This window comes from Mobula birostris, chromosome 1, assembly GCF_030028105.1.
Source record: "Mobula birostris isolate sMobBir1 chromosome 1, sMobBir1.hap1, whole genome shotgun sequence".
Taxonomy (NCBI): domain Eukaryota; kingdom Metazoa; phylum Chordata; class Chondrichthyes; order Myliobatiformes; family Myliobatidae; genus Mobula; species Mobula birostris.
The window spans coordinates 204,273,833-204,345,921 of NC_092370.1; positions in this window are offsets into that span (position 1 = coordinate 204,273,833).

Genomic DNA, 72,089 nt, shown 5'->3' on the forward strand with positions numbered 1-72,089 from the left:
GAGGGAGGAGGGGAGGGGGAGAGGGAGGGGAGGGAGGAGGGGAGGGGGAGAGGGGAGGGAGGAGGGGAGAGGGGAAGGAGAGGGAGAGGAGGAAGGGGAGGGGGGTGGAGGGGAGGGGAGAGGGGAGGAAGGGGAGGGGGTTAACTGTTTAACTTAATGCTTTAGCAAGAACACCACTTACTCTGTTAGAACAGATTGCTTATAGATAGCAAAGTGATTTACAAGTAGTATTGAAAAGGCATCAGTCTGAAATATTAACATTACTTCCCAGTAAACAAGCATGCTATTTGAATAACTGAATTTTTCCAGCATTTCCTCTTCTAATTACACGGATTTACTACCTCATTACCATCAGATTTGTGGCACGTTCTGAGGCTTTGCGAGTGGTTCATGATGTGTATTTACATTCAACAAACATGTAGCAAAGCAACACCACACTCCCATGCACTAGCTAGATATAAGTTTATCAGCAGGTGCAAAAAGAAAAGATAAACGATTAAGTTCTGAATTTTCCAATCAGTCCCTGGCATTATAAACGTGACAGTGATGCACCAAGTCAATACCTGACTGCAATCTGAAGCATCTATGCACTACATTGCATGAAAGCTGCAAAGAGCATCACATTTTAAACTCCATCTGGGAACTAAAAGCCTTGAAAACATACCTAACAAAGTGGCTACTGAGTGTTTGGTCATGATCTTCTGCTGCTGTTGCTGATCCACATCAAGGTTTGATATGTTGTGCATTCGGAGATGCTCGTCTGCACACCACTGTTGTAACGTGCGGTTATTTGAGTCATTGTCGCCTTCCTGCCAGTTTCAACCAGTCTGGCCATTCTCCTCTGACCTCACTCATTAACAAGGCATTTCACTTCCAGAACTGATGCTCACAGAATCTTTTTTTGTTTTGATTTTTGCACCACTTTCTGTAAACTCTAGTGGCTGTTGTGCATGATAATCCCAGGAGATCAGCAGTTCCTGAGATACTCAAACCACCCTGTCTGACACCAACAATCATTCCATGGTCAAGGTCGCTTAGATCATATTTCTTTCCCATTCTGATATCTGGTCTGAACAACAACTGAACTTTTTCACCAGGTCTGTATGCTTTTATGCATTGAGTTGCTGCCACACGATGGGCTGATTAGATATTTTCATTATCGAGCAGGCATATCGGTTTACCTAATGAAATGGCCACTGAGTGTACGTGGGTAGGAAATCACAAGCTGAAAACGATCTATTGTCATTACTGCTGCTGCTCTAATCCCATGTCCACCACTTGATGATCTTGCTGAAAGTCTGTTTCCACAAGCCCAAGGCTCCAAATAATTATCATCCAGATAATAACTATGCAGACCAATAAATGTTCAGCTCCTTCGGAGCCTCTCCAACACATGTTAAAGCTTAGAAATGTTTATATGTTAAAATATTATTCTCACATCACAATTTAGTATGATCTTTGGTACACAGATGAACAAAGTCCGAATTTTGCAATGTCTGCAATATGCCTGTCCAAAAGATTGCAGAGAACCATTGACCATTGACCCTGCATGTCTCTTCATCACACGTCTAATTCCAAGTTATCATCAGGATATCAATTACCCAGCAAGTTTTGCAATTAATTAGGGTAACGGGCTTAATTAATCTGAGCCAAGTGTGTTGAATAACCAGCGAAAGCGATCCCACCATTAACAACAATAACAATATCCCCCATAAAAAATGGGAGTCTGATATGTTTGATCTCTGCCTTGTTCAAGAAATTAACTTAGTCAACATAAAATGGTTAATTTCTCAACTTCTTAAATAGAGTAAAAGCTAAGCAGCAAAATCTACACGCCAAGCCATTTCTTCATTAACAATACCCTGGATTTCGTCAGATCGCTGGCAAAGATTGGGCTCCCTCACCTCTGCCCCTCTGACCCTCAACACAGGTTCCCCTCAAGGCTGTGTCCTAAGCCCCCTCCTTTACTCTCTGTATACCCATGACTGTGTCGCCATCCACAGCTCCAATCTGCCAATTAAATTTACTGGTGATCCTACATTGATTGGCCTTATCTCAAATAATAACGAGGCAGCCTACAGAGAAAAAGTCACCACCCTGACACAGTTGTGTCAAGAAAACAACCTCCCCCTCAATGTCACAAAAACAAAGGAGCTGGTTGTGGACTACAGGAGGAATGGAGACAGGCTAACCCCTATTGACAACAATGAATATGAATCTGGGGTTGAGAGGGTGAACAGTTTTAAATTCCTCGGCATATACATCACCGAGGATCTCACGTGGTCTGTACATACTGGCTGTGTGGTGAAAAAGGCAGAACAGGGCCTCTTTCACTTCAGATGGTTGAGGAAGTTTGGTATGGGCCCTCAAATCCTAAGAACTTTCCACAGGGGTACAATGGAGAGCATCCTGACTGGCTGCATCACTGCCTGGTATGGGAACTGTACTTACCTGAGCCGCAGGATTCTGCAGAGAGTGGTGCGGACAGCCCAGCACATCTGTAGGTGTGAACTTCCCATGATTCAGGACATTTACAGAGACAGGTGCGTAAAAAGGGCCCAAAGGATCAATGGGGACCTGAGTCACTCCAACCACAAACTGTTCCAACTGCTACCATCTGGGAAACGGTACCATAGCTTAAAAGCCAGGACCAACAGGCTCCGGGACAGCTTCTTCCATCAGGCCATTAAATTGATTACTTCATGTTTATACAATTGTATTTCTATGTTATATTGACTGTCCTGTTGCATGTGCTATTTGTTATAAATTAAAATAAATTGCACTTTGCACACTTAGACTGAGATGTAATGTAAGGATTTTTACTCCTCATGTATGTGAAGGATGTAAGTAATGAAGTCAATTCAATTCAATTCAATCACATTTGCTTTTATTTTTTTAGAAACTATTCCCCCCCAAATCTCTGTTCCTCTGAATAATACAAGAATCTTGATATTAAATGACCTACCATTCAAATTACAACAGGGAAAAGGGCAATTAAGCCATTAGGTTCTTATCCTTCAAAGGAAATATCCCATGCAACCCCTGCAGGTTTGTAAGACCATAAGATATAGGAGCAGAATTAGACCATTTGGCCCATCAAGTCTGCTCCGCCATTTCATCATGTCTGATCCATTTCCCTCTCAGTCCCAGTCTCCTGCCTTCTTCGCATATCCCTTCATGCCCTGACTAAGCAGGAATCTATCAGCCTCTGTCTTAAATATACCCAATTACTTGACCTGACAGCCGCCTCTGGCAATGAATTCCACAGATTCACTATCCTCTGTCTAAAGAAATTCCTCCTCATCTCCGTTCTAAATAGACATCCTTCTATTCTGAGGCTGTGTCCTCTGGTCTTAGACTTCCCCACCATAGGAAACTTCCTCTCCACATCCACTCTGTCGAGGCCTTTCAAAATTTGAAGTTTCAATGAGGCCCGCCCATCATTCTTCTGAATTCCAGTAAGTTCAGACCCAGAGCCACCAAATGCTCCCCTTATGACAAACCTTTCAAACCTGGAATCATCTTCGTGAACCTCCTTTGAACCCTCTCCAATGTCAGCACATCCTTTCTTAGATAAGGGCTTCAAAACCAATCACAATCCTCCAAGTGAGGATTCACCAGTGCTTTATAAAGCAGCATTACATTCTCAAAATGCTGGAGGAACTCAGAAAGGCCAGGCAGCATCTATGGAAAAGAGTATTGTTGACATTTCGGGTCCAGACCCTTCATCAGGACTGGAGAAAATCAGAGTTAGAAGGTGGGGTGAGCAGAGGGGGAACCACAAGGTGATGTGAGAGAGGGAAAAGGGAATGGGGAATGGTGAAGGAGGTGGGGGGAAGGACATGACTGGAAATATAAAGTGTTGCTCCTCCAAGCTGCTCTTCATGACACTACAGGAGGCCTGGACTGACATGTCGGAATGGGAATGGAAGTGGAATTAAAATGGAATTAGATTGGGAGACTGCTTTGCTGAGTACCTATGCTCCATCAGTAGATTGGGAGAGCGCTTCTCTGAGCACCTATGCCCTGTCTGCCAGGAAAAGCAGGATCTCTCAGTGGCCACCCATTTTAATTCCACTTCCCATTCATATTCTAACATGTCAGTCCATGGCCTCCTCTACTGTCTTGGTAAGGCCACGCTCAGGTAGGAGAAGCAACTCCTTATATTTCATCTAGGTAGCCTCCAACCTGGTGGCATTAACATCGATTTCTTGAATTTCCGGTAATGCCCTCTCTCCCGACTATTCCCCATTCCCATTCCCCTCTCTAACCTTAACTGCCCATCACCTCCCTGTGGTTTTTCCATTTAGGAGCGACTGGTGTGCAGCTCGGTTAGCAGACACATTGGGATGTTGGGCAGCTTTCTTGGGGTCGCCTCCAAGTTTGCGTATGAGACATCATGCCTCTTACTGTTTTTTTAAGATCTGTTGTCTCTATCAAGGTGTTCCAGGTGTTTTGATGCTCTTGAGAGATACTTAACATCACCCTCTCACTGGTAGATAGTGTTTCCTCTGAGAAGGGGTCAGATTCAAACATTGAGACATACTCCCTGTAGCGTTCAGCATTGTCTTTGGTGTAGTATGCTCTACATCCTCAGATGATCTACCTTTTGGCTGTTTTCTGAACAGCTTTTGCAAACAGGTTGTAGTGCTCAGGTAGTGGTTTAATACATTTAACCTTATGGTCAAGTGCTCTTGTGAACCCGTTCCAATCGGCCTTCTTGTAGTTGAAGCGCCTTTTGAATGGTACAACGGTTGGTAGCACTGCTGCATGGGGAGCAAGCTCGAAAACATTGCAAACCAGTGCATTTGCTCTTTGCTATTCCACTGCCAAATACACCTGCCCTGTAAGGGAAAGACCCGCTCATGCTAAGAAGATGGGTGCCGTTCTGAATGCAAGCTGCCAACTTATCACAGGTTGCTTAAAACCAACAAACACCAACAGCCTATATATCCTGGCAGGTATCGCTCCCCCTGATATAAGAAGAACGGTAGCCAGCAAGAAAGAGCGACTTCGTCAAACATCAGATGAGAGGCACCCTCTACATGGTCATACACCTACACCCAGCTGCCTACAGTCAAGGAAGAGCTTCATGAACAGTGTTGTTCCATTACAATCAACCCCATCTGAAGCCCGCATCACCTTGTGGAAAGACCGGTTCGCCAGTCTCAAACAACACCCAATGATGGAAATTCCACCGGATGAAAGCCTGCCCCCAGGAGCTAATCGCAACTGGGCAAACTGGAAGTGCCTTAACAGACTTAGGACTGGTGTCGGTCGTTCAAAGGTGTCACTAAGCAAATGGGGATATACAACCAGCCCGACAACTTGTGAATGTGGAACTGAGCCACAAACTATGCAACATCTCCTGCAATGCCCATCGCTAGAGGAACCATGTACTGTTGCAGATCTTGCCGAATTCAACAACAAGGCGCAAAAACGTGTCCATTTCTGGCTGGGCCAAGTATAGACTGTCCGTGGACACGATAAGAAGAAGACCTCCCTCTGGTGCCTCTCCCCTGTTTCTTCCTTCCACGGCCTTCTGTCCAATAAGACTCCCCCTTCTCCAGCCCTGTATCTCTTTCACCAATCAACTTCCCAGCTCATTTCTTCACCCCTCCCTCCTCCCAGTTTCACCAATCACCCTTGTGTTTCTTCCTCCCCTCCCCCACCTTCTAACTCTGCCTCCTCATCTTATTTTCTCCAGTCCTGTTGAAGGATCTTGGTCTGAAATGTCGACTGTACTCTTTTCCATCGATGCTGCCTGGCCTGCTGAGTTCCTCCAGCATATTGTGTGTGTTGCTTGGATTTCCAGCATCTGCAGATTTTCTCTTGTTTGTGATTGAACGTTACATGCTTGCTTTTATATTCTAGTCCTCTTGAAATAAATGCTAACTTTGCATTTGCCTTCCTCACTACAGACTCAACCTGTAAATGAACCTTTATGAAATCCTGCACGAGGACTCCTAAGTCCCTTTGCACCTCAGAGTTTTGAATTTTCTCTCCATTTATAAAATAGTCTACCCTTTTATTTCTTCTAACAAAGTACATGACCATACACTTCCCAACACTCTATGCCAACTGCCATTCTCCTAATCTCCCATTCTTCTGTAGCTTTTCTGCTTCCTCAAAACTACCTGCCCTTCCACCTCTCTTCATATCATCCACAAACATGGCCACAAAGCCATCAATTCTGTCATCCAAATCATTGACATGTCACATTAAAACAAACAATCCCAACAGTGGTCCCTGTGGGAACCACTAGTCACCGGTAGTTGGCCAGAAAAGGCTCCCTTTATTCCCACTCTTTGCCTCCTGCCAATCAGCCACTGCTTTATCCATGGTAGAATCTTTCCTTTAGTACCATGGGCTCTTAATTTGTTAAGCAGCCTCGTGTAGCACCTTGTCAAAGGCCTTCTGAAAATCCAAGCACACAACATCCATCGATTCTCCTTTCTCTATTCTGCTTGTTATTTCTTCAAAGAATTCCAATACAGATTTGTCAGTTAATATTTTCCCTTGAGGAAACCACGCTGACTACGGCCTATTTTATCATGTGCCTCCAAGTACGCCAAAACCACTCCCTCAACAATCGACTCCAACATCTTCCCAGCCACTGAGGTCAGACTACCCGGCCTATAATTTATTTTCGTTTGTCTCTCTTCCAGCTATCCTGGTTTAAGGCAATTTTAAAAATCAATTGAACCAGTTGTGATAGGAAAACATCTAACATGAAACCATTAAATGTAACATTTACCCAGAAAGATATAAACCATGTGGGATACACATTTCCTCGAGAGGACGTTCAGGAACCTGAGTTGTAGAAACTAAAGTCAAATGAAAGTACAAGTCCAAGAGTCTTGATTTTACTTCTGGAAACTCCCTAAATTAATAAGTGATATCTGTGATGAGCCAATTATTAAAAAGGTTTCTACAATTATAATCATAACATTCAATTGTCTGTTCTAGAGTTCTAGCAAACAGAAAAATTTCTTCACCTCACAATCAAAGGATTACAGAGGGATGTAGGTATCCAAGTCAGAGCTCCCTGAAGTGGCTGCCTGTGTCGATAGGGGGTAAAGAAGGTGCAAGCATGTTTGTATTTATTAGTTGAGGCTCTGAGTTCAAAAGTAGTAAATTATGTTACAGCTTTATAAAACTCTGGATTTTTGTATGTCTGGTCACCCCATTATAGGAAGGATGTGGATGCTATGTTGAAGTGGTTTACGGGGATGCTGTCTGGATTAGAGTACCTGTGCTATAAGGAGAGATGGCACAAACTAGGGTCAAGGGGAGACTTGATAAAAGTTTATAAAATTATGAGAGGCATAGATAGAGCAGACAACCAGTATCTTTTCCCCTGGATCAATATATCTAATACTAGAAGCATACACTTAGGTGAGAGAGGGAAATTTTAATGGAGATGTGTGGGCAAGCTTTTTTTAACACAGAGTGCTGGCTGCTGGAATGGTACTGCAGGCAAATATATAGAGGCATTGAAGGGCTCTTAGATAGGCACATGAATATGCAGAGAATGGAGGAACATGGACCAAGTGCAGGCAGGTGTCATTTAGTTTAATTAGTTTGGCATACATTATCGGCTGAAGCTCTTGTGCTGTACTACTCTATGTTCACATGGCCTTAGAGCGTACTCCAGGAATGAAAAGCAAGTAGGCTGTGAGGCTGGAGGTCAATGTCAAAACAGGCTCTCTACCTCTGTGGTTGCCAGCTGCTATTTTGAGTAAATCTTCTTTTTCCAATACCCAGCTGGAACATTGACGATAGACAGGGTGCGACGCTGCTTCAATGGGAGGAGAGTAAGTCCGATCTTTTAAATACTTCTGCTTTTGTGCTTCCTGTTTTTGTTTAATAGAAAATATTCAACTACGCATCCACCTTAATAATTCTTTATAGATTTTTCAGTGAAATATTTAGGAATATATAAGGTCTTTGTCCCAGTTTTCAACTCAAATTGCATCATGGCTACTTTAGAACTAACTGAAGCTGGTAATTTTTTGGCCTACACCAGATAAAATAGTCATTGAAACAGCTGGGTTGTCAAAAAAACAAACTAACTCACTGATATCCTTCAGGGAAGGGCATCTCTCGTCACTATTTAGTGTGAAATACAGAGAGAAATACAGGAGAGAGAGGGCTTCATAATGTTGAAATGGAGAGTACTTGGGAACCAAACCATTTAATTAAAACTTGAATGACTTGGAGGGTAACCCTGTTCAGAGAATTCTGTTTCAAATTCCAATACATCAGAACTACATTAACAATAGTGTTGCAAATTATCAAGGTCTTTGGATTTCTCAGTTTTTCCGGAGCTTGCTAAGAAAAGCAAAGTGAGGACACTGTAGCAACTTAAGATATGATAGGGAAATATACCAACAAGTAGTCAAACACGTAAAGTTATTTTCTTGATTTGCACACAATACTTTTGCTGAGAACCTCCTTTGAAAATCTGCAGATGCTGGAAATCTAAGCAACACACAATAAATGCTGGAAGAACTCAGCAGGCCAGGCAGCAACTATGGAAAAAAGCACAGCTGACGTTTCAGGCCGAGACTCTTCGGCAGGACTGGAGAGAAAAAGATGAGGAGTAGACTTAAAAGGTGGGGGAAGGGGTAGGAAAGATAGAAACACCAGGTGATAGGTGAAACCAGGAGGGAAGGGATGAAGTAAAGAGCTGGGAAGTTGATTGGTGAAAGAGATACACAGTTGGAGAAAGGGGAGTCTGACAGGGGAGGACACAAGGCCATGGAAGAAAGAAGAGAGTGCCAGAGAGAGGTGATGGGCAGGCAATGAGATAAGGTTAGAGAGGGAAAAGAGGATGGGGAATGGTGAAAGAGGGAAAGCTAATTTGGCAACCTTGGAGGTTACTTTGACAGCTTCACAAGGTTGTAGATCTGTCTCCTGTTTAGTCTTCTGATCTAACAAAGCGCACCTTGTTGCATATGCTGCTTTACTGTGGGCCTCAGATGAGAACCAAGATGAAAAAGAATGGAAGTAGCAGCGGTAGAAAGAGAAGCCCCAACAATAATGTCAGACTACTAATTTCACACATCCTCAGCTCCACAGAAGGAGTGAACCAGTGGAGGATGAAGAGGCAAATAGTATTTTATGAACACAACATTCCTCAATCTTTACTTTTATTTATATTTATCTATTTCCACCTTAATCATATTTATACATTTATTTATATTTATCTAACCTCCACCATCCTCTGAGATAGAGATTTCCAGAGTTTCACTACCCTTGAGAGTAAAAAAAAATCTATGCTTCCTCAATGTGATCAAATGGGATTCAGATTCTTCCAAATAAGGATTTTGGTCAAGTGGTGCTGACATTCACAGAAAACTGGAACAAGACCCAATTGTCATGTTTTTAGTAATAGTTATGGAAGTCACCATTTCAGCCTCTTTGTCTTTGAAAGCAGATACTTGCACAGTATTGACAATCATATATTATAGTCAACTGCGGTGTACAAATGTTAAGTTGCTAGACGAGTATCTATGAGGTAACAATCCAGCGCTCGGAGTATAAGCCTTACCAAGACAGCTATGGAATTTAAATTCCTATTGTATTGAATCCTAACTTCACCTGTGCAAGGAGAGAGCTGGCCATGAGATATGGAGTGCTAAGTAAGGGCTGCGATTTGGAAAAATGGTGAGAAATGGACTGTAGCTCCCTCTTCCATCTCCCCCTTAGCCATCATCTGTTGACACTCCCATATTGGGCAGCACGGTATTGTACGGCACAACGCTTTACATTACCAGTGACCCGGGTTCAATTCCTGCCACTGCCTGTAAGGAATTTGTACATTCTCCCCATGGCCATGTGGGTGTCCTCCAGGTGCTCTGGTTTCCTCCCAAAGACCTGGTCATTGTAAATTGTCTGGGATTAGGCTAGGATTAAATTGGGGGACTGGTTGGGCTCTGCAGTGCAAAGGGCTGGAAGGGCCTACTCCATACTGAAGATCAATAAATAAATAAAATTAATATTTCTCTGCTAGCAATAACGTAATGAACACCTTTCTTCAGATCCCTAGCTTTCTTTGGCAAGCAATTATTTTTAACAAGTAGAGTGACATAAGCTTTCTTCCCATCTAAATGAGTCCTTCCCAGTTTGAAGGAATTATGGAAGATAAGGGCTATGGCATTTTAAATGGTGTCATCTCAAATGGTATGCCTTCTGGCTTAAACATTCCAGAGTCTGAAATGACTTGAACAGGTTGCCACCACTCCCATTCTTGGCAATCACTGGGAAATCTGATAAAGACGCAGTAATAAGCAGCTGAACTGAAAAGCACTTAGAAACCTACGTCATTTTAAGGTTTCAAGCATGTCACATGCCACTTCCTTCTTCTACCTCACCTGAGAATTCACATTCCTCAGGGGAGTTTGGGACAGAGGAGAAATACCAACTCAAAAACACGTTTAGAAAATAACATTGCAGTTATGATTCTCTTTAAGGTCACCAGGGGGAATAAAACAAATGCAAATTGATATCTCGCACTGAAGCTTTTTCCAACATCTTTTATATATAGATCTATAAAATGGTAAATTATTCCAATGTAATTCACAGGAGCATTAACAGGAGAATTTTAGCACCAAGTTATGAAATAAATTATTCAGTCGAAGGAGCAATAGCTTGGAGCTTAGGCCTTGGCAACTTAGGTATGGAAACTAAAAAGAGAAAAGGAGAGGAGATTCTGTCCTTGGTTTTAAAGCAAGGACAGAAATCTGAAAATGGAGCATTGATTAAGTGAGATTCTGTATTACTTAGACATGCAAGGTTGATGGATCTTGAAGCAAATTAACACTAAGGACATTGAGTTTGGCATTATCTTAAATTTATAGAAGCTAAACAGTGTGAAGCCAGATTGGAATAATTAATTTGAGAGATAATGGAAGATTAGTGCGGGAGGAGAGATAGCAGCGCGCCGTGCATGCGCAGCCCTCCGGTGAAAATGATATTGTATCCGTTAAGTAGAGGCCGTGGACAATTCTGATTTGATGGAGACAGACGTGAAAGCACAGAGGAACATCTGGAGAAATTTCTGAAATGCTGGTTCACTGCTGTTGTTACTGCGCGATATCGAGAATCTTCCTGAGGGAAGGCCTCAAAACCCCCAGCTTTGCCTGCTGTTGGCAACCGAGATTGAGGTCGAATCGTTCGGATAGAGATGGTGCTTGGTACTCGGTGTCAGAGAGCTGATCGGAGGCTTGAAGTTTTCGGACTGTGGTCAGGCATGGCAGGGAGAGTTTTTCTTCCTTCTCCTGTCTGCGTGAGATGTGGGACATTTGAGAGACTTTGAACTTTTTACTGTGCTCATGGACTGTTCTTCATCAAGTTATGGTATTGTTGCACTGTTGTAACTATATGTTATAATTATGTGTTTTTTTTAGTTTTTTCAGTCTTGGTCTGTCTTGTGTTTTGTGATATCGCACCGGAGGAAATATTGTATCATTTCTTAATGCATGCATTACTAAATGACAATAAAAGAGGACTGCGTGTCTTCATAATCTAACAAAAAGATTATGAATATTTTTTAAAGTAGATAAACTGGAGAATGCATGGAACTGCCCAATGTAAATGATAAGGAAGTAGGCATTATAGCGTTTTTTCAACTATTTCTAATTGTTCCTGATCAGAGCTATTTGGAAAGAGTAATGATGCCTTCAGGCAGTATGGTTTTGTGGGCAAAGCCCGTGATGTGACCAAAGTATCGGCTCCGGTTTGCCCTGCTGGATGTTGGACAAACTGAATGCAAATTGGAAACTATGGAAAGTTTGGAGTGGTTGGGGTGATTATACAACTGTGGGCAATCAGCATACAGATGGAAATCAATTCTTTTTATATAACAGTATGGAGAATAGGGAGCATGTGGGAATGAGGAAGGGTCAATGATAGATTTTTGGATAACAACCAGTGGTAACTACAGTATGTGGGAATAGGAAGAGAATTCACTACACACTTTTCTCTGGATGTTACCAGATCTATTAGAATGGAACCAGCCGTGTGGGATTCCACTCAGCCAGGCAGTGCTGGAGAGACATTGAAGAAAGACGTCTGCGGAAACATATAAAAGAATGATTCTGGATAAATTTACCTTAGTCACATACAGTATACGTATGTGTTTGATGTCATAAGTGACTTCAATAACAGGCTTTTTGAACAAAGAAATTAAGTGTGCTTTGAGCAAACTAATTAAAATTTGGACGTTGGAAGTTGACACTGTACTTACTATGTAACTGAGTGTGCTTTGTTAGAAGAACATTTTGTTCAGTTTTGTGAGAAAAAGTTGTGAAAATTGTTTGAGTCATGTTTATTACTCCTTATTTTTGAATTCTTTAAAAATTTCCAACCACATTTGAAACTGGCAGCAGCAAATATCAAAGCATGACGTTTTGCTTTATATGGTAATAGATTTATTAATCATAAATGTTGACTAAATTAATATTTTGCAGTGTTCAGCCAGTTACATTGAGCCTAACTGCAACTCACAAGACTTTCATGAATTGTAAAACATGTCTGCAGACTGGATTGCAATGTTTTTCCATAACTTAACACCATTGATAAACACTACAAGGTGTTTGCATTTAATTTACATCTAGGAGTAGAATTGCTAATCCAATGTAATTTTGAAAATCATGCAGCATTTGTAGAATCAATGTTAAAAAATCCCTGCAGTGAACCTCACATTTACTGTTGTAAACATTTATTCTTTGTTTTTACAGAGGGTTCAGCATGACTGTTCATTGATGATCTGTCAGTAATGCAGAGTCAAATCACGGTACCCTTGAATGATCTAAATGAGAGTAGTTTGTTTTCTTTTCCCATTGAAAACACATTTGATTCAAAGTTTATAAAAATTATCACTGAACTTCCAACTCATTTATGGATATGATTGATTATAAGTGAGAAAAGCCAGACAGTAGTTCTGCATATCGAACTGCACAAAGATGAACCTTAAAGATACAATTAAACTGTAACATCAGCAGATTTATAAAATATACTCAACACTAAAGAAGTTGCCAAGACCCATTAAGGGTGAAAAATCATCTCTCACAAAAAGATCTAGGTTTCAGGGTAGCATTTATTAATAGTAAATATAAATTTGTTTTTACAACTGATGAACTGCAGAGGGCAATCTCCACATACAAAATAAACAATAAATTATTGCTGAATCAATTTTATTAAAAAAACTATCTACTGCTTGCTAACATAAAGCAATAAAGCGGTTATCTAAAACTTCTCCCCTGAGCCATTTCATAGGACCATAGGACCAAAAGACATATGAACGGAATTGGCCATTCGGCCCATCAAGTCTGCTCTGTCATTCGATCATGGCTGATTTATTATCCCTCTCAACCCCATTCTCCTGCCTTCTCCCATAACTTTTGACGCCCTGACTAATCAAGAACCAATCAACCTCAACTTTAAATATATCCAATGACTTTGCCTCCTTAGCCATCTGTGGCAATGAATTCCACAAACTCACTACCCTCTGACGGAGAAATTCCTCCTCATTTCTGTTCATCATGTGCCTGTGTTCTGAGGCTGTTCCCTCTGGTCCTAGACTCACCCACTATAGCAAACATTCTCTCTACGATCACTCTATCTAGGCCTTTCAATATTTGGTAGGTTTCAATGAGATTCTCCTCATTTTTCTGAAACATCAGTGAGTACAAGCCCAGAGCCATCAAATGCTCCTCATATGTTAACCCTTTCATCTCTGGAATAGTTCTTGTAAGCCTCCTCTGGACCCAAAGTTGCTCACAATACTAATATTGTTTGACCAGTGCAATATAAAGCCTCAGCGTTTCATATTTGCTTTTATATTCTAGTCCTTTCAAAATAAATGCTATCATTGCATTTACCTTCTTTACTGCCAGCTCAAACTTCAAGTTAACCTTCAAGGTATTCTGCATGAGGACCTCCAAGTCTCTTTGCTCCTGTAATTTTGAATTCGCACCCATTCTGAAAAAAATATTCTGTTCCTTTATTCATTCCACCAATTGCATGACCACACATTTCCCTACACTGCATTCCATCTGCCACCTATTTGCCAATCCTCCCAACATTTCTAAGACCTTCTGCAGATTCCCTGCTTCATCAACACTACCTGCCCCTCTACCTATCTTCGTAGTGTTTGCAAACTTTGCCAGAAAGCCATCAATTTCAGCACATAATGTGACAAGAAGCTGTCCCAACTCTGTTCCCTGTGGAACACCGCTAGTCACTGGCAGCCAACCAGAAAAGGCCCCCTTTATTTCCACTCTTTGTCTCCTGCCAGTCAGCCAATTTTCTATCCATACTGGTATCTATCTTGTTATACCATGGGCTCTTATCTTAATAAGCAACTTCATGTGTGGCACCTTGTCGAAGGCCTTCTGAAAATCCAAGTAAACAATATCAATTGACTCTCCTTTGGCTGTGATTTCTTCAAAGAATTCCAACAGATTTGTCATGCAAGATTTCCCCTTAAGGAAACCATGCTGACTTTGGCCTGTTTTATGATGTGCCTCCAAGTATCCCCAAAATCTCATCCTTAATAATGGACTTCTACATCTACCCAAACTCTGAAGTTAAGCAAACTGGCTTATAATTTCCTATCTCAAATACCATCTATAAATTTGCTGAAGATACAACCATTGTTGATGGAATCTCAGATGGAGACAAGAGGGCATACAGGATCGAGGTATGCCAACTAGTCACAGCAACAATCTGGCACTCAACGTCAGTAAGACGGAAGAGCTGATTGTGGACTTCAGGAAGGGTAAGATGAAGGAACACATACCAATCCTCATAGAGGGATCAGAACTGGAGAGAGTGAGCCGTTTCGAGTTCCTGGGTGTCAAGATCTCTGAGGATCTAACCTGGTCCCAACATATTGATGCGGTTATAAAGAAGGCAAGGCAGCAGCTATACTTCATTAGGAGTTTGAAGAGATTTGGTATGACAACAAATACATACAAAAACTTCTATAGATGTACCGTGGAGAGCATTCTGACAGGCTGCATCATTGACTGGTATGGGGGAGGGGAGCTACTGCAAAGGACTGAAAAAAGCTGCAGAAGGTTGTAAATCTAGTCAGCTCCATCTTGGGTACTAGCCTACAAAGTACACAGGACATCTTCAAGGAGCAGTGTCTCAGAAAGGCAGCGTCCATTATTAATGACCTCCAGCACCCAGGGCATGCCCTTTTCTCACTGTTACCATCAGGTAGGAGGTACAGAAGCCTGAAGGCACACACTCAGCCATTCAGAAACAGCTTCTTCCCCTCTGCCACCTGATTCCTAAATGGACATTGAACCTTTGGACACTACCTCACTTTTAAAATTTATATTATTTCTGTTTTTTGCATGATTTTTAATCTATTCAATAAGTATACTGTAATTGATTTATTTATTATTAGTATTTTATTTTGCTTTTTTCTTCTGTATTATGTATTGCATTGAACTGCTGATGCTAAGATAACAAATTTCACATCACATACTTGTGATAATAAACCTGATTTCTTAACCATTCCAAAATCTACTAATTCTTGAAGGATCACTACTAATGCCTCCAGAATCTGTACAGCTACCTCTTCCAGTACCTTGGGGTGTAGTCCATCTGGTCCAGGTGACTTAGCTACAGTACATTTCAGCTTCCCAATCAGCTCTTCCTTAGTATTAGCAACTACATTCACTTCTGCCCTGACATTCTTTGAATTTCTTGTATACTGCTGGTGTCTTCCACAGTAAAGACTAATACAAGACACTTATCGAGTTACTACCTCGGCAGCATCATTTAGAGCACTCCGAATTAACTCTTGCCTGTCTTTTACTCTTTATATATCCGAGAAAACTTTTGGTATCCTTTTTTGTATTACTGGCTAGATTACTTTTATACTTCACTTTATCTCTCCTTATTTCTTTTTAGTTGCATTCTGTTGGTTTTTAAAAGCCTCTCATTCCTCTAACTTACCATCAATTTTTCTATATTATATCCTCTCTGTTTTGCTCTTATGTTGTCTTTGACTTTCCTTTGACATTTGCCTCATCCTTCCTTTAGAATGCCTCTTCTTTGGCAGGTATCTATCCTGCACTTTCTAAACTGCTCCCAGAAACTCCCTGCTACTGCTGTTCTGCCATCATCCCTGCTAGTGTCCTCTTCCAGTTAATTTTGGCCAAGTCCTTCCTCAAACTTCTGTAGTTCACTTTGCTCCAGTCAATATCAAATGCTGACCCATTTTGTTCACAGTTTTGGAGATACTGATCCAATGATGAACTTTAATCCCGTTTCCACACCATGTTGTTAACACGTGTCGCTATAAGACTGCTGATTTCCATTTTACCTCATTTTATTAGCCTTTATTAAAGCCCTTTTTATCTCTAGCTTTGACCATTGCTATATCTTTGACTGTCTCCTATCTTTTACTGCTGTCTCATGAGTTCATCCTGATCTACATCACATATTACTCATCAAACTTTGCACTTACTGAGCTAGTTTGGGTGTGTTCAGTAATTATTAAATACCTATCCTTGTTTTCAAATCTCTCTAAAGGTTTGCCCCTGCCTTACTTCTACAACCTCTACAACACTTGCACACCAATCAAGTTCTACCAACTTGATTTTAATTGCTTCGTTGTGCTGTATTTCAAGATGCCTTAACTCCAAGCTTGGGCAATCCCTCTCTGAATTATAGAATTCTGTAAGAGCAACTTACATTTCATTCCCTTTCTTGAAGATGCTCTTTTAGACCAATCTCCTTCTCTGATCCTACTGTTATTTTATATTGCTATTTTATAATTTGCATAATTTTTCAGAACTGACGCACAAACAAATAACATTTTTCATTCAATGCCAGGAGAACTAAATGGGGAACAAATTATGGGAACATTATTCCCTTCTGTCATAAGAATTCTCTGTCATTTATGTTGCTATCTCCGGTTTTAAAAAAAAAATCAACATTTTCTGTAGTTAATTTGAAATTTAAAAAATCGAGTTTCTAATGAATTTCTGTATATTTAACAAGTAGCAAATAAATCTTGGCATACTTATTCAACAATACATTTGAAAAATAGCTGTATGCTTTTACTTTAACACTCTCCCAAATGATTTACAGATCACCATTTAGACTAATACGTTTAAAGTAATTTAAGTTTAAAATACAGTTGGTAGTAAATAGAGAGTGGTTGGAATGTCTGTGATGTTGCTAGCTGTATGACATCATGACTTCAAGATTCAAGATTCAAGTACATTTATTATCAAAGAATGTAAAAGTTGTACAAACTTGAGATTTGCTTGCTCACAGGTAGCCACAAAGCAAGAAACCCAAAAGAACCCAATTAAAGAAAAAAAAGAATAAGAATAAAAATAAAATACCAACACTTGATGTGCAAGAGAAATAAAAAAAATACAGATCATGCAAACAGTTGAAGCAAACAACAACATTCTGAACCAAAATGGAGTCCTCAGATCCAAATCCCGGAGCAGTCTGGAGTAGGCCCAAAGCCTCACTTATCAGTTCATCATATTAGCGGGCACAGAGCACAGCAGCCAGGACAGTCTTCGTAGCCTCAGTGCCTTGGAGAGAGGAGTGACCATCATAGAGAATGAACAAAATCGACTCTAGTCCCGGATCCCAACACACATCTTTTCACTCTATGTGGGCTGCTGTTTAAACTGACCAAGTAATGGAACAGCAAAAGACTCCAGCACCCTGGAGAGAGGAGTGAACATCACAGAGAGTGAGCGATATCGGCTCTCGCCACCAATCTGGGCCAGCGTTTAAACTGTCCAAACAGTGAATCGTATCTTGCACTAGGACCCGGCTGCAACGAAAGGCTCCAGGCCTGGACCACACCACCCAGCGACTCGCTCCGGCCCAAGATTTCGCTGCCCGGCCTGAAGCTGCTCTCAAACTCTTCAAATCAGCTCGGCACCCAGAGTGATCCAACCTCACACTTGTGTGTCAGCTGTCAAAATTTAAATTTATTTCTCAATTTCCTGCTACACTGCTTGGTAAGGCTGATTACTACATTCCTTATCTATAATCTCACACTAGAATTGAGAATAAACAGGAAACCTTCTATTGTTATAGATTTCCCTAATAACTGTGAACAAACTGACCGTCCTCCATGTAACATTTGAATGTTTTTACCTAATGTTTGTGCTTGTTTTCAGAAATAGGAAGAGAACACATTACGTAATTGCTCATGTGCGTAACAATATGTATAATATTGGATAGAAGCTTGTCAAGTAGCTCATCTCCTTAAGAGATCCATTCAACATAATCATGTTTTCAGAGAATAATAGGCAGGTATTTTTTATTTAATGATTATCATAAAATAAGACATAGGAGCAGAATTAGGCCATTTGGCCCATTGGGTCTGCTCTACCATTTGATCATGACCGATTTATTTTCCTTCTCAACCCCGTTCTCCTGCCTTCTCCCTATAACCTTTGACGCTTTAACTAATCAAGAATTAACAACCACTGCTTTAAATGTACCCATAACTTGCCCTCCACTGCCACCTAAGGCAATGAATGTCACAGATTCACCACCTTCTGGCTACAGAAATTCCTCCTCATCTCTGGTCCAAAGGGACGTCTTTATACTCTGAGCCTGTGTCCTCTGGTCCTAGGCTCCCCTATTATTGGAAGCATCCTCTCCATGTCCACTCTATCCAGTCCCTTCAATATTTGGTAGGTTTTTATAAGACCCCCTGCTCCCCTGTTTCTTCTAAACTCCAGCAAGTTTGGGCCCAGAGCTGTCAAACACTCCTCATACATTACACCTTTTTGTAGACAATATGCAATGTCTGGTCAGACTCAATTCTCTGTTCTTTCACAGTACCTTTGCACTTTCTTTTTCTTTAACTATTTATCCAAGTCCTCATTTGAAGCCCCTATTGAATCTGTATTTGTCAGGTATTCCTAGTTATTCATTGTACAAGTTATTGTGACCATAATTAGAAGACCATTAGTCCATGAGATATAGGAACAGAATTAGCCATTTGACCCATTGAGTCTTCTCAACTATTTTACCATAGCTGATCCATTTTCTCCTCTCAGCCCCAGTCTCCTGCCTTCTCTCCATATCCCCTCATGCTCTGACTAATCAAGAACCTATCAACATCTGACTTGGACTACACAGCCGCCTGTGGCAATGAATTCCATGGATTCACCACTCTCTGGCTAAAGAAATCCTCTCTCATCTTCGTACTAAAAGGACTTACAACCATTCTGAAGCTGTGTCCTCTGGTCTTAGACTCTCCTACCATAGGAAACATCCTCTCCACACCCACTCTATGAGGCCTTTCAACATTTTATACGTTTCAATGAGGCCATCTCTCATTCTTCTGAATACTAGTGAGTAGAGGGCCAAAGCCATCAGCAGTTCCTCAAATGACAAGCCTTTCAATCCTGGAATCATTTTTGTGAACCTTCTCTAAACCCTCTCCAATGTCAACACATTCTTTCTTAGATAAAGGGCTCAAAACTGCTCACAATTCTCCAAGTGAGGCCTCAGCAGTGCCTTAAAGCCTCAGCATTACCATCCTTGCTTTTACTTTCTCATCCTCTTGAAATAAATGCTAATATCACATTTGCCTTCTTCACTAGTGACTCAAACTGCAAATTAACATTCAGGAAATCTTTGCACCTCAGGCTTCTTGAATTTTATTTCCATTTAGAAAATAATCTATGCTTTTATTTCTTCTACCAAGGTGCATGGCCATATAATTCCCAACACTGTATCCCATCTCCCACTTCTTTGCCCATTCTCCTAATCTATCTAAGTCCTTCTGTAGTCTCTCTGCTTCCTTAAAATTACATAATCTGCTCCTCCACCTCTCTTTGTATAGTCCACAAACTTGGCCACAAAGTCATCGAATTGGTTATCCATATCACTGACATACAACATAAAAAAAGTTGTCCCAACAGAGACCTCTGTGGAACACCACTAGTCACTGGCAGCCAACCAGGAAAGGCTCCCTTTATTCCCACTCTTTGCTTCCTGCCAATAAGCCACTGCTTTATCCATGCTAGTATCTTTCCTGTAATACCACGGGTTCCTAACTTGTTAAAGAACCTCATGTGTGGCACTTTGTCAAAGGCCTTCTGAAAATCCAAGTATACAACATACACCAATTCTCCTTTGTCTATCCTGCTTGTTATTTCTTCAAAGAATTCCAAGAAATTCGTCAGGCAAGATTTTCCCTTAGGAAACCATGCTGACTTGGGCCTACTTTATCATTTGTCTCTACATACCCTGAGAATTCATCCTTAACAATCGACTACAATATCTTCCCAACCATTGAAGTCAGACTAACTGGCGTATAATTTCCTTTCTTCTGTCTCTCTACCTTCTTAAAGAATGGAGCGACATTTGTAACTTTTGAGTCCTCTAGAACCATGCCAGAATCAATTGATTCTTGAAGTTTGTTACTAATGCCTCCACAATCTCTTCAGCCATCTCTTTCAGAACCCTGGGGAAACTGAAAGGTCTTTTAGATCCTTCAGCTTCTCAATAACCTTTTCCCTAGTGATGGCAAATTCACACACTTCTGCCCCCTGACTCTCTCGAACTCCTCCCACTGTGAAAATGGATGCTAAATACTTATTCAGTTTATCCACCATTTCCTTGTTTCTCATTACTTAAGGAGGCATCGAGTGGGAATTAAAGGGGCCTTTTCTGGTTGGCTGCCGGTAACTCAGTGGTCAGTTTTGGGACTGCTGCTTTTCACATTGTTTGTCAATGACTTAGATAATGGAATTGATGGCTTTATGGCAAAGTTTGTGGATGATATGAAGATAGGTGGAGGGATGGGTAGTGCTGAAGAAGCAATACGATTGCAGCAAAACTTAGACAAATTGGAAGAATGGGAAAACAGTGGCAGGTTGAATACAGTGTTGGGAAATGTATGATAATGTATTTTGGTAAAAGGAATGATAGTGTGGATTATTATCTAAAAGGGGAGAAGGTTCAAACATCAGAGGTGCAGAGGAACTTAGGAGTCCTTGTGCAAGACTCCCAGAAGGTTAATTTACAGGTTGAGCCTGTGGTAAAGAAGGCAAATGCAATGTTGGCATTTATTTCAAGGGGAATAGAATATAAAAGCAAGGAGATAATGCTGAGCCTTTATAAGACACTGGTCAGGCCACACTTAGAGTATTGTCAAAAGTTTAGGGCACCATATCTCAGAAAAGATGTGTTCTCATTGGAGAAAATCCAGAGGAGGTTCACGAGGATGATTTCAGGAATGAAGGAGTTAACATATGAGGAGCGTTTGGCAGCTTTGGACCTGTACTCACTGGAACTTAGAAGAATGCCAGGGGATCTCATTGAAACCTACTGAATGTTGAAAGGACTAGATGGGTTGGATATGGAGAAGATGTTTCTTTTGATGGGTGTATCCAGAACTAGAGGGCACAGCCTCAACATTGAGGGGTGACCCTTTAGAACAGAGACAAGGAGGAATCTTTTGAGCCAGAGAGTAGTAAATCTGTGGAATGCTCTACCACAGACTGCACTGGAGGCCAAGTCCAAAGTCCATGTGTATAGGTAATGCGGAAGTTGATTGTTTTCTGATTGGTCAGGGCATCAGAGGATATGGTGAGAACGTATGGGGTTGAGTGGGATCTGGGATCAGCCATAATGAAATGGCGGAGCAGACTCAATGGGCTGGATAGCCTAATTCTGCTCCCATGTGTTATAGTCTTGCTACCTCTCCAGCATTATTTTCCCAGCAGTCCGATATTTACTCTCACCTCTCTTTTGCTCTTCATACATCTGAAGAAACCTTATGTATCCTTTTAAAAAATATTGGCAAGTTTACCTTCGTATTCCATCTTTTCCTTCTTTATGACCTTTTTTAGTTGCCTTCTGTTGGTTTTTAAAAGCTTCCCAATCCTCTAACTTCCCATTAAGTTTTGCTCTTTCATATGCCCTATCTTTGGTTTTGACTTCTCTTGTCAGCCATTGTTATATCACCCTGCCTTTAGAATACTACTTCTTCTTTGGGATGTATAAATCCTGTGCCTTTCGAATTGCTCCCAAGAATTCCAGCCATTGCTGCTCTGCTGTCATCCCTGCTAATGTTTCCTTCCAATCAACATCGGCCAGCTGCTTTCTCACGCCTCTATAATTCCCTTTATTCCACTATAATACTGATAAATCTGACCTTTTCTTCTCCTTCTCTAATTTCAGGGTGAATTTGATTATATTTTGATCACTTGCCACTAGGGGTTTATTTACCGTAAGCTCCCAGTTATAATTTTCTTTCAGCCATGATTGAGTGATGCCCACAGCATCATACATGCCAGTCTGTAACTGTGCTACAAGTGTCATCTACCTTATTCTGCACACTCTGGCATTCAAATATAACACCTTCATTCCTAGTATTCACCCTTTTCAATTTTTTTCTGCCTTCTACATTGCAACTCATCATCTTGATTGCAACTTTGCCCTATCATCATCTTGCAGTCTCACTATACACTGTCTGTGTTTGTAAACCAATTACCCCATCCTTAGCATTCTCACTCCTGTTCCGGTATTCTTCATGCCTATTTGCAACCTTTACGGATGAACGACATCATAGTCCTCTACCACCTCTTTTGTGTCAATCTGGTAACGGACCATTAAAACATCCAGATGATTTGTTCAATTTTTGACATTAGAATTACAATGAAGATCAATAGCTCATATTCTGTTTGGGAAGCCTCTAATCTGATGGAATGAACATAGGTTTTTCTAGCTTCAGTCTTTGTTATTTCAAGGGTGTATTTTATCACAAGAACACAATTATTGTATTACAAAATTTCTGCTTGGTTATCTAAAGGTAAGACGTCTATTTACAGAAGTTGATAAAAGATCTAAGGCACTGATAGCTCTGGTTAAAATGGACTTATTTTGTTCCAATTCAGTTCTTTCTTGTTGAATTGTTAAATTTACATTTTTCTTGCAAATACTGCTTATATAATTTTATGTGCCTGTAACGCTGCTACAAGTATTTTTTCTATTGCATTTCTCCAGACATGTAATTGAGCAAACGACAATAAATTCGACTTTGACTTAAATTTAGGTCACAACTGTTAACTGATAATTCAGAGAGAAAAGGCCTCCTGCTGAAGAGTGTTGGCCTAAAACACCGACTGTACATTTTTCCAGAGATGCTGCCTGGTCTGCTGAGTTCATCCAGCATTTTGCGTGTGTTGCTTTGGTTTCCAGCCTCTGCAGAGTCGCTCCTTTGTGATAATTCAGAGACTGTCTTTTACCGCCACCTAGTGACCATCTTATAAATTTTCCACTTGGAATTTTCTGAAGTGTTATTGTAAAATGTAAGTTTCTGCAGATGCACCAACTTCCCATTTCCATTTTGACATGTCTTTCCCTTCTGCTATAATGAGGCTATACTCAGGTTGGAGGAGTAACATCTCATATTTTTCTAGGTTGCCTCCAAACTGACAGCATTACCATCAATTTCTCTTTCACTATTTCTCCCCTCTCCCCCTTCTTTCGTTTTCCATTCCCCTTTCTGGTTCCAATCTTATCTCTACTCTTCTCACCTGCCCATCACCTCTCTCTGGTGTCTCTTCTGCTGCCCTTTCTTCCATGGTCCACTGACCTCTCCTATTACATTATTTCTTCTTCAGCCCTTTAATTTTTCCACCTATCACCTCTCAGCTTCTTACTTCATGACCCTCTCCATCCACCCCCCTCCCACCCAGTTTCACCTTTCACCTGTCAGCTGGTTCTCCTCCCCCTCCCCCTCCCCTCTTATTCTGTCCCCTTCCATTTCAGTCATGATAAAGGGTCTCGGCCCAACTTTGATTGTTTATTCCCCTCCATCGATACGTGCCTGGCTTGCTGAGTTCCTCCAGAATTTTGTGCGATTGTAATCTCAGATCTGTGTCATCTGATCCATTTTATACACCAAAGTCAATTATGTCAAGGATAACGTTCTTTTTCTTTAGCAACACACACAAAATGCTGAAAGAATTCAGCAGGTCTGGCAGCGTCTATGGAAAAGATGAAACTGTCGATGTTTTGGGCCAAGACCCTTCTTCAGGACTGGAAAGGAAGGGAGAAGAAGTCAGAATAAAAAAGTGGGGTTAATAATATCCTTAACCACTGCAGTCATTCTGGTAAAAGTACCCCAAAAATGCATTTCAGGCAGGAGTTCTATGATGCAGACCCAGCAGCAATGAAAGACTGGTGATATGATATTTCCAGTTACTGAGAATAAACTCTCAGCTTTTCTTTTAAATATTACAATGCATCCACCTTCAAGAGGAGAATTGAAATCTTTAAAGGCAGCATCAGTCTCATGTGTCAGCCTATTTTTTTTGGTATTCAAGTCTCTGAAGAGAGATTTGAATCCATTAGCTCTAGCACAGAAGCAGAGATGAACCAGAGCTAACAATAAAATGTTGCTATTCATTTTTTTTGCATTAATTATTGTTGTAGTGAGGTGCCAATGACTAAAGTTCGAGATGTTTTGAGTAAAGTACTATTCAGCAACAATTCCTCCTTTGCATTAAACCCATCATGGTACATTATTTTGGAGAAAGGAAGAAAAACTTCAGGCCTGCGTTAAACTAATTTATAATATACATAAATTCATTATTATTCTTCCTTTGTGCTCAACAAATTGGTTGTGTTACGGTGCAGATAGCAAAGGTGCATATCAAATGTGGGTCAGTAACTCTATTTTACATTAGATTTCTATATTCTCTTGTTCATATGAAATGGATTAAGGTGTATATAAACAATATCCATACTTTTTTAACCTAGGAGATTCCCTTTCTCACCAAGAACACTATGAATTCATAATGTATGGGCAGAAATAGAATACTATTCAATTATAAGTTCCCTGGAGTCTGAAAAGTATTTCAGGGTTGGCAACAATAAGAATCCCCAAAATAAATGAACATTACTGTAAAATATATATATAATTGGTAAGGCGTCTAACTACTGAACATCTTATCAACAACATAGATCGTAATCTGCTTGTTTCTTCTACTCCGCTGTATTTTTAATCCTCATTTGTTCAGGTTGTTAATGGTTCAGAAGGGGATTCCTACTTTCGCACTTGTGTGGAATAGTTCTCCTTGAGGAATGTGTAGGTTTCTCCAAGTGCTCCGGTTTCGTCCCACGGACCAAAAGTGTACCAGTTAGCAGGTTAATTGGTCATTGTAAGTTGTTCCATTATTGGACTAGGGTTAAATTGAGGGTTGCTGGGTGGTGCAGCTCAAAGGGCCAGAAAGGCCTATAATAAATTAGCTTTAGGCTGATTCATTATAGAGCCTAATGGCCGGCGGTAAGAATGACCTCATATAGTGCTCTTTGGAGCAGTGCAGTTGTCTTAGTCTGTTACTAAGAGTGCTCCTCTGTTTAGCCAAGGTGGTATGCAGAGGGTGAGAAACATTGTCCAGAATTTTAGGATTTTCCGTAGGGTGTTTTGTTCTATACCACAGCCTCCAGTGTGTCCAGTTTGACCCCTATAACAGAGCCAACCTTTCTACTCAATAGAGACATTGTGCAGGGTTGCCAGGATACAAGTAAGTAACTAAAGACGAAGTGTAATCTTTAGAAGGATTTTTAAGATTAGGTAATTTTAGTACTGAATTTTACTTTTGAACAATATCCTAAAATAAACATGAAGAATCTTGAATATAAAATTTAGCTGAAGGTCCTGATGAAGTGTCTCAGCCTGAAATGTTGTCTGTTTACCTTTTTCCATTGATCCTGCCTGGTCTGCGGAGTTCCTCCAGCATTTTGTGTGTGCTCCCAATAAAATTTAGATTATATTATTCAGAGAGCAGTAAGTTGCTCAGAGCAGTTTGCATGCACCCTGGATGCAATTAGAGCTTCTAAAAGGCTTCCAATATGTGTAGCATAAAGGCTTCTTTAATATCCGATTAACTCAGGAGTTGCTATCTACATTAAACGCAGAGGAGTGATGGTTTGGGATTTAGAAGTTATGGCCAGGAATTAGCAATTGCAGTGAAAGTGTCAGCACTCACTGTCATCATTGTGTAAAATTGACAGCACCATTGGGCAACAGAAATCAGGACAATGCACACTTCCCAAACTTACAGTGCTCCATTTTGAGTGCTGTTGGGGGGGGGGGAATGGCCTACCTGGGGGAAGAACACTGAGCCTGACCCTGTGGCTCAGAAGGGTAGGGAACAGAGGAGGAGGGCAGCGGTAATAGGAAACTCTATAGTTAGGGGGACAGATAGGCGATTCTGTGGATACGAAAAAGAAATACAGATGTAGTTTGCTTCCCAGGTGCCAGGGTTTGTGGTGCTTCTGAGCATGTCCACAATATCTTGGAATGGGAGAGTGAGCAGCCAGAGGTCATGTACATATTGGTATCAACAACATAGATAGAAAAAGGGTGGAGAAAGCAGAATACAGGGAGTTAGGAAGGAAGCCGAGAAACAGGACCTCAAAGGTAGCAATCTTGGGATTGCTGCCTGTGCCACACGACAGTGACTATAGGAATAGAATGAGGTGGAGGATAAATGCGTGGCTGAGGGATTGGAGCGGGGGGCAGGGATTCACATTTTTGGATCACTGGGACCTCTTCTGGGGCAGGTGTGACCTGTACAAAAAGGACGGGTTGCACTTGAATCCAAGGGGGACCAATATCCTGGCGGGGACATTTGCTAGTGCTATTGGGGAGGGTTTAAACCAGATTTGCAGGCAGGTGGGAACCGAAGTGAAGAGGCAGAGGATGGGGAGACTGGAGCACAGTAGAGACAGCTTGTAGGGAGTTTGTGAGGAAGGATAAGCAGATGTTAGAGCAAAGATACACTCAGCCTGATGGTTTGAGATGTGTCTATTTTGATGCAAGGGGGATCATAAACAAGGCAGATGAACTTAGAGCGTGGATCAATAGTCATAGTCATACTTTATTGATCCTGGGGGAAATTGGTTTTTGTTACAGTTGCACCATAAATAATAAATAGTAATAGAACCATAAATAGTTAAATAGTAATATGTAAATTATGCCAGTAAATTATGAAATAAGTCCAGGACCAGCCTATTGGCTCAGGGTATCTGACCCTCCAAGGGAGGAGCTGTAAAGTTTGATGGCCACAGGCAGGAATGACTTCCTATGACGCTCTGGGTTGCATCTCGGTGGAATGAGTCTCTGGCTGAATGTACTCCTGTGCCCACCCAGGACATTATGTAGTGGATGGGAGACATTGACCAAGATGGCATGCAACTTAGAAGACAGCATCCTCTTTTCAGACACCACCGTGACAGAGTCCAGTTCCATCCCGACAACATCTCTGGCTTTACGAATGAGGTTGCTGATTCTGTTGGTGTCTGCTACCCTCAGCCTGCTGCCCCAGCACATAGCACACAATACATGGAACTGTGACATTGTGGCCATTACAGAGACTTAGATGTCTCAGGAGCAGGAATGACTGCTGAGTGTGCCAGGCTTTAGATGTTTCAAGAAGAACAGAGAGGGAGACAAAAGAGGTGGGGGCGTGGCATTGCTAATTAGGGATCGTGTCACGGCTGCAGAAAAGGAGGAAATCATGGAGAGATGGTCTATTGAGGGTCTATTGAGTCAATGTGTGTGGAAGTCAGAAACAGGAAAGGGAAAATAACTCTACTGAGTGTTTTTTATAGACCCTCAGTAATAATAGAGACATCGAGGAGCTGATAGGGAGGCAGATTCTGGAACGGTGCAATAATGATAAGGTTGTTGTGATGGGAGATTTTAACTTTCCTAATTTTGATTGGCATCTCCTTAGCACAAGGGGTTTAGATGGAGTGGAGTCTGTTAGGTGTGTTCAGGAAGGTTTCCTGACGCAATATGTAGATAAGCCAACTAGAGGGGAGGCTGTACTTGATCTGGTATTGGGAAATGAACCTGGTCAGGTGTCAGACTTCTTGGAGGGAGAGCATTTTGGAGTTAGTGACCACAACTCTATCTCCTTCACCATAGCACTGGAGAGGGATAGGAGCAGACAGTTTGGGAAAACATTTAATTGGGGTAGGGGAAAATATGATAATATTAGGCAGGAACTTGAGAGCATAAATTAGGAGCAGGTGTTCTCAGGGAAATGCACGGCAGAAATGTGGCAAATGTTCCGGGAACATATGCATGAAGTTCTGCATAGGTATGTTCCATTGAGGCAGGGAAATAACTATGGTGTACAAAGTATGTAGAAAATCTGGTTAAGAAGAAAAGAAAAGCTTACAAAAGGTTCAAGAAACTAGATACTGTTAAAGTTCTAGAAAATTACAAGGTTGATTGGAAGGAACTCAAGAGTGGAATTAGGTGAGCCAGAAGGTGCCATGAGAAGACCTTGGTGAGCAGGATTAAGGGAAACCCCAAGGCATTCTACAAGTATGTGAAGAACAAGAGGATGAGCCATGTGAGAATAGGACCAATCAGGTGCGATAGTGGAAACGTGTACATGGAGTCAGAGGAGGTAGCGGAGGTACTTAATGAATACTTTGCTTCAGTATTCACCAGGGAAAAAGACTTTGGCAATTGTGGGAATGACTTACAGTGGACTGAAATGCTTGAGCATATTGACATTAAGAAAGAGGATGTGCTGGAGCTTTTGAAAAGCATTAAGTTAGATAAGTCACCAGGACTGGATGAGATATACCCCAGGCTACTGTGGGAAGTGAGGGAGGAGTTTGCTGAGGCTCTTGCGATGATCTTTTCATCATCAATAGGGAAGGGAAAAGTACCGGAGGATTGGAGAGTTGCAAATGTTGTTCCCTTGTTCAAGAAAGGGAGTAGAGATAACCCAGAAATTATAGACCAGTGAGTCTGACTTCAGTGGTGGGCAAGTTGTTGGAGAAAATCCTGAGAGGCAGGGTTTATAGGCATTTGGAGAGACCTAATCTGATTAGGGATAGTCAGCATGGCTTTGTCAAGGGCAGGTTGTGATTTAAGAACCCGATTGAATTCTTTGAAGATGTAACAAAACACATTGATGAAGGTAGAGCAGTGGATGTAGTGTATATAGATTTCAGTAAGGCATTTGATAAAGTTCCCCATGCCAGGCTCCTACAGAAAGTAAAGAGGCTTGGGATCCAAGGAGACCTTGCTTTGTGGATCCAGAATTGGCTTGCCCACAGAAGGCAAAGGGTGGTGGTTGATGGTTCGTATTCTGCATGGAGGTCGGTAACCAGTAGTGTTCCACGAGGATCTGTTCTGGGACCCCTCCTCTTTGTGATTTTTATAAATGACCTGGATGAGGAAGTAGAAGGGTGAGTTAGTAAGTTTGCTGATGACGCAAAGTTTGGGGGTGTTGTGGATAGTCTGCAGGGTTGTCAGAGGTTACAACGGGACATCAATAGGATGCAAAACTGGGCTGAGTTCAGTTGGAGTCCGACCCAGATAAGTGTGAGGTGGTTCATTTTGGTAGGTCCAATTTAAAGACAGAATATAATATCAATGGTAAGACTCTTGGCAGTGTGGAGGATCTGAGAGATCTTGGGGTCCGTGTTGATAGGACACTCAAACCTGCTGCGCAGGTTGACAGTGTTGTTAAGAATGCATCTGGTGCACTGGCCTTCATCAACCATGGGATTGAGTTTAAGAGCCGAAAGGTAATGTTACAGCTATATAGGACCCTGGTCAGACCCCACTTGCAGTACTGTGCTCAGTTCTGATCACATCATTACAGGAAGGATGTGGATGTTATAGAGAGAGTGCAGAGGAGATTTACAAGGATGTTGCCTGGATTAGAGGGTGTACCTTATGAGAATAGATTGAGTGTACTTGGCCTTTTCTCCTTGGAGCAAAGGAGGATGAGAGGTGACCTGATAGAGGTGTATAAGATGATGAGAGGCATTGATTATGTGGATAGCCGGAGGCTTTTTCCCAGGGCTGAAATGGCTAACATGAGGGGGCATAATTTTAAGGTGTTTGGAAATAGGTACCGAGGGGATGTCAGGGGTAAGTTTTTCACACAGAGAGTGGTGGGTGTGTGGAATGCATTGCTGGTGATGATGGTGGAATTGGACACAATAGGGTATTTTAAGAGACTGTTAGATAGGTGCATGGAGCTTAGAAAAATAGAGGGATAAGCGCTAGGGAAATTTTAGGCAGTTTCTAGAGTAGGTTACATGGTCGGCACAACATTGTGGGCTGAAGGGCCTGTAAATGTGCTGTAAATTTCTATGTTCTATGTTCTTATAGTACTGCAGTCTTTTGTGATTCCAGAATTAGTGATTTACCATTAACTTTAACTTACTATTCTTATTGGCTGTCACAACTGCTCAAAACCAGTAACCTAGAACTAAATTAGCACTGTTCCTCTAACAGCATCTATCTAAATCACTGATCTTTTTAGACAGGTTATGAGAACGGGCAAAAAAGTGGCAGATGGAATATAGTGTCGGGAAGTGTATGGTCATGCACTTGGTAGATGAAATGAAAATGTAGACTGTTTTCTAAATGGAGAGAAAATACAAAAATCTGAGGTGCAAAGGGACTTGGGAGTCCTTGTGCAGGGTTCTCTAAGAGTTAATTTGCATGCTGAGTCTGGGGTGAGAAAGGTAAATGCAATGTTAGCATTCATTTCAAGAGGACTAGAATATCAAAGCAAGGATGTAATGCTGAGGCTTTATAAAGCACTGGCGAGGCCTCACTTGGAGAACTGTGAGCTGTTTTGGGTTCCTTATCTTAGAAAGGACATTCTGAAACTGGACAGCGTTCAAAAGAGGTTCACAAAAATGATTCCAGGGTTGAAAGGCTTGTCATATGAAGAGCATTTGATGGCTCTGAGTCTGTATTCACTAGAATTCAGAAGAATGAGGAATGACCTCATTGAAACCTATCGAATGGTGAAAGATGTAGATAGAACAGATGTGGCGCAGATGTTTCCTATGGTGGGAGCGTCTAGAGGGCACAGCCTCAGAAAAGAGGGGCATTTTTTTTGAACAGAGATTAGGAGGAATTTCTTTAGCCAGAGAGGGTTGTATCTCTGGAATTCATTGCCACAGGCAGCTGTGGAGGTCAAGTCGTTATGTGTGTTTAAGGTACAGGTTGATAGAGTCTTGATTAGTCAGGGCATAAAGGGATACGGGGAGAAGGCAGGAGATTAGGGATGAGGGAAAATGGATCAGCCATGACAAAATGGCAGAGCAGACTCGATGGGCCAAATGGCCTAATTCTGCTCCTATATCTTATGGTCTTTTCTGTAACATGGACTAAAATAAGCAGGGAGCTTTGATCACTGTGCTTCGATCAAGACTTGACAAGACTGAACAAAAGGAAGGGAGTTAAATATGATTACAAAGAAACCCCAATTGGTTGGAATGTGTGCATTTTCACGTATGTGATTGCCCTCATCTTTCAGCTGCCTGCCTGTAAGAGCGCTGTAACTCTGCAGCAGTGTCTGATGTTGTGACACTACGTTTGGATTAACCTATCATATGCATTTATATTTATTGTGTTTTTTATTATTGTATTCTTTATCTTATTGTTTTTCTTCTGTGCTGCATCAGACCCTGAGTAACAATTGTTTCATTCTCCTTTATATTTGTGTCCTGGAAATGACATTAAACAATCTTGAATCGAACAACCCATAGTGTTCAACATTTGAGAAGGGAAGTCAAAAGGAAAAGAGGTGGTGTAGTACAATTAATAAGGGAGTGGATCTTTACAGAGGCAATGAATGATCTTAGCTTGACAGATCATGACACAGAATTAGAATCAAGTTGGGCTGAACTAAGAAATAACAAAGGGCAGAAAAAACATTGATAGATGCTTTTTAAATATCACTAAAAGGTAGTTGTATTATTGGACATGACAAATCAAAACATTAGAGATGGGTGTGACATGTGTCATACAATAATCAGCAGAGGTATTAACATAAATTCATAGGTTGATAGTCATACAGCACAGAAACAGGTCCTTCTGCCAAAATGCTTCAGGCTGACCAACAATCTCATCTAAGCTTGTCCCATTTGATCATATTTGGTCCATATCCCTCTGAACCTCTCCTGTCCATGTACCTGCCCAAGTGTTGTGTGAGTGTTGTAAATGTACCTGCCTTAACCACTCCCTCTGGCAGCACATGCACTGTGGATCACATATTTAATAGCTCCTATTAAACCTCTCCCTTCTCACCATAAACCTATGCCCTCCAGCTCAACCTTCGGATAAAGACAGTGTGCATGCACCATGTCTATGATTTTACACACCTCTATACGATTACATTCTACGTTCCAGTAAATGAAGACCTAGCCTGCTGAACCACTCTCTAAAACTCATTCTTTGAGTCCTGACATGTAAACCTTTCCAATTCACTGGCATATTTCCTATAGCAGGATGATCAAAACTGAACACAATATTCCAAATGCTGCCTCACTAATGTCTTGTACAACTGCAACAAATCCTAACTTCTACACTCAATGCCTTGACTGATGAAGGCCAGCTTGTCCTGGCTACCTGTGGAGCCATATTTGGGAACTTCTAGGTCCTTCTATTGATCAACACTTCCCAGTATCTCACCATTCATCATGAAAGTCCCACTCTGATCCAACACATCGCACTTACCCAAATTAAACAGTTTGCCATTCCTCGGCTGCTTACTCAGATGATCAATATTCTGCTGTAATTCTTGATAATATCTTCACTCTTTCATCAGCTATTTGAGTATCATCTGCAAAATTACACACTACGCCTTGTATACTCTCATTCAAATCATTGAAATAGATGTCAAGTAATGGGCTTAGCACTGACCCTTGGGGAACACCATTGCTCACAGGCCTTCAGTCTGAGAAACAACCTTCCACCATCACCCTCTGTTTCTTACTATCAAGCCAATTGTATATCCAATTAACCAATTCTCCTTGGATCATAAGGAATTTAACTTCCCATCACAGGCTACTGTATGGAAATTTATCCAAGGCCTTATTGAAGTTCATATAGACTATATCTAGCACCCTGCCCCCATCGACCTTCATGATTTCTTCAAATTTATGATACATGAACTTTTACATATAAAGCTATTTTGACTATGCTTCAAATACATGTACTGTATACCTTATATGTCAGAATCTCTTCCAGTAACTTTATCTGCTATAGATGTTGGGCTTACTTGGTTATAGTCCTGGTTCTTCTTTGCAGCCATTCTTAAATAAAGGTACTGTAGAAATAAACTCCCCCTCTTGTCCTCTGGTACCTCACCTGTGGCTGATGATGTATATTTCCTCCAGGGTTTCTCAAGTTCTTGGATATACCTAACCATGGAGATATAGTTACCTTCATACACTTTAATTTGTCCAGCACCTCCCCTTACACTGTTCTGTAAGGGAGCCCACTGAACCTGTTTTTTGAAAAAGAGACAAATACAGTTCCGATAGGTGGTGAGTACAAACGACTTTGCTGGGATTTCAGTCATTATCCCAAAAACATTTTTTATGGTGGAAACAGAGGAGAAATATTAGACCACAAGATATAGGAGGAGAACTAGGCCATTTGGCCTGTCAAGTCTGCTCCACCATTTCATCATGGCTGATCCAATTTTCCTCTCAGCCTCAATCTCCTGGCTTCTCTCTGTATCCTTTCAAGCCCTAACCAATCAAGAATATATCAACTTCTGCCTTAAATATATCCAGCGACTTGGCCTCTATAGTCACTTGTGGCAACAAATTCCACAGATGCTCCACTCTCTGACGAAAGAAATTCCTCCTTATCTCTGTTCAAAAAGGATTCCCCTCCATTCTGAAGCTGTGTCCTCTAGTCTTAGACTCCCTCACTATAGGAAACACCCTCTCCGTATCCACTCTATCAAAGCCTTTCAACATTCAATAGGTTTCAATAAGGTCAGCCTTCATTCTTGTGAATTCCAGTGAGTACTGGCCCAGAGCTGTTAAAAGCTTTTCAAGCCCAGATTCGTTCTTGTGAACCTCCTTTGAATCCTCTCTAATGTCAGTAAATCCTTTCTTAGGTAAGGGGCCCAGAACTGCTCACAATACTCCAAGTGAGGCCTCACCAGTGCTTTATAAAGCATCAATATTACAGCCTCTTGAAATTAATGCTAACATCGCATTGGCTTTCCTCACCACCAACTCAACCTGCAGATTAACTTTTACGGAATTCTGCATAAGGACTCCCAAGTCCCTTCGCACCTTAGTTTTTTTTGTATTTTCTCTCCATTTAGAAAATAGTCAACCCTTTCATTTCATCTACCAAAGTACATGACCATACATTTCCTGCCACTGTATTCCATCTGCCACTTCTTTACCAATTCTCCTAATCTGCCTAAGTCCTTCTGTAGCCTCTCTACTTCTTCAAACTTAACTGCCCCTCCACTTATCCTCATATTGTCTGCAGACTTTGCCACAAAGCCGTTAATTCTATCATCCAAATCATTGACATATAACGTAAAATGATGCAGTCCCAACATAGATCCCTGTGGAACATCACTGGTCACTGGCAATCAACCAGAAAAGACTGCCTTTATTCCAACTCTTTCCAACCACTGAGGTCAGACTAACTGGCCTATGATTTCCTTTCTTCTGCCTCTTTCCTCTCTTGAAGAGTGGAGTGACATTTGCAATGTTTCATTTTTTCAGAACCATGCCAGAATCAATTGATTCTTGAAAGATCATTACTAATGCCTTCACAATCTCTTCAGCCACCTCTTTCAGAAATTGCAGTGTATACCATCTGGTCCAGGTGACCTATCTGCTTTCAGATTTTTCAGTTTATCAAGAACCTTCTCTCTAGTTGTGGTAACTTCACACATTTCTGTCCCCTGACTTTCTTGAAATTCTGGCATACTGCTAGTATCTTCCACAGTGAAGACAGCTGCAAAATACTTATATAGTTCATTCATCATTTCCTTACCACCCATTACGACCTCTCCAGCATCATTTTCTTGTAGTCTGATATCCACCCTTGCCTGTCTTTTACACTTTATGTATCTGAAGAAACATTTGGTTTCCTTTTTAATATTATTGGTTAGCTTACTTAGTATTCCATTTTTACCTTCTTTTTAGTTGCCTTTTGTTGGTTTTTAAAAACCTCCTAGTCCCCTAACTTCCCACTAATTTTTGCTCTATTATATGACATCTCTTTGGTTTTCATGTTGGCTTTGACTTCTTTTGTTAGCCACAGTTGTGCCATCTTGCCTTTAGAATACATCTTTCTCTTTGGGATGTATATTTCCTGCACCTTCCGAATTACTCCCAGAATTCCAGCCATTGCTGCTTTGCTATCATCCCTGCTAGTGGTCTTTTCTAATCAATTTTGGTCAGCTTCTCTCTGTAATTTCCTTTACTCCTCTATAATACTGATACATCTGACTTTAGCTTCTCCTTCTCAGATTGCAGGGTGAATTCTATCATATTATGATGACTTTCCCTAAGGGTTCCTTTACCTAATCAATCTAATCAATTCCAGTTCACTGCACAACACCCAATCCAGAATGGCTGACTCCCTCGTGGGCTCAAACATAATAAAGTGCTCTAAAAATCATCTCATAGGTATTCTACAAATTCTCCCTCTTGGAATTCAGCACCAACCTGATTTTCCCAATTTAGTTGCAAATTGAAGTCCCACAATACTATTATTACATTGCCCTTTTGGCTTGCATTTTCTTTCTCCTGCTGTAATTTGTAGACCACATCCTCACTACTGTTTGGGGGGTCTGTATATAACTCCTTCCAGGAACTTTTTATTCTTGCAGTTCCTTAGCTCTACCCAAAACAATTCAACACCTTCCAATCCTATGTCATCTCTTTCTAATGATTTGATTTAATTTTTTACCAATACAGCCACACCCTCTGCCTACCTGCCTGTCCTTTTGATACAATGAATAACCTTGGATGTTAAGTTCCTGACTATAATCCTCTTTCAGCCATGATTCACTGATGCCCACAATGTCACACATGCCAAAGTTTAACTGTGTTCAAATTCATCTACCTTATTCTGTATACTCTGTACATTCAAATATAACACCTTCAGCCCTTTACAATTTTATCCACCTTTTACATTGCAACTCATCCTGTTATCTGCAATTTTGCCCTATCAGCATCCGCTCCTTGCTAGCAGTGTCACTACACATTGCCTCTGTTTGTAAACCCACCACCTCATCCTCAGTACTATCACTCTAGTTCCCACCCCCCTGCCAAATTAGTTTAAACCCTCCTAAACAACTCTAGCAAACCTTCCAGCAAAGATATTGGACCTCCTCAGTTCAGGTGCAACTCATTCCTTTTGTATGGGTCATACCATCCCCTGAAGAGATCCCAATGATCCATAAATCTGAACCCCTACCCCCTGCACCAGTTCCTCAGCCACACCTTCACCTACCAAATCATCCTATTCTTACCCTCAATGGTATGTGGCACAGACAGCAATCCAGATATTACTACCCTGGAGGTCCTGTTTTTCAGTTTTCTACCTAGCTCCCTGAAATCTCTCTTCAGGGCCTCTTCACCTATGTCATTGGTGCCAATATGTACCAAGACTTCTGGCTGCTTACCCTCCCCCTTAGTATGTCATGGACCCAATCCGAGGCACCCCTGGCCCTGGCATCTGGGAGGGAACATACTATCTGGGTGTCTCTATTGTGGCCACAGAATCTGAACCTCTGACAATGGAATCTCCTATCACCACTGAAGTCCTCTTCTCCTCACTGCTGAGCCACAGCACCAGACTCAGTGCCAGAGACTCGGTCACTGTTGCTCCCACTGGTGGGTCGTTCCCCTCAACAGTATCTAAAGTGGTCTACTTATTATTGAGGGGACCTGCCACAGGTGTTCTCTGCATTTCCTTTCCTTCTCTTGAGTCACCCAGTTACCTGTCTCCTGCAACATAGGGGTGATGATCTCCCTGTAGCTCCTATCTATAACCTCCTCAGTCTCCCGTAAGAGCCGAAGGTCATCGAGCTGCAGCTCCAGTTCCTTAATACATTCTCTCAGGAGCTGCAACTCGGTGCACCTGGTGCAGATGTGTTTATCTGGGGGTCTCCCAGACTTCCCACATCTCACCCCCTGTACAAAATGCTGCCCTTGCAGCCATTCCCACTACACTACCTGGCCCTAACAGACGAGGAATGGAGAATTAAGAACAAAAAGACAAAACTTACTAAATACTTCACCCTGCCCAAGTCTGATGAGCCAAAGCCACTCTAAACACTGGTCCACTCACAACAATGGCCACTTTGCTTGTACTTGCGTTACTTTTATTTGCCCTTTCTAATGAATCCCGCTCGATTACTTGTCACATTCCAACTCTGAAAAACTACCACGACGTTCTGCCTTTTTAACCTTGAGTGCGGACCTGATTGAAAAGGTTGCTGTCTTCACATAAATATTAATTGAAGACCTCACCTATCTCCTTCAGCTCCACACATAGATGTCCACTTTGGTCTTTGATAGGCTCTGTTCTCTCCCTAGTTATTCTTTCCCCCTTAATATACGTATAAAATCTCTTTTGATTCTCCTAATCTTCTCTGCCCCAAAGCTATCTCATGTCCCCTTTTTGCCCTTCTGATTTCCTTCTTCAGTATACTCCTACTTCTCCTATATTCCACAAGGGATTCACTTGATCCCTGCAGCCTGTACCTGACCCAAACACCCCTCTTTTCCCTCACCAGAGGCTCAAACATCTAGAGTTCCCTTCTCCACAAGCCTTCCCCTTCACTCTAGACTAGGCAAATCAAAGTTGCTGTAATAAATTGGAACATGAGTTCTGGGAATGTTCATGAGCTGATTTTCTAGATCAATAATTCAAAAAAAAAACTAGGGAAAGTGCCATTTAGATCTTATTTAGTGCACTGAGAAAGAATTAATTGACAATATTATTGTCAGGAGGCCTTTGGGGGAAACTGACCATAATATGATATGATAGAATTTGACATTGAGTTTAAAGTTGATGTTGTTCAACGAATTTTAAATTTTAAAAGAAAGATATGAAGCCATAGAAAGTTGACTGTGATTGATTGAGAGAATACATTGAAAAGTATGACAGTGGATAGGCAATGGATAGCATTTAAAGAAATAATGTACCAGTTACAAAAAAAAAGTTCTTTAAGACATAATAAATTAAAGAATGGAAAAGACTAATAAAGCCTAATATAAGAATAAAGTTACTAAACTAGGAGTTGGCCTGATGATGGTGAGCATTTTGGAACTCACCAAAGGACGACCAAGATATGTATTATGAATGGCAAAACAAATGAGTAGACTGGTGAGCAAGGGCATGTGTGACCCCTTACATATAAGTTCAAGAGAACTTATCACAGGGAATGAGGAAATGGCAGAAAAGTTATTGAATTGAATTGAATTGAATTGACTTTATTTCTTACATCCTTCACATACATGAGTAACAATCTTTACGTAACGTCTCCATCTAAATGTGCAATATGCAATCATAGTAATTTATAATAAATAGAACAGTCAATGTAACACTCAAATCAGTGTGAGTTCATCAGTCTGATGGTCTGGTGGAAGAAGCTGTCCCAGAGCCTGTTGGTCCTGGCTTTTATGCTACGGTACCGCTTCCCAGATGGTAGCAGCTGGAATAGATTGTGGTTCAGGTGACTCGGGTTTTTACATACCTGTATTTGTAAATGTCCTGAATCAAGGGAAGTTCACAACTACAGATGCACTAGGCTGTCTGCACCACTCTCTGCAGAATCCTGCCGTTATGGGAGGTACAGTTCCCATTCCAGGCAGTGATGCAGCCAGTCAGGATGCTCTGAAGCCGTTACTTTCTGTCTGTTTTATCCACATAGAACCCATGGATGTATAAATAGAATTGCACTAAAAGCCAGCTCAATTAGTCATATTTTCCACATTAATACATAAAGCAGGCAAGTCCATTCTCCGTCTCTATTCTTATCTTCAATATCCCTGTACACTTATCATTTCACTTCTGCATTCCTATCATTTGTTGTTTTGTAACATCCTTTCATGTTGGCTTACACCTTGATATCTGTTCTACAATTTCTTCCTCTCTCCTATCAAACTGAAAACGTAGGAATAGGCCTGATTTGTTATTACAACTTAGTGGGTGATTTTTATGACATTGGAGTGATTCCAGAATAATTATGGAAAGCCTAAAGAAAAGTAAGATACAACAGGAAAGCTTAAGATGTTCATCTAGCTTCTCTGTGTATACCCTAAAATGTCACGTTAAAAACAAGGATGTAATGCCGAAGCTTCATAAGTCAAGAGTCAGATTGTAGTTGGGAGCATTGTGAGCAATTTTGGCCCTTTTCTCTGAGAAAGTATGTGTTGGCGTTGGAGAGGGTCCAGGGGAGGTTCACGAGAATGATGCTAGGACTGAAAGGAAACGTATGAGGAGCATTTGATAGCTTTGGTCTGTACTCACTAGAGTTTAGAAGAATGGTGGGGGGGGGGGCAGTGATCTCATTGAAACTTATAGAATTGCCTAGATAGCGTGGATTCCTAGATAGAGTTTCTTAAATTTGTTATAGCCGGAAGGTGGTAATGGGGATAAGCTCCTGCTACCTATTAAATACTCCCATTGGCGTGCGCCTCAAATAGCCTTTGACAACCAGGTTCAGCTCCTGGCATTCACATGTGGTTAGCTACTAAGTCCAGCGGAACCATTCCTACTGACAGGAGAAGGGGCAAAGGTGGATTACTGGTGCCTTCAAACCAGTTGCTTTGAGCAGATGAGGCTTGAGCCGTGGTTGGCAACTCAGTAAGGAGAAGGAAAACTCTGATCTCAAACCTCTGCTGCCTTGCGGCTATACCCATTCATGGCTTCAGGAGTACACCTTGAGGGAAAAATCCAGAGCTGGAATCTCTAAGGCAGTTGTACGTAAAGTTCATCACTGACTGGCAACTCCCATGACACTGCTGGTACCAAATTGTATCGTTCTCTGCCATTCCTTTGGATTCTTCAGCTGCATGAGAGGGAGAGTTTCCTTCATGGGCAACAGTTTGCTGTCCATACTGTACTGTCCAGGCTGGATGCAACGTCCATGGTCGACCCTGATCGACGGCGGCCTCACTCACTCAGATAGAGTGGAAGAGGAAAGGACGTTTCCAATAACAGGGGAGTCTAGAACCAAGGAGCACATCCTCAGAGTAGATGAACATCCCTTTAGAACAGAGGTGAGGAGGTATTTCTTTTGCCTGAGGGTGGTGAATCATTGCCACAAATAGATGTGAAGGCCAAGTCATGGTGTATATTTAAAGCAGAGTTTGACAGGTTCTTGATTAGCAAGGGCGTCACAGGTTACGAGGGGTATAGGGTTGAGAGGGAAATTAAATCAGATGTAATGTAATGGTAGAGCAGACTCAATGGGCCGAATGGCCTAATGCTGCTTCTATGTTTTATGGTCTTAAAAAATCATGGTTCTAGTCAGAACTGAAGGAGCTATGTATTAGTCAAAAATAATACTAGAGAAGTTGATGAGCTTGAAAGGTGATAATTGACAAGAAACCAATTATCCACATTCCAGACTTTTGAAAGAGGTGCCAATAAAGATAGGGGATGTCCTGGTTATCATATTCCAAACTTCCACAGATCCTGTGGATTGGATGGTAACAAATGTGATTCAACAATTTAAGAGATGAAGGCGAGAAACTGCCCACCTATTAATCTGACATCGGAAAATGCTAGAACCTATAATGAAGGACACCTTGAAAAGAATAATAAGATTGAGAACAGGCAGTGGGGAAAATTGTGTTTGACAGTTTTGCTGGTGAATGCAACTGGTAGAATAAATAAGTTGGTGCCAATGGATGTGGTATATTTGGAGTTTCAGAAGATGTGGTTCAGCATGGTCCAGAGACGGTTCAGCTCAGGAGTTAGATCAACAAGACTGGTGCACATAAAATTGAGGCTAATATACTGACATGGATTGAGAACGAGTTATTGGGCAAAAACCATATCAGCATTTTGACTACAGAAGAAAATGTTATACTTCCAAGTGTGCTGCAGATACTAAGCTCAGTGGGATTGTGAGTATGAAGTCAGATGTAAACAGTCAACAAGGGAATTATGGACAAACTCAGTAGATGAAAACTTAACTGATGGAAAATATTGTAGAAAAATGTAAAGTTGCCACTTTGGTGCACTTAACAGAGAAGTGGAGCATTGATTAAATGGGGAGAAATTGGGTAGTGTTGATGTTCAAAGGGACATAGGTAAGCTTTTAGACAAGTTGCTGAGGCCAACTTGCAGATGCAGCAAATGATTAGGAAGATAAATGGAACATGAGCTGGTATTAAGAGAGCATTTGAACACACAGGCAAAGAAATCTTAATACGATTGTATGAAGTGTTGGTGAGAACTCACCTCTATTATTATGTTGCTCAGAAAAGATTCCCTAGACCCATTTGAGGAATGGTGTCAGTCTCCACCCAACTAACATGAGTCTCCTGCCACTCATTTCCTACTCATCACCTGCAGCCTATTTAAACCCAGCTCTCGTCCACAGTCTTGTTCACCGATAGGAACCAGCCAGCCTCAACCAGTTTACTCCCAGCCTCCAGTTACCTTGTTGTGTTAAGTGTCTGTTATCTCTTGTTTTGTGCCCTCCTGTGGCTTGTTATTTTTCAGTTTAAATCATGTCTGGTGCTCTGTGCTTGGGTAAGATCAGCCATGATCTTACTGAACAGTGGAGTAAACTTGGGGGTGTGGGGGTGGGGTGGTTTAGGACACTTCTGCTCCTGTTTCTTATGTTTTAATGTCCAACAACTTGTGCAAAGGATGCAAGATTCAAAGTACAATTATTATCAAAGAATGTATAAATTATACACCTATTAGATTTGTCTGCTTACAGGCAGGCACAAAGCAAGAAACCTAAATAACCCGTTCTGAACCAGAATAAGTCCCCACATCTGTTCCTGGAGCAGCCAGAGTAGGCCGAAGCCTTGGTCCCAATTCACTACACCCACGGGGCAAAAATGCACAGAAGCCAGGGGCAGTCACAACTTCGGCACCACAGAGTGAAAATGAACAAGTAAAACTCAGGTAAGTGACCTTCGTGTGGCCGAACTCATTTTTTTCAAGGTTCACTATAAGCTGGCATCAGACAGCCGTACTACATTGCCAATACACACCTCTGTGTTCGTCAGCCCTTTGTTAACTGAATTACTCATTCTATATGGGTGTTGTTCGCTAGGCTTGCCTAGTATAACAAACACCACCCAACGTCCCAGTTCTTTGCATCGCCTCGGGACAATCAAACACACGTGTGCGAATCGTTTAATTACTTCTCCTAAAGAGTCGCTTTGTTCAGGGATTAAGGGAGAGACCTTATCAGCAGAGCTGGCCAAAACAATAGCCTTCTCCCATCTGGTCGATACCATACTCATCTTTTCAAAATGGTTTTTTTCTCTTATCGGGGGACCCTAGGTTCATTGATTTCCGCGCTAACACCGACTAGGTTTGTTAGCATATCAAAAGCCTGTGACCGTCTCAGTTCGCGTCGGTCATAATCAATAACATCCTTCCTCCTGGGCAGCCGGTAAACCTCTTTCATGATTCCACCAACTGTTTCCTCCAGAACCGCAAAATGTCCACCGGGGGGTACCTTGTGGGCCAGGTTAAAAACCTCATCCCCATACCTCTTTTGCACCACCCCCCATTCCTCATCTGCGGGTACGGTACTTGGTTTCCCTTTCTTCCTTAGCACTTCCTCCTCCACACAATAGCCTACTAGTTCCCTTGTTAATTCTGTGTCAGAGAGAGCTGTCTCTGCCAAAACCATCAGCCCCTCGTCTCGCCCCTGCGCCTGCACAAATTCTTTCCTGGCCAATGCTAAGTCTGTCTCAGCTCCCTCACTACCTCTTGTCTCACTACACTCCTTCTTTTCACTTTCTACCCCCTTCTTGTACAAGGCTGGCAGAAACGTCTCAGCTAAATTTACTACCGCAGTCCCGTGATGAACCTGTGAGTCCATGGGCGGGGCCTCAATGCTGGCAGGCTGACCTGTCAATCTTACTGCTTCGAACACGATTCCCCCAGCGAGGTCATTACCGAGCAAGACTTCCATGCCTTTCATTGGTAATTCGGGCCTCACCCCGATCGTGACTAGTCCAGAGACCAGGTTGCTTTGTAAGTGTATCTGGTGCAAAGGGACGGCTTCCGTCCCTTTTCCAATACCTTTGACCTTGACCTCCCCAGTCTGGGTCTCTGAGCTAAACTCTAATACGCTCTTCAGTATTAGTGACTGACACGCTCCCGTGTCTCTCCATATCCGCACTGGAACTGGTTTTAACCCCTCCTTCACCGACACCAATCCGACCGAGATAAACCTCTCGCGCCCTTCCTGAACTTTGGCAGACCTGTCCTTCCCTAGCGGTTCGTTTACCAGCTCGATACAGCCAGTCAAAATTGCCGTTTTTCCTTTTCCCGTCTCCTTCTTTGGGGCAAAGCACCTGGATGGAAAGTGTCCGACTTACCCGCAATTATAACAGACGACCGCAGGAGACTTCCTACCAGACTGCTCCCGGTCTACCTTATCCTTCTCACTAGTCCCCGGCTTACTTTCTGACTTTTCTGGCGGACTCTTCCCGCCGTCCTGACTACCCTTCTGGTAGCCTTTACTCGGGGCAAACTTCATTTTATGCGTCAACGCATACTCATCCGCTAACTTAGCAGTTGCGGCTAACGTGGCTGCCTCTTTCTCATCTAGGTAGGGTCTCATATCCTCAGGGACACAACCTTTAAACTGCTCAATCAGGATCAGCTGTAGCAATCTGTCATAATCCCCCTCTATCCCCTTCGAGGCGCACCAACGCTCACAATATGTCTGCATCTCACGGGCAAACTCTAAGTACGTGCGGTCCCACTGCTTCCTCGCATTCCGGAACCTCTGCCGGTATGCCTCCGGGACCAACTCATAAATCCTGAGGATGGCCTCTTTCACCACCTGATACCTCTGGGCATCTTCCGCGGACAAAGCTGAGTAAGCTTCTTGGGCTTTCTCTTTCAGTACACTCTGAAGCAAAACAGCCCACTTATCCCTCGGCCAGTCCTGACTTGTAGCAACTTTTTCGAAATGGAGAAAGTACTGATCCACGTCAGTATCGTCAAATGGGGGAACCAGCCTAACCTCCTGGGTCGCCCGGAACCCTCCACCTTGGTTCGGCACGGCCCCCTGCTCGGCCCTTATCTTTAACTTCCCCAGCTCAAATTCCTTTTCCCTCTGCCTCTCTCTCTCTCTTCTCGCTCCCATTGCCTCTCTTTCTCTTCTCTCTCCAACTGCCTCTCTCTCTCTCTCCTGTCTTTCTAACTCTTTCTCTTTCTCTTGCCTTTCTAACTCTCTCTCCTTCTCTTCTCGCTCCAACTGTCTGTCCCTCTCTTTCTCTTCTCGTTCCAACTGCCGTGCCCGGAACTCGTGCTCGAGTCTCAGTTTTTCAAGCTGCACCTGTACCGCGTTTCCGGCAGGTTTTTCAACAGACACCACCTCCAGCTCGCCTTGGGGAAACACACCTTTAGATACATAGTGCTCTACGATAGCTCTGTGTATCTCCTCTCTCCTCATTGTCGACTTCCCCTTAGCAAGATTCAACCGTTTGGCCACAGCTACCAATTCCGATTTCCTGGCATCCTCTAATGCCTCCAAGGTCGGCGCCTTTATAATTTCCTCAGCCTCCATTTCTGCTGTTTGCCTTTTCTTTCTTTCGGGAATTTTGACCCAATCAATTTACTCCGTCCCAAATTTAGCGTTCAAAATCGCGGACGAGAACCCCACTTATGTTACGTACCCTGTAACTGGGTTGCCAAACCAGCAGAAATGGATCACCCAGTTGGAGTCTGGATTACTAGAACTAAGAAAGTTTTATTAAAGAAACAAGCAACACAGTACTCTAATCAAAAAGATAATAAATGCCAACAGTTCAGCAATGATAAACATACATGTACACAGAATTCCGATAACAGGATCAATCAAGCTCTATCGTTGTCTAGGGGTAAATGACCAGTTTCAAAGTGACGCAAAGTTCAGTTCAATTTAGTTCAGTTCAGTTCGCAGTAATCGCTGCCGTGGGAGATGGACAGTGTGGGGGAAGGAGAGAGAGAGCAAAACGAATGAATATTCAAGGCTTCCACACAGACCTTCGCAGTCAGCTTTCGGGCGAGTCCTTTGTGATGTCATCTGAGGTCACCGACTGTGACCCCTCCATTTCCAGATACGATTGTTTCTCTGCGGTGAACCTGGCACCCAGGCCAGGGTGGACACACACCAGGTTCCCGCTGATCGTGCCTTTCAAAACTTCCCACCAACTTGTGAGAGATGCACCGCTTCCAGGGTCTCGTTACCTCGGGTGTCGTGTGTGTCCTGCCTTAGCGAACCTGTCCCTTTTTATCCCCCTGCTGGGGTATCGCCTGTCCAACACTTCAAACAGTTCAGGGTTCAAAGGGGGAGCCGATCTTGACAGCTCTCCTTCCCCTTCATTACACATCTCCAAATGCTGCTCCATTGTTTTCCTTATCTCTCTCTCTCCTGAAGACAGGTGGCAGACCAACTGCTGATCCCACTGGTGCCAGCCCAGGCCAGCTAACATCTTAATTTATGTGTATTCTTGTCACAATGAGCAAACCTGTCCTCCCAACAGTTCGTGTTGGGATGGCAGGTTTGCCCAGGTGTCATCCAGATTTACTGTTCCCAGTTGATTGAGGGGGTGGGGAGGGAAGCTGAGTAGAACAGATCTATGTTGATGCCTACTGCCTCAAATGGGGGCAACAGGACCGTGTTTTCTTTATTTCCTCTGGCTTCAAACAGGCTTTGATACCATAGGTCATAGGTTTAAGGTGAAATATATAAGTGGAATCTGAAGGGGAACGTCCATATTCAGAGGGTGATGCAAGTGAGGAATGAACTGCCAGTGGATGTAGTAGAAACACATTTAATTGTAACGTTTAAGAAAAACTTGGATAGGTACATGGATGAGAGGGGTATAGAGGGCTCTGGTCCAGGTACAGATAGTTGGAACTAGGCAGAAAACTAGGCTGACATGGACTAGATGGGCAAGGTGCCTTTTTCAATGCTGTAGTACTCTATAGCTCTGTATTTTGTACATCTCAATTCATTATGAGATGCATCTTAGTGCATATTTATGAAATAGTTACTGTTAGAACAATTTTTGGGTTCAGGACATAATACATTTAGCAAATGACTTTGGCTACAGTCTTTGCATCTGAATATGGATTGTGGATTTAATTTGGAGTGCAGCTCTGAACAATGAGTTCCTAAAAGCAGTGACTCTCAGAGCAGACAATGCTGATTAAAATTTATTTGGATGTCTGTGGTGTGGGTGCAAGTCAAGAAGTGTCTAGTTTGTGTGTAGTTTCAAAGAAAGCATTGTCCATATATTCTAAGTATGGAATTGCCATTTGTTTAGCACATAAAATATTGAGCCCCATCCCCATATTGGGCCAGTGACACATTTCAACTGGAAAAGACTCCATATGATGCCTCCTGTACCTTGTACAAAGAAGTTGATTTGTATCTACCAGTAATTTTCTCTGGTGATTTCATTCACAGAACAAGTGTGTGCATTTTGCACAGCAATGCTGACCAAAGTGCTGGGGTTGTAATGTTTTGCATGGTAATTGATAAACAATCTAGTCAGGGACTGATACAAAATTTAATTTGAATTACAGAAAACCAGAAAGCCTGGATATCCCTCCAGGTGACAGGTGTGTTCTTACCACTGATGACAAATAGTAAAGGTTACCATAACAACTACTTGATTTAAAATATTAACATGCTAGGTAGCTGTGTTCAATATTAACATTGGAATCAAGTGTACAGTGGAAATGTGGAACAAATACATCAGGTATTTTTAAAAAATGCCTATTTAATAAGAATGGTAGTTGGTAAAATGAAAATCTTTGTAACATAATTAGGTTATGATGTTTACTGACAGAGCTCCCACTTTTGATCTCTAAAAGTGAAAGAAGCTGCATAAGATCATGATCACGGCACAGCACATCACACAAACCAATCTTCCGTCCTTGGACTCACTTTACACCGCATGCTGTCGGAGCAGTGCTGCCAGGATAATCAAGGACACGACCCACCCAGCCAACACACTTTTCATACCTCTTCCCTCCGGAAGAAGGCTCAGGAGCTTGAAGACTCCTATGGCCAGATTTGGGAACAGCTTCTTTCCAACTGTGATAAGACTGCTGAATGGATCCTGACCCAGATTTGGGCCGTACCCTCCAAATATCCGGACTTGCCTCTCGGTTATTTGCACTACCTTACTTTCCATTTTTCTACATTCTATTTATGATTCATAATTTAAATTTTTAATATTTACTAATTTTTACTATTTTTAATATTTAATATTTGTAATCCAGGGAGTGGGAAGCGCAGAATCAAATATCGCTGTGATGATTGTACGTTCTAGTATCAATTGTTTGGCGACAATAAAGTATAAAGTATAACGTATAAAGTGATCGATATATGTAATGTTGCTTTACGGATGTTGGCTGAGACAGGATTAACTTTTCAAGTCCCTCACCTAAATAACCTGTTGATGCTTATGTGTGAGCTTTCATGTGAAAGTCTCCCCTCTTGGACTACTTAGGAGTGGTTACTGAATGGAAATTGGGCAGCATAGCATTCCTGTTCGATACCATCTAAAATTATCACCTCAAATATATACTTCTGGATAATTTGTCAGATGCTACCAATCCAACAGAACCTCTTCTGCTACTGAAGAAGGAAAATAAGTGGGTGAGAGTTTGCTTCTACTGTGATCTGATGGGTCCTGAGGTGCCTGTGACCAATGTGGGGTCCACATATGCTTCCATAGATGGGGTAGAAATGCTTGATTGGGCAGTAGCTTGTGAAGTAGTGCACTCCTTCCATTGACCAAGGAGGACCTTGGCATGGGCTTGAGGTTCCCAATTCCATCCAGGATGTTCCTTCTTGACTTTGAATAATCAAGGTTAAAAGATTCGTAGCAGTCAGTGGGGACATTGCTTTCCTTCAGGGTGGCTTTCAGCATATCCGTGAATCTTTCCCTTTGTCCACCTTAGAGCTTGGTGTGCCCATTTAAGGGGTGTGGTGTCGGGTATGCATATGATGTGGCCTGTTCAACGTAACTTAAGAAGTGTATCTTATGGCTCAATACTGGGGACGTTGGCCTGCGAGAGGACATTGATCATGATTTGCTTAGCCAATGAATTTGGAGGAATTTGTGAAGTCTCTGTAGGACACATTTTTCCAGAGCCTTGAAAAGCCTCTTGAAGGTAGTCCAGGTCTCATAAGCAGAAGAGGGCAGCAATCACTGTAGGCAATAAATTTTATTGTAAAGCCCGAGGTCTTGATGTTCAAATTCTCTTCTGTTCAAATGAAAAGGTTTGTGCTATTTCATTGGAGGCAATGCTGAATTTTCAAAGTAAATTTATTATCAAAGTACATGTGTCACCACATACAACTCTGAGATTTATTTTCTTGCAGACATACACAACAAATCTAAAAAATATAATAGCATCAATAAAAGATCGGACCCAACAGGGTGGACAAACAACCAATATGCAAACACAAGAGGAAAAAGGGGAATAATAATAAATAAGTAATAAATATTGAGAACATGAAATGTGTCCTTGAAAATGAATCCATAGATTGTGGGAGCAGTTCAGTGATGGGGCAAGTGAAGTTATCGCCACTGGTTCAAGAGCCATATGGTTGAGGGGTAATAATTGGTTCATTGATCTGTCTTTGAGAGGCAGCTCCTGGTATTAACGGAAGTAGTCCACATTTTCCAAAGTCTTGCCATTGATACTGACAGAGGGCAGTGTGGTGCAGAGGGGCCCATCTGTTAGTGATCTCCATCTTGGAGAGAAATTAACTGAGAGTGATACATGCAATATTAAGTCCTGGATAATGCAGGGAAGGTGCAAAGTGGACTGTTCAGATAATTTTGCTGCAGCTGTTTGCACAACAAATGTGATCAAGAGCAATATGTATTTGCTATTCATACAAGTTTTATTCCTGCTTTCCCATATTCTAGAATACTTCCCATCAGAGTTGGTAATTTGGAAGTTGGGGTAAGACAAGGGCTAAAGGCAACATCCAGGCAAGGATATCTTGGGGCACTTGTATTCAGAGTGAGACCACTGGAGACACCTCTGCTTCTTGCAGACAAGATAGGATGGGGTGACGGCAGCAGTATGTAAGCAAATCAGATGAATGAAGCCTCTGTAGTGAGGCTTTTCTCGAATGATCATCCTAAAACATAATATCCCTTTATGCAATAGGAGGTGCCAGAGACAGATAAGATAGGAATAACAAAAGGATGTGAAACACACCCAACAACTAAGGGACAATTGCTTTACTAACTTCAAAATATCATCGGTTGTCAGGTTGGAGTTTTGATTGACTTTTAACACCACTATTGTGAATGGCAATTGATCTTGCAAGTAAGGAATTCAAACATATACAGCTTAAGAAATTGTCAATATCCATAATTGATAAGCCAATTCTGCATTAAAAAAATAGCATTTTTCTGTCCTGGCTTCAGAACAGTGTGGGTGACAGAGGCCATACGGTACTCCCAGAGCAGAAGTAGAATAAAAAGAAAGCTTGAGTCATGAGAGTGCATGTGTTCCTGGCCCAGTTGTTTTAGTTATCTTATTAACAGTGCCAACGGTAACCACACATGCTTCTGGTGACTGACTGATATCTCTTTCATCTACACGTAATATGTCATTGTGGAGTTCTGCAAAGAGAGACTCTTTGTAGCATTTCAGTTTGTAGGAACAGTACTTTCATACTCTTGCTTTGGAACATATTATTATTTGGTACTTACTATTATTATTGTTATATCCATCATTCTTTCTTCACATGGTGTACCCTTCCTTTACTCACTCTTCCTTCAGTTAACTTTCAAATCCCTTACTCACTCTTCCTTCAGTTAACTTTCATATCCCTTACTCACTCTTCCTTCAGTTAGTCCTGACGAAGGGTCTCGGCCTGAAACGTCGACTGCACCTCTTCCTACAGATGCTGCCTGGCCTGCTGCGTTCACCAGCAACTTTGATGTGTGTTGTACCTTTCTGGTGTAGAGTTGCACTACCTTGCTGTATGCAGTATGCTGCATCCTGGTTTGTCTGAACAGCATTTAAATATAAAAATACTTAATTGTGAAATGTGCTAATATTCATTTTCCACTTGCACAATGTCCTGCGACTCACCCATCCTCATCTATACTGATTATCATTAGGCACAGTATGAACAAAGTTATTTAGAGTCCAATCGGGTCCATAGATATCTCAAAGCATATCATAATTAAATTAGTTTTTAAGAGTTATTACTATTATGTGGGCTTAATAGCACTAGAAAAGCATACGAACTCCAAAAGCGGTGATGATCAATTACAGATAGGAGGAGTAATTGACCATGAACACTTCCCAAGGAATCAGAAAAATATCCAGCTTTGCTTCAGAGTGGGGTTTCATGCAATCACAACATTTTGGAGTGACCATTAGTTCAATATCCCATCTGAGCAATCACACGCTCAGCACCACAGCATTAAGTAGCAAATTAAGTTTTTCTTGCAAATTTGTAGTTCGAATGAAATTCATAATCTTTTCACTCAGAAAAGCATGTTAGCATTGAGGAGAGTTTGAGACTGATATATTTTTCACAGACACATTAGAATGAAAAATGAGCATGATTTGTGTCTTCTTATGGTAACTCAAGACTGACTTGGGTGTGTGCCTCGGAAAGGCTACAAAATAATGTCTATTCAGTATTTTTTGGCAATTCTCCCAGTATTTCTGATAATCTGAATAACTTACAAATGAGTCACTGACTTCTGTTGCAATACTTTGTGTTTGAAGTTATTCAAGAGTTCTGGGTTTCTTGTTTTCTTGTTTTGAACCTTCTAATTTCGTAGGGATATACTCTGGTTCTAGTTCTTATATTTCAAGGTATATGGAAATGGTGGACCTTTTGCATGATTATGTCAAAAAGATATTATGGTGGAGAACCTATTGAATGAATGTTCAATCAAAGATGTGGATTTCCCAGAAGTAAACAATCTCACTAAGAGTGAGAAGCCCCAAAGATCCTGGTTTCTAACCCTGAGAATTACATTAAGTAGGTGAGAGCGTTATAATTGTTTAATCATAATCATCCAAAGCTCAGCCAACTCGATTGGGAAAATCTACCTCATTACCTAAGAAAGGTGACAGAGGAAAGCAAAACTGTTCTGATTAGTTAATTGATTACATGATACCTCATGAAAAATGCAAGTCAAGGATACAAAAACAAAATAGCATGATGAATAGACGTAGGAGTTGGCAATGCAACGCCCTGAACGTGATCTACCATTTAATAAAATCATGGCTGGTCGGTGCCTCAACCTCTTGCAGCCTTGAATTTCTTCTGTTAATTTTTCTGGATGTGGCAGCATTTGTGCCAACTTTTACTCACCCTTGAGAGAATAGTGATGCACCACCTTCTTGATTGTGGAAATCTTCTGCTGGTGGTATTCCCAGCATGCTATTGGATTGGGGTTTCCGGATTTAAATCCAATGACAACAAAAAGACTGCAAAATACGTCCAAGTTAGGTCGGTATGTGACATTGAGGGAGAACTACAGGTGGTTCTTCTGCTCCTGCCAGGTGGTCGAAGTTCTGAGCTTTGTTTATGGTAGAAGGCTTCAGGTGTTACTGCAGTTTATACAGCTTATGATCTGCTCTTGAAACTATAGCGTAGAATGTCCAAAATTCATAGAACATAGAAATCTACAGCACTTTACAGGCCCTTCGGCCCATAATGTTGTGCTGACCATGTAACCTACTGTAGAAGCTGCCTAGAATTTTCCTACCGCATAGCCCTCTATTTCTCTAAGCTCCATGTACCTATCTAAGAGTCCCTTAAAAGACCCTATTGTATCTGCCTCTACCACCTTCGCTGGCAGTGCATTCCACGCATCCACCACTCTCTGGGTGGAAAAATTTGCCTCTGACATCCCCCTTGTACCCATTTCCAAGTACCTTAAAACTATGCCCCCTCGTGGTAGCCATTTCAACCCCGGGAAAAAGCCTCTGGCTATCCACATGATCCACATGATCAATGTTTCTTATCATCTTATACACCTTTATCAGGTCACCTCTCATCCTCCATCGCTCCAAGGAGAAAAGGCCAAGTTCACTCAACCTACTCTCATAAGGCATGTTCAGGTTCGATAGTGAAATTGTCCATGTAATTCACAATCATTGCCAAAATGTAATTATGCAGAACCTTCTAATTATTATGATGTGATTTCTCTTTGAGCTGCATATGCTGCTCTCTCTAGTCCAGATCTACTAATAAACTTACAGACCTGGCTAGAGACGTCTATTTCACTGCTTTGAGTGCCCTGATTTAGAGTTTGATTGAAGCCAGATTATCTATTACAGTAGATCAGAGTTGAAGGAATATTTACTTTTATTTTGCTGATGTCAGGCTCGTGCACTTTTGCAAAGACAATTTGCAGCTGTTCTCTATCTCTAACAAAGTAGGATTTTTCATTTCATTTATGCAAATCTGTATGGTTTTGCTCCTGCAGGTGTGTCATCATCCAGCTGACTGGCATTGTCTTGGAGGATTACAGAATATTACACAGGGCAGCCAACAATGTTCCTGTCTCAGGATGAGTAATACAGCACATTAGACATTTTATTTGTCATATATTTAACAAGGTTAGATGAAATCATCATGCTTGAGAATCAAACCCCATTGCGAACAATCATCAGTTCAGCCTTATTCTTTTGGTTAATAACTGCTGTTGCTGGAATGCTGAAGTCAGGCAAAAGAAACATTCTGTTTAAAAAAAAAACTGAAGCTCAATGCTTCTAATGATACATCCATAATTACTCGATGAGTACTGCTGTTTCATCCCCAGAGACAGTTTAGAGAAATTCTTAAGTAATTCACTTAATCCTTGCAAGGGTGGTTTAAAAATGCAGCCTATACAGGAACAATGATCTAACACAAGAAGTTATTACATTTGTGTCCTCTTATACACAAGGCAACATCAGTAAATCATGACCTGGTCCAAACATGCAATTAACCACAGCAATGACAATGCTTTCCTGTAACAAGGACTATGACTCCGATTGTTGTATCTGATCCATATTGGGTACATGGCCAAGTTCTGAAAACCTGTGCTGATCAACTGGGTGGAGTGTTCACTGAGATCTACAACCTCTTGCTTTGGCAGTCTGAGGTATGCATATGCTTCAATTATACTGGTGCCTACAAAGAATGTGGTAACCTGCCTCAATGACTATCATCCTGTAGTACTTGCATCCATAGTGAAGTCAATCCATGGCCTCTATTGTCGTGATGATGCCACACTTAGGTTGGAGGAACAACACCTTGTATTCCATTTGAGTAGCCTCTGACCTGATGTCATGAACATCGATTTCTCAAACTTCCAGTAATGCTACCCACTTCCCCATCCTCTTTTCCCACTCTCACCGTATCTCCTCGCCTGACCATCACCTCCATCTGCTGCTCCTCCCCCCTTTTCTTTCTTAACGGCCTTCTGTTCTCTCTTATCAGACTCCCTCTTCTCCAGCCCTGTGTCTTATTGGCACAGGTAAAACACAAGGCTGTGTGCTTAGCCCCCTGCTCTACTCACTTCATACTTATGTGAGGCTAGGTGCAGCTCCAATGCCATTTTAAAGTTTGTAGAAAACACCACTGCCATTGGCCCAATCGAACCTGGATATAGGAGGGAGACTGAGAATCTGTCTGAATGGTGCCACAACAACAACCTCTCACTCAGTGTTAGCAAGACCAAGGAGCTGATTATTGACTTCTGGAGAACAAAACTAGAGGTCCATGAGCCAGTCCTCACTGGGGGATCAGAGGTGAAGAGGGTCAAATTCCTCATTTCGGAGGATCTGTCCTGGGCCCAGTGTAGGTGCCATTACAAACAAAGCAGAGAAGTGCTTCTACTTTTCAGAAGTTTGCAAAGATTCTGCATGTCATCTAAAACTTTGACAAACTTCTATCGATGTGCAGTGTAAAGTATATTGATTGGCTGCATCACAGCCTGGGGTATGGAAACACCAATGCTCTTGTAAGGAAATGCCTACAAAAAGTAGTTGAAGCCCTCCCCCCCAGTGAGCACATCTGCACGGACTGCTGTGGCAGGAAAGCAGCATCCATCATAAAGGACCGCCACAAAACAGGCCGTACTCGCCCCTTGTTGCTGCCATCAGAGAGGGGCTACAGAAGCCTCATGACTGACAACATCATGTTCAGGAACAGTTGTTACCCCTCAGTCATCAGGCTCTTGAACCAGAGGGGATAACTTCACTCACCCTAACACTGAACTGTTCCCACAACCTATCCACTCACTTTCAAGGACTCTTCTTCTCATGTTCTTGCTATTTACTGATTAGTTATTTATTATTATTATTTTGTTTTTTATTTTCTTTTCGTATTTGCAGATTTTATTGTCTTATGCACATCATTTGTTTGTCCCTCTTGTATGTGGCTTTTCATTGATTCCATCGTGTTTCTTTGTATTTATTGTGAATGCCTACAAGAAAATGAATGTCCAGGTATGTATGGTGACATATAAGTACTTTGGTAATAAATTTACTTTTGAACTTTGATCATGTTGCTTCCTTAAATTGCTCTGCTACTTTTAATAAACTATGCAATAAATCCAGAGAACTCTCTGTACTTGTGGCCCTATACTGTATATTTAATGTGGTGTCAGGCATGGATAATGAATAACCTACAACTTTTAAATTGTATTTTTATAACAATATTTTTGTTTACCTGAAGAAATTCAAAAGACCAGGTTTTGTAACCTGTGCTTATTGAGTACAGTACATTTAAAAGGAGCACTTGTTCTATTATAGTGCAGGAACAGGATAAACTGCCTATAACTTGCTGCTAATGAAGTCTTTTTATTCCTTCATAAATAATACAGAAAGTTAATTGCTGTTTCGCAATCAATGCACTTCGATTGGTGTACCAGATACAGTAGGCCTAACAAATAAAAATCACCTCACTGTTTATGATATACAGAAGCATTAACAAGATTAGAATTCTAAAAATTTGAGTAAGAATAATTTGTTGGCATAAGATGCAACTGCTGAATTCTTTTTCTCTTTGGTTTGTGGCATGCCTGCTCACAATTTAAAACAAAAACTTTTGGCTGTTGAGTTTAATATGATATCTGCTACAAAGAGGCAGAACTGAGAATCCAGTTATCTCGGCAATTGATAGTGAATGCAAGAATCTGTTAAACTCAGTGGTGCTTGAAGGCAACTGTGCAAAGAACAATGATTCTGCTTGTTAATGAGATGGTATAAAATTGCAGAAGGGAATTCGGGCCACCACCTTAGTTTTTTGTACTCATGCCTAAATGCCCATAATGTCATAACACTGCATGCTGTTGTGTTGCCATTCTTGTGTGTGTGTGTGTGTGTGTGTGTGTGTGTGTGTGTGTGTGTGTGTGTGTGTGTGTGTGGGGATTGATGTTTCTCTCTGAACGACTTTCGTGTTCTTTCTTTATTTCATGGCGATCTGGAGAAGACGAATTTCAGTTGTATATGGATGCATGCTTTGATAATAAATGAACCTTCGATCGTCAATAAACTATTGTGTGCATTATAAAAGAGTGCAGATTCTTACGCTTAGAAATTTGAGTTCATCCTTGCACAGACTGGGTGCTCCATGTAATGTGGAGCACATTATACATTTAAAATAAATCAGGAAAGTTGCAAATATCATCATTCATATATAATAGCATTAACCGTGTAGTTCCTGAAAGCAGCTGCCTGCAGTGATTGCAGCTATCATGTCTTTTGTTACTCTGAAACATAGGAAGGACGTTACTCTTAGAAGAACCAATCTGCCTGGTAGTCACCGAGTAGCTAAAGGCAAGGCAGGGGAGATGGGATACACGTTTTTAGTGTGACTGGTTCTCTGCTCATCATTCTCTGTACAGTGATTTATGTTAGTGATGCTCCATGTCATGAGACATGAGATACCCAACAATGCTTTTAGCAATATGTTGCTAAATAAGAACTGAGGACAACAGATGCAGAGATGGAATAGCAACTATCCTTAATGCCATATCTCCTTGCTGATCTGTCTTGTTCCATATATTTTGAGTTATAAATGAAGGTCATAATATTCGATTGCTGTAGAGAAAGTTGGACTGTCAAAGCTGTGCAACACTCCGAGAAAATGTCAGCTGCACTGAGCATTGTGCATAAAAGTGCCTGGATCAGTTTCAGCATGGTTGTCCAATTAACCCGAAAGCGATCGCTTGTACAATTTACTCAGTACAAAACGTCTATTTTGTACCAGTTATCCATGAAAGATATGCTCTAATATGTCTAATTTATAGACATCAAATCATGTATTTGCAGCAGAAATTTGTATTTTGCCGCAAATAATTGATGCTACAAAAATGTAAAGAACATTTTGGGAAGTAATGAGTTTAGGGTGAGTGGGCAGAGGTAAAGATGGCATTGGGAGGAGACTTCTCTCAGCCCATCAGCGAAACAGTTAAATTTTTCCTATTCTAATGTCTCTATTTTCCTTTACAGGGTTGGCGGGGATCCTGTCGGTGTCTTTGATCTACAGCGGCACTCAGACTGCAGTTCTGCACGGTAGTGTGTTCCTGTTCTTGGAGGCTGCCGATCAGCCGTGTTTCGATATGTCCAGGTTGAGTCTGAAATCGATACCTTTGGGGTGCAGCCTTGCTCAGCCCCGAGGACCTAAATTCTTGCTGGTGTTGCAAACTGAAGATAGCAGGAGTCAGAACATCGAAGACAACGAGAGTAGCTGTCAGATAGCTCTGCACTCGGTGATCAATTTCTCTCCATCTCTCCCTCTCTGTCTCGTCTCGTCTAAGAAATGTTCTAAAACCTTCAGCTGAATTGTCACCACGACAAAATTCACATTAGCTTATAACTATTTCTTGAGAAATATGAAAGTAGGAATTTTATATTGTTCAATTCTTAATAAATAGCAACATGATTTTCTGTTGTAAAATTGACTAGATCTTATCTGCTGGCAGTCCAGCTCATGAAATTAAAAGCAGGAAATTTGTGAGACAATCTATAGATGTCACAATTTTTCATGATATATTTTCTATGACACCACTCTCCACCATGAGAACCTAATTACAGAATCACTGCTGCAACTCATTTTATAGGGATGGGGAAGTTTTCAATTCCTGGTGTTTTTGAAGTGTTCATTCATCTTAGTGTGTTTCTTTTTCTAATTTGGCATGTATGTGAATTTTATATGACAGGCCAAATGTGTAAACATCAGGAAGGAATAATATCCACTGCAAACTTTAATCAATTGCTTATATCTTTATTGGTTTCAACAATTGGCAAATTGGCTGTTGTCTGTTGGCCACCCTCAGGGTGGAGGAGCAACACATTGTATTTTGTCTGGGCAGCTTCCAAGCTGGTGTCATGAATATTGATTTCTCCTTCCAGTACACAAATTCCCCCCTACCCCAGCTATTTCTAATCCACACTCTGAGTTTTTACCTCTTCTCACCTGCCTATTAATTCCCCCCGGTGCCCCTCCTCCTTTCCTTTCTCCTATGGTCCACTCTCCTCTCCTATCAGATTTCTGCTTCTCCAACACTTGATCTTTTGCACCCACCTGGCTTCACCTATCTCCTTGCAGCTCACCGCCTTTTCCTCCCTCCACCGTTTTATTCTGGCATCTTCCCTCTTCCTTTTCAGTCCTGAAGAAGGGTCTTGCCCAGGCAGCACCTATGGAATTATTCATTTCCATAGGTGCTGCCTGGTCTGTTGAGTTCCTCCAGCACTTTGTGTGTGTTGCTTTCAATTTCCAGCATCTGCAGACTTTCTTGTGATTAGAGTGTTGTCTGTGCTTTCCAGGAATAGTGCAGCGATTGGTTGGTGCAGAGAGAAACCTTTTTTTCCTTCTTACCGTACCTTGGCAAAAGAGGAGAAAACCTCCATTATCTCAATCATATGAAACCAATGTATTAACTGAAATCTCAATGGAATAGCCATAATCAAATCGTGTAGAAATATCACATGAAATCATGAGCCATTGCATTCGGGTGTTCTTATTAAGTGTTCAAATAAATAAATAGTTAACATCGTGTGGAAAAACACATCATATGAGTCATGCTTGAATCAAGCAATTAAAATGACCTGTCCTGTTAAGTTCACACTTATTTGGCAGAACTTCTAATTGTTCACATCAATGAAATCATGGGATTTTATGCTGCTTGCCCTTCGCAACAACAATCCTAAACAAACAAAAGTTGTTTTCAGAGCAGAGGACTAAATAAGGTTTTCTTTTTCTTAGGCTCATGGAAAGAAGCATAACTGTAGTTTTTCTATGTACATATAAAGATAAAGAAAAGTAAGACAATAGGGTGCAGTTCAAGCCATGTCATTTAAAAACATGTAAATCCATTTTTTTTTCTAAATGAATAAAGTTATTTGGCTCCTTTACATCATTGTGCACATTAAATGCTGAGTCCATGAAAAGAAAACAACAAACTTGCATTTAGGAAGTACTTTTCATTCCCTTTCAGACACTTCATAGCCAATGCAGTACTTTTGAAAAATAGCTCCTCTTACTGCAGTAAATGCAGCAGCCAACTTCCGTGCAAGGAATGCCCACAAACGGCAATTTTTTAACTTGCTTTCAAATAGCTTGTTCCAGTAACTGAGTGGCGGATAAATAATGGTGGGAGCACCTAGACCATCTTGAAGGTAAAGTATTGTGATTATAATTCAAGGCCTTTGATCCATTAAATAAGTTAGTTAAATAAAAGAACATTATGTAATTTTTAATAGTTACCAAGAAAATCAACTGGGTTGTATATAGTAATATGCCAGAAGAACCTTAACAGAGCAGACTATTTGCTAGCAACACACACAAAATGCTGGAGGAACTCAGCAAGTCAGGCAGGATCTATGGAAAACAGTATAGTTGAAGTTTCGGGCCGAGACCCTTCATCAGGCCTGGGAAAAAAAGACGAGTCAAAGTTAGAATGTGAGGGGAGGGACAAAGATCAAGGTGATTGGTGAAACTGGGACACGGTGTGGGGGGGGGAAGGGGAATGAAGTAAAGAGCTGGGAAGTTGATTGCTGAAAGAGATACAGGGCTGCAGAAGGGGGAATCTGATAGGAGAGGACAGAAGGCCACGGAAGAAAGAAAAGGGGAAAGAGCACTGGAGGGAGGTGATGGGGAGACAAGATAAGGTGAGAGAGGGAAAGGGGATGGGGAATGATGAAGGGAGGGCATTACCGTAAGTTTGAGAAATCCATGTTCATGCCATCAGGTTGAAGGCTACCCAGATGGAATATAAGGTGTTGTTTCTCCAACCTGAGTGTGGCCTCAGTAGAGGAAGCCATGGATTGACATATCAGAATGAGAATGGGAAGTGGAATTAAAATGGGTGGCCACTGGGAGATCTTGCTTTTTCTGGTGGATGGAGTGTAGCTGCTTGGCGAAGCGGTCTCCCAATCTACGTTGTGTTGCACCCATATACAGGAAACCACACCAGGAGCACTGGTTACAGTAGATGTCCCCAACACACTCACAGGTGAAGTGTCGCCTCACCTGGAAGGACTGTTTGGGGCCCTGAATGGTAGTGAGGGAGTGATGTAGGGACAGGTGTAGCACTTGTTCTGCTTGCAAGGATAAGTTCCAGGAGGGAGATCGGTGGGGAGGGACGAATGGACAAGGGAGTCACGGAGGGAGCGATCCCTGGGGAAAGCAGAAAGTGGGGAGTGGGGAGGTGATGAACATGTGTTTGGTGGTGGGATCCCGTTGGAGCTGGCGGAAGTTATACAACCCTAATAGCTGGTGCACCAATGCTGGGATGCATTGCCCATGCAGCACATTCATTACATTCGTCCTTAGGCATGCACAGCTGCCTCTTTTTAGCTGGACTCTCTGCCCTGAGTGACTTTAGCATATGAGCCATTTCATCCCCTTCCCCTCCACCTTTTCATCTCCAGTCCCACCTCAGTCTCTTAACCTCTCCTCAACACTCCCAATCCCCACTCTTTGCCAGAAGCTGTAACTGAGGTGTTAGCTGCAGTCCTGGATATATGCTGTATCATAGGAAAACTGGGCCAGGGAATGGCTGGCAGATTTAACTCAGATGCATGAAGTGATGAATTTTGGGAAGTTGAATCAGGACAGAACATAGGGCTCTCAGAAGTGCTATGGAAGAGCAAGATTTTGGGGTTTCATTGAAAATGGTGACACAGGTAGACAGAGTAGTGAAGGTGTACGATATGCTTGCCTTCATCAGCTGAGGCATTAAATATAGGAGTTGGGGGGGTGTGTCACAGTTACACAAATCTTTGGTTGGGCTGCACTTGGAACGTTGCGTGCAGTTCAGATCACCACATTATAGGAAGGAAGTGATTAAGCTGGAGAGGCTACAGAAAAAATTCACAGCAATGCCACCTGCACTGGAGGACTTGAGTAATAAGGAGAGATTGGACAGGCTAGGGTTGTAATAAAGGAGACAAGGTGGTAACACCGGGACATTTACAAAATTGAGGAGAACAGACAGGGCAGATAGACAGTTTCTTTCCCTCAGGGTAGGTGAGTATAAAAAAATGGTGGCTTAAGGTGAGATGGGGGAGATTTAAAGAGGACCTGAGGGCAAGTTTTTCACATAGAGAGTGGTCGGTATGTAGAACGAGTGCCAGAGGAAGTAGATGAGACGGGTACAATTCCAATGATTAAGAGCTATTTGGACAGCAATAGGAAAGGTTTAGAGGGTATGAGCCCAATGTAGGCAACCCCCAAGGAACTGGCTCAGCATCTTTCACCTTCAACATGAAAGAGGGACATCAGTAATGCAATCTTTAGCGTAAATCAAGAAAGATAATTCATTCAAACCTAGCAATCTGATCACTTGTGGAAGAGTGCTTTGTAATCAAGAACTGGTTTTACTCTGAGCAAATTGAATTGGCAATCATCTCTGAGTGAAATCACAGCAATTGCAGCAATGATTCCTGAGTTTCTGATTGTAATTCTCAAAGTGGACCTTTCCACTCGTTGAGAACCAAGAGCTCATTCCACCATCTTCACTATCCACAACTCACTTCCATCTCATGTTATTTAAAGGGACCCTCAGCTGACACTGAGAAACCCAAGTGGGTAGCTTCACTGATGAATGGCCTCGGCCCAAAACATCTGCTGTTTATTTCCATACTTAGATCTGCCTGACCTGCTGATCTTCTCCAGCACATTGAGTGTATTACAACTTACTATTATTTGCTTAAATACCTTATAAAGCCTGCCTAAATGATGACACTCTTGGCAGCTCTTCATTGCTAAGTATTGGGTGTGTCAGGTGATTCAGGGAGATTTGAATTCCCAGGGCAGGAGACAAAGTTGCATGAGAAGAACCTCACAACTGACTCTCATTGTCATCAGGGATGCCCAATGTTGCCCGGGCCTTTTTGCATGTACAATGCTTAGGGTTTCTTTTTCATCAGAGATGAGTGCTCCCTCCATTGAGATAAATGTGATAGTGATTTTTTGGTAGAAGAAACTCAGGCCATCTGTTTTGGAAAAATAGGTGGAGAATTTGTTACATGTACACAAGATTAAAAAATATTGGTCTTCTGATGAACAGCTTGCATCAAATCACTTTAAGTTAACATGCTGGTTCAATTATTTAAGAAGACAAGCAGTACACCTCTGTTGCAACAGGCTGTGAATACAAAGAATACAGACATTTTGTTCAAGCCCTTAGTGGGACCGCATATGGAATATTATATACAGGTTTGGTCTCCATACCCAAAGAAAAATATATTTCCTTGGATTGCTATGACAATTCGCCATATCGATCTTTGGGATGGCTGATATATTGGATGAAGAGAAGTTAGCAGATTGAGCCTATACTCTCTCAGGTTTAGAAGATTCAGAAATATTGTGCTGCAATTCTAATAAAATTCTTCTGGGGCTTGTCAGGCCAGAGTTGCAGCAGAGGCAGGGTATTTAGAACCAAAGAATGCGGCCTCAAAGCAAGGACCCAGCTTCGCAGAACAGAGAAGAGCTTTCTTCATGCAGTGGATGGTGAATTTTTGAAACTCTCTATCGAAGAAGGCAATGAAAATCTAGTCACTAGAAATATAGAAAAGACAGACTGATGAATTTTTAGTTATTAAACAAATCAAGGAAAATGACAAGTGAAGGAAAATGGTGCTGAGTTAAAAGATCACCCATGTGATGAACCAAGTAGCCTTCCTGATTCTTAGTCTCCTTCTAGCCTTAAGGTCACTCCAAGCATAAGCAACATATCTATACTGGATCTATACCACATAGGCTTTTCGTGATTGGCAATCCCAGTTTTCATCGTAGTTAGTAATGCCAGTCAGCACTGCACCACAGGATGGATCATGGATCAAGGAAATGGGCTACATTTGGCTGGATTTACACCCACAGGTTCAACAGTAAACAGTTATCATGGAACTTACTGTTGTAACTGCAGCACCAACTTGTGTTTACATAGCCTTATTAATGTACGGACAAAAGCGCATCTTGTTTGATGGTTTCGATAAAGGCCAATCAAAGTAACAAGCTCAATGTATAAAATTTACAGTACATGGCTAATTTAATGCAAAATATGTATGTCTGATAACAGTTTGATATTGTTAATAGTTATTCTGAATTGCATTGTTTAGTAAATGTTTGAGTGGATTGTTTTCTCAATTGTTGAATAATTAAAAATCCAGGTGGCAAAAAAACAAATGGCCAAGGAGAACCATTTTCAGAACTACAAGCACCACCTGTTATGAATGGATGACATATCACAGGAATGTGAATGGGGAAGAGATGGAGAGTGAAGCGATACGATTTCTTCCTGATAATTCCTGCTAGTGACAAAAGGTGGGTGAATTAATGACACAGAATTGTGAGAAAGATTAACTGTTTCAAAAGATTTTTTAAAAAAAGCCAAGAAACATCTCCAATGTCGACTTGTTATCAGCCAAGCCACTTCTGACAGTGAATGATCTTGCTCAATAATCAACCAGAAACAAAGAAGTGAAGCCCGATTTAAAATAAGTATACCTGTATCCATGCTATGGAAGAAAAAACAGAAGATAAACAAAAATCTTAAATATACACCTCTGTTGACTGAAGTAATTCAGTAAGTGCATGCAAGTTAATTTATTGAAAAGGATATGTAAAATTAAACAGCATTAAAATATTTACATAATGGAGTAATATAAATTACACACCAATTAAATTCTTGTTTGCATTTTGAATTGGCATTGTGCCCTGAGAATTGTAACAGTCCATCACAGGCAAAGCCCTCCTCACCATTGAACACATCTGCACATGCCACAAGAAAGCAGCATCCATCAACAACGACTTCCCCCATCCAGCCCATGCTCTCTTCTCACTGCTGTCATTGGGAAGGGAGTACAGAAGTCTTCTGTCCCACATCACCAGATTCAGGAACAGTTATTAACCTTCAACCATCAGTCTGCTGAACCAGTGTGGATAACTTCACTCACCTCTACTCTGAGTTCACAACCTATGGACTCATTCTCAAGGACTCTACAACTCATGCTCTCAGTTTTGTTTGTTTAATGTTATTATTATTTGTGCATTTGCAGTTCATCTTCTTTTGCATATTGGTTGTTTGTCAGTCTTTGTTCATGTGCAGTTTTTCATTGATTCTATTGTTTTTCTTTGTTCTACTATGAATGCCTGTAAGAAAATGAATCTCAGGGTAGTATACAGTGACATATACACACTTTGATAATAAATTTACTATTCTATTCTATCAATGCCTTCTGTATTGCTTACTTGACCTGTCGTAAGACAATACGAGGGGTGATTGATAAGTTTGTGGCCTAAGGTAGAAGGAGTCAATTTTAGAAAACCTAGCACATTTATTTTTCAACATAGTCCCCCCCTACATTTACACACTTAGTCCAGCAGTCGTGGAGCATACGGATCCCTTCTTTGTGGAAGTCGGCATCTTGGACCTCCAGAAAGTGGTCCACAGCAGGGGTGATTGATAAGTTCGTGGCTTATGGTAGAAGGAGATGAGTTATTAACTTCAAACTTTCTGCATAATTACTCAAGGAGTTGAACTACATTTGCATGTAACGAGAGCTATATAACTCATCTCCTTCTACCTTAGGCCACGAACTTATCAATCACCCCTCGTCTGTCGACAGTTTGTTCATTTGTCCTGCTGAAGGGTTTCGGCCCGAAACATCAACTATACTTTTCTGCATAGATGCTGCCTGGCCTGCTGAGTTCCTCCAGCATCTACAGATTTTCTCTTGTTTGTTCATTTCCATAGATGCTGACTGACTTGATGAGCTCCTCCTGCATTTTGACTTTGGATCTCCAGCATCTGCAGAATTTCTTGTGTTTATCTATAATTATATTTAACTTTTAAATATGTTAAATGATTTGTCATCCTTCATCATCCACATTTCACTCTCAGTTTAGGGGGTTTGTTTTGGATGCAAAATTTTAAAAAAATGCACGAGAAGATATTTTGTTTGTTTTGTATATTTTCACTCCTTCACAAATCTGTTCTTTCACTACAATGTCCCTTCTAAATTGCTTAAGTGAAGCTGGCAATTAATTTGTATGCAACCGTACAGTCACCAATGCTAATACTAATCAGGTAGTGAAACAATGTAAATACTGGGAGATTTCAGAGAGAATTTTCCTTTTAAATTACAGTTATTTTGTATGTTATTTATTTATACTTTCTGATGAAAATAATCATCTTTGAATATTGTTGTTTTGAATCTGAAGACACACAGACCCACAAATTAATATTTGTAACACCAGAAGTGAATAAGTAACATGTTCATGTATCATTCTTCATAATTATGCAAATTAAATAAGTAATAAATTCTTGATTATAGTTCTCAAACCTACATCTAGTTATATTTATGTACTGATCAGATTAGATTAGATTATTACTGATGACCTAGAATGTTCAAATATGACTGTTTTGTTATTAGCAATGTAAAAGAGAAATTTTTAATTTGGCATTATATGGTTTGGGGCACTCCCAACGGTCTTCAGAAATCCCAAAATGGTGTTGCATTATGCATGCACGTTTACAACATTAATAATGTTAATAGAATAAATAAATGACACTGTTGGAAGCACAAAGAGCAGACAGATCAAGATGTAAATCAGAACCAGTGCTGTCATTTTGGACCCTGTCTTACCTGAGCTCTGGAGGGCTCACAAGCAGCATTATTGAAAAGGATCTTCAACTACAAAAAATTACTTTAAAAAAGTTTCCAAGATACTTGCAGGCATATGAATAGGGGTTGGGCCAATTGTAGACCAAGGAGTAAATTTACTCACGGAGAAGGAGGGCACAGATGAAGTATAAAACAAGTGTCTGACATTTTGGTCTTCACCATGAAGAAGACAATGCTGAAGTCTTAGCAAAGGAGGGATCACTGAGCTAAAAGACAATGAAGAGGAGTGACAGCACTTAAAGGGGATGCATCACTGGCTCCAGATAGAGTGAATCTTAGGTTCCTTAGAGAAATAAGGGAGAGAATTGCTGGCTATCTGGCCATGGTCTTCCAGATAGTCACAGGTGATGTCTGAGGACTAGAAAATGACAAACTATTGTGTTTTTCATAAAATACATGCATAGATAAGCCAGTAACTACAGATAGTCAACATCAACGGTCGAGAAAGTTCTAGTATTATTAAGTGGGGACAAAATTAACAGTCACTTGGATAAGCGTGCCTTGATTAAGACTATCAACATGACTGTTAAAGCAATGTGTAAATAATTAAGTTGATTAAGTATTAAAGAGAGTCAATGAGGTACACATCAATTTGTAAAATGCATTTATTATGAAGCCACCTATTAGGCTCTTCATCAAGACTGGCAACCCTGAAGTAAATCGGACCGAAGCCACATGGATAGAGAATTGGCTAAGTGAAAGGAAACAGAAAATAGTGATGAATTATTAGCATAAATAAAGTGAACAACTGTTTTTCTGACCAGAGGGAACTGTACAGAGGAGTTTCCCAAGGAAACTGGAACATCCAGCAGAAAGCCCCATCATTACAAGGAGAATATACAAAGTTCTCACAAACAGCACCCAAGGGCAGGAATGATCCAAGGAGCCTGGAGCTGTGAGACTTCAACATTAACCATGTCACCTTTGTGATGAGGAGTTGTTTGTGATCTTATAAAATTAAGTGGTCATGTCAAATGTATTGATAATCGACTTAAGAGGAAGAGGTTTACATTCATAAAACTGCTTAGGATATACATACACCATGAAAATTTCTCTGGCCACAAAGTATAGTGATACAGTAAACAGATTTGAATCACATCTTACTCTGATTCTAGTGGGATGTAATTCCATTGCAAAAGAACAAACATACAATCTAAAATAGAATCTAACAGAAAAACACTACAGATATTGAAAATTGAAAATAGAAAATGATCTAGATACTCAGCATGGTAGGCAGCTTCAATGGGAAATATATAGTATTAACAGATCAAGTTCAAGGTTATTGCCATCTGACTGTACAACCAAACGAAACAATGTTGCTCCGGACGATGGTGCACCCACAAAACATGTATCACACACAGCATATAAAACAAATTATTACAATAAATAAATGAATAAGACATAATTCAAAATGTATGTAGTGTGCAGCCCAGGTGAACAGTATACAGTACAGTAAACATCTTGCTGTACTCATGGTGAGACATTGGTGGTGGCAGGCTTTTCATTAGTTTAAGCCCAAGGGAAGAAGCTGTAACCCATTCTGCCATTCTGAGTCCTGATGCTTCTAACAACAGGAATTCTGCAGATGCTGGAAATTCAAGCAACGCACATCAAAGTTGCTGGTGAATGCAGCAGGCCAGGCAGCATCTCTAGGAAGAGGTACAGTCGACGTTTCAGGCCGAGACCCTTCGTTAGTCCTGACGAAGGGTCTTGGCCTGAAATGTCGACTGTACCTCTTCCTAGAGATGCTGCCTGGCCTGCTGTGTTCACCAGCAATTTTGATGTGTGTTGCCTGAAGCTTCTATACCTCTTTCCTGATGGTAGTGGGTTAAAGAGATTGTGGGACCTGTGGTAGGGATCCTCAACAATGTCTCGGTCTCTTTGTCTGCAATGCTCCCAGTAAATGACACAAATAGGGGTGAGGGAGACCCCAGTAATCCTCTCAGCCGTTGTTACCATCTTCTGTAGGGTCTTGCGGTCTGATGCCTTACAGCTTCCGTATCACACAGTGATACGGCCAGACAGGGCGCTCTCAATTATGGTCCTGTGGAAAGTTGTTGGAATGGGGCCAGGGAGCTTTGCACGCCTCAATCTCCTCATAAAGTATAGATGCTGCTGTGCTGTCTTGACTGATGAGGAGGTGTCGTGGGTTCAGGTTAGATCGCCTGTTACATGCACACTAAGAAACTTTGTGCTCTTCACTCTCTCCACGCCAGAGCCATTGATGTGCAATGGACAGCGGTTGACCTATGCCTTTCTGAAGTCTACAATCATCTCTTGTCTTGTCCAGGATGAGACTCAGGCACCATTGGAAAAGCTCCTCTATCTCCTCTTTGTATGCCGACTCATTGTTGCTGATGAGGCCAGTATCGTTAGTGAACTTGACAACGTGGTTGAGCCAGATCTGGCACGGCAGTCGTGAGCCAGCAGTGTAAACAGCAGGGAGCTGAGCGCACAGCCCGGGGGGACACCAGTGCTCAGCGTGATGGATCTTGAGATATTGCTACCAACTCGGACTTTCCAAGATCCAGTTACAGAGAGGAGTGTTGGGTCCCAACAAGGACAGTTTACCCACCAGCCTCTGAGGGACGATTGAGCTGAAGTCAATGATCAACATCCTGGCATATGAAACATTGTTTTCCAGGTGGGACAGGACAGAGTGGAGGGCTGAGGCTATGGCATCATCAGTGGACTAGGTTAAGCGATAGGCAAACTGGAAAGCATCCAAAGTAGCTGCAAGGTGGGAATTTATATGATCCAGTATCAGCTGCTCAAAGCCACTGGGCAGTAATTGTTTAGGCTAGTTACTGTTGCTCTCTTGGGCACTGGGATGATGGTGGGTGCCTTGATGCCTGCAGGGACAGAGGACTGTTTCAAAGCGCTATTAAAGATGTCTGTTAAGGCCCCCGTTAGCTGGTCAGCACCTGGCCAGGTATGTTGTCTGGCCCCACAGCTTTGCAATTGCTCACCACCTCTGATGGGAAGTCATCAACTTGAAATATTAACTTGTTTCTCCCTACATAGATGTTGCCTGATCTATTGTGATTCTCCAGTATTTTTTGTTTTGTTTATGTTTGTGATTTTCTTGGGTATCTTATCCTTTGGAGTGCTGGCTGTTTTTTTCTTTAATTGGATTCTTTCAGGTTTCTTGCTTTGTGGCTAGCACAAGCAAATCTCAAGGTTGCATAATTTATACAGCCTTTGGTAATAAATGTAGTTGAATCTCGAATCAAGAGAAAGTTTCACTGATATAGCTATGTACAGAAGAAATGATTGCTGAGATCAGAGTACAAATAATCATTTGAGTCAACCTTTTGGTATGTTTGCCAATTAAATGCAAACAATGACTGATACTTCCAAATTAATAATCTCTTTCCCAGACGAGTAGGGAGAGGAGCTTTAGAAACATTAAGAAGACACCTGTTATTACTGGTAGCAACAATTTCTGGGCTGTAACAACCAAATTCCCTGCTGCAAAGGAACAATGCACTCTTTCATTAAATGGTAGCATCCGTTTCACCCTGTGTTATGTCACCTTACTCATTTCTCTGAGTGCTTAAGGCAAATACTAAAGAAGTAGCTGGCACTACTAGACACAAATGGACAAAGAAATGTAAATGTACATATTTTATAAGATACTGTATAATTAAATATTTATTGCTGGTATTTAAATTTCCTTTCCATCAAATTGCAGTCTTCCTCCCTTACATTTGATAGAGTGATTTTGCAAACAAATATTTGATCCTTTCTATTTATTTACAATTCTTGTTATACTGGAAGTGTACCTCTGCCAATGGTAAAGTAAAGATAGTTCTCCTTACAGTGTCTCACAACATTGATGTTTTAGAAACATTAACTGCTTACTGGAAAGATTTATCTGTGCAGGCAAACTGTGCAGTTTTGGCATAGGATGGTGCCGCAGCAAACTGCATCAGTATATCATGCGGTGATGAGGCCAGGGATTTATCCAAATAATGACCTTTGAAAACGTTGTACTCCTGTTCCTGCTTATATGCTAGACAAATGACGCTCTAAAGGAAATAAATCATTGTCCTCATTAAATTCATGTCTAAACCACTCCACTTTGCTTCACTCTCTGCTAGAAACTGTATTAAAATAACAGGGTGTGACTGAAATATCTATTGCCATCCTTCACTTTAAATGCAGAAGTTGACTTGCTCAACTTCACAATAATAAAGTTGTTATTATAAGACATACAATTGCAAAAAAATGCGTCATTTGTAAAATAAGCCAGCTTTAAAAGCGATATGTTCACATGATGAAATCCTGTGATTTGGTGAAGAGGTGCCATAATCCTTGTAGCAGAGACAGCCATTCAGCCCATCAAGTCCATGCTGACTCAAACAGCAGTTTCATTCCCTCACTATTTTTTTCCATAACCCATTCTCTCCATGTTCCCATCAGTTCTACCAACCCTCAAGATGTGGAAAGAAGCTAGAATATCAGAAGAAGCCAGGTAGTCAGACAGAACAATGTACCAGAGTGCGGTTCATATCGGTCAGAAAACCCTTTCCCCCACTCTCCTATTCAACTAGTGGTGTAGTGGCATCAGCACCAGACTTCATGGCAAGAGGTCTCAGGTTCGAATCCAGCTGGCCCCTTGCACACTTTCCATCCGTGCTGGGTTGATGGTCGAGCTAGCAACTCTTAGCATTTGTCTGTGGAAAAAAAATGCCACCCAAAAAAGGAACAACAACTTTCCCATTACACTAATGTTATGCTTATTCCAATACTGGGGAGTTAAAGTCAATCATTATAAATATAGTTTTTCTTTACATATTACTGCATTTTCTCTGCCAACCATACACCCCTTACCCCCACGACCAAATATTTGGAGGTCTATGAAATATTTCCAGTAACCTTTTTTGATTCTTGACATCAATTGAATAGATTCTTTCTTCGCACCATCAAGGACATTTTCCAATACTGCAATGTTTTCCCTTGACAGTATTCCCATCCCATTAGTCTTTTATCCTTCTCTGCCTCTTCCAAACACTTTGTATCCATGAATACTAAGTGTGGCTCCCACCATTTTAAACCTTGTTTCTATTGTCTCCACCACAGCTTTCCATTGGACTGTATCTGCCTGTACTGAATCAACCATATTCATCACACTTTCTGCAGTAAAACACTATACGTGCATTCCAGATCTATCTGTACTACGTTTTTCTTGTTATTTAGCTTCTATCTGATATGATGTGATAGTTCTTTCCTTTGTATTATCAAACACTCTATTCCTTTATGCACTTTATTCCACATTTCTACTTCTTTATACTGGTAACCATCCTCACACCAATTCAGGTTTTTTTTTGAGATACAGCATGGTAGCAGATCTTTCTGGCCAAATGAGCCTACACTGCCCAATTACACCCATGTCTTTGGGATTTGGAAAGAATCCAGATTACCTGGAGGAAATCCACATGGTCATGAGGAGAATGTGCAAACTCAATAAAGACAGAAGTGGAATGGAATCCGGGTCACTGGCTCTGTAATAACATTACACTAACCACTACACTACCATGCCATACTAGAGTTTAAACCCTCCTTTTGTAGGGTCCCTATCCTAAAGTGAATACATAAAAATTGTGGTTTCCCATTTATTCCCCAAGTTACATATTACAAAGCAATTTGGAAGTCTTTTAAACTTTACCTGGGCATTGTAATTTTTAAAATAGTAACTTTGCTATAAGGTTTAAAAATGTTTTCATTTCACAAGATGGAAAGTGACAGTGTAATAAAAAAGACATTTAATTTGCTGGAACTGGGTATCTGGATGGCGTGGAGGGGAGTCGAGGAGTGTGAGGGCCATGAATTAATCTGGTTTGGGGGGGTAGCTGGAGTGTGTAGGTGGAGGACATGGGGAGCACCCAGGGTGTGGCAACATGGGTGAGGGCAGAGGTGGAGGCACAACAAGATAGAGGGGGTAGGAGGTCAAAGAAGGGTGAAGGGAATCTTCATGGAAACTGTAACCTCACCAGGATCCCACTTAAGGTCTGTCATTCAGAGCCCTGTTGCTGTCCATGATGTAGTGATGCACTTGGGTCTGCCTTAAATGAGAAGAGCTGTTACTAAAATCAGTCAGTCATGAATATTTAGGATCGACTGGCTCAAAAATCCAGCAGTGATGGTGGGAAGATGAAGCAATGGGTTGTCTGCAGACAAGTAGTTTCTTTCAGTGCTCACTGTGACTAAGAAGCAGCAGTCAACAATAGATTATAAGGTAACTGGAGAATGCACCCTAACAGGTGTATGTAACAAGTAGTATTGTGTGACTAAGGTGCCTCTCCCTGTTCCACAGCCCTGTTAAAAGTTTTGCAGTTCGGCATTGAATGCCCCCAGAACAGGACCCTGAGGCAAGCAGGTCTAAATTGCTGAATGAAATACACATGCTGCCTCTGGGAGATTTGACGGGTAACTATTTAAGGTGTAGGAGTGTGGTTTAGATAAATTGTGTCTAAATAGAACAGTGAAATAGAATAATAGTAATCATAAAGTGGTTTATTTTATTCAAATCTTTCATTGTAGAGTATCTATAGAATGGATCAATGCACTGGCTGCACAAAGTATTTTTATCACTAATATTTTGTTGTTTCAGTGAGGAAGCAATCTGTTGGTTAAATCCTCTTGTTCAATTTTTTTTTTGTCTTAAGATTTCATGTTGTTTCCAATGATGTTTGTCCAAGAGGACCACAACCTTATCTAATGGTCTGAAGGCTTGCATGCCTCAATGACCTGGAGAGCTATGTCGGCTGGAATCAGGGCTTTCTGATTTGGCTCTTGGTAGGGTCATCCATGCCAAACAGGTCAAAGAATAGAGGCCAGGCTAAGAGTTCTCCACCCACCCTCCAGGTTTGGGGGC